General features: G+C 42.3%; 3 protein-coding genes across 3 annotated transcripts; 2 read left to right on the top strand and 1 right to left on the bottom strand.

The window, feature by feature from the left end:
- Window positions 1–2,788: 2,788 nt before the first annotated feature.
- On the bottom strand, window positions 2,789–5,548 carry LOC308279978 (hexokinase-2-like; the record flags this gene model as incomplete). Its single annotated transcript, XM_080720216.1, has 1 exon — window positions 2,789–5,548. One exon carries the CDS (start codon window positions 5,546–5,548, stop codon window positions 2,789–2,791), a length of 2,760 nt encoding a protein of 919 aa, XP_080576342.1.
- A 19,050-nt stretch (window positions 5,549–24,598) lies between these two features.
- Window positions 24,599–29,044, top strand: LOC308280464 (gamma-crystallin M3-like; the record flags this gene model as incomplete). The annotated part of the gene is made up of 3 exons (XM_080720739.1): window positions 24,599–24,613; window positions 25,061–25,300; window positions 28,766–29,044. 3 exons carry the CDS (start codon window positions 24,599–24,601, stop codon window positions 29,042–29,044), a joined length of 534 nt encoding a protein of 177 aa, XP_080576865.1.
- A 22,499-nt stretch (window positions 29,045–51,543) lies between these two features.
- LOC308280463 (MOB-like protein phocein) lies at window positions 51,544–64,895 on the top strand. Its single transcript, XM_080720738.1, has 8 exons — window positions 51,544–51,625; window positions 53,419–53,481; window positions 56,864–56,964; window positions 57,846–57,888; window positions 58,161–58,247; window positions 58,704–58,783; window positions 59,755–59,866; window positions 62,341–64,895. Exons 1-8 carry the CDS (start codon window positions 51,566–51,568, stop codon window positions 62,473–62,475), a joined length of 681 nt encoding a protein of 226 aa, XP_080576864.1. The 5' UTR covers window positions 51,544–51,565; the 3' UTR covers window positions 62,476–64,895.
- Window positions 64,896–72,089: the final 7,194 nt, after the last annotated feature.

Raw genomic sequence — 72,089 nt, forward strand, 5'->3', positions numbered from 1 at the left:
TGTGTGTGTGTGTGTGTGTGTGTGTGTGTGTGTGTGTGTGTGTGTGTGTGTGTGTGTGTGTGTGTGTGTGTGTGTGTGTGTGTGTGTGTGTGTGTGTGCGCGCGCGCACGAATGGGTGTGTGTGCGCGCGCGCGCACGAATGGGTGTGTAGCTGCCTGGAGGAAATAGCCCCTTGTCTCGTCCCTGTCCTCTCTGAACTGTCAAAATGTCTCCCACACTCATGTTGTGGTGCTATCAGGACAAAGAGAGGAAGCAGAGAAGTTGTGTACTGACTGTGTGTGTGTGCGTGTGCGCGCGCGCGTGTGTGTGTATGTGTGTGTGTGTGTGTGTGTATGCGTGTGTGTACACACACATGCAACATGAGGTAAAGTATTTTATGGACAAAATGTTTTTTTTTAGGGTTACAACGGTGAAGAGACACAGTTGTGTATAACTGTGATCTCGCGTAAGGAATGGACAGACAGACAGACAGGCGGAGAGATGAATGGATGGATGGAGAAAGGGACAGACACGAACAGATTGACAGATGAACAAAAGATACATTGTTGCATGTCGTATATGGTCTTATAACTTCGTCCACCAGATTCCTTCAATGAGAAACTATGAGATTTCTATTTACATTGTCTGTACACACATGCAAACCATTCACAAGGCGATTATCTTTTGCATTGACTTTGAAAGTTGTTTTTAGGGTGACACAAAACAGATGCCTATTGCCATTGGGACTCAACAGTGGGGAATGTAACATAATGACCTGTTATGTTGCCTATGCGTGTCTTGCACTGTGCACCATTGTGTTACTTAAAGGAGTAGTTCACCTCCAAAATAACTTTTTTTCTATCATGCCATGGAGACTTGAGTTCAATAATATATATATATATTTTTTGTATTTATCGCATTCATAAGACAAAAATGTGATTATAGTAAATTTACCCCCAATGATTCCAGATGCATGGGGACCCAAATGCATGGCCCTGGATGGGGAAACCATCAGGGTATGTTTACTATAATCAATGTCTTAGAATTGCAAAAAAAACTAAAATATATTATTGAACTCAAGTCTCCACGCATGAGTAATCAATAGAGGAAAAAGTCAATTTGGGGGTGAACTATTCCTTTAAAGGGGAATACCTTTTTTTAACTTTTTGAACTAACCTATATTAATGAACTAATTCATTAATGTAGGTTGATTGATTGTGGGGTCATGTGACATCATGAATGTGTACTATGCAAGCCAAAGAGTACACCTTCATATTGTCACAGTGATCACATGACCCCCTAATCAATCCTCCAGTTCTAGGTAACACAGAAGGGGGGACCTTTTTCTTATTTCCACACAACAACTCTAAGGTATATTAATGACAATGTTGAAAATGAGTGGTATTCCCCTTGCAATGCTTGATCAGTAGTGTCACCATGGAACAGGTGAACTCATTAACATACAATAACCACTAATAACAACGATAACTTCCGGCCCAGAGAACTATTAGCAGTGTGCTGTAAGACATAGTAACTTCTGTTATTGATCTACTATAGCAGTTCTTGATATCCTGCCTTCAGGTGTCAACCATGATGCTGTCACACTGTTATCTTTCGTACACTTCCTGCTTTTGGTTCAGGGCCAAATAAATGAGGACTTTTATTATCTAACACACATCCTGTACTGAGATTTTGGACAGGACAGTCACGTAATTGTAGCTTTCATGGCCTGTTTTGTTGTGACCTATATACTGCTAGAAAAGACATTGACATAATAAAAGTTGCACAAAAGTGTGTTGAAAATATATTTTATAAGACCAATGACAAGGCCACTTTTAGCCACTATGGGCCAGAGGGCGTGACCTGCTTTTATTTCCACTTTCTATAGGCCTACTAGTAAGACGCCTCAGGGTGACCTGCGACCTCGCCCTAAACTTTAAAGGGACAATACTCTCTGCCATCTGGCCAGTGATGTATATTGGTTACCCATATATGGAGATCCATGTACTGTATGCTGATATGCTGTAAGAGCCCAAAAATGCTTACTCAGTAGTTCGTTAACTTATGTGAAAGTCCTATGATGTCTAGGACATCTGACATCATACCCTTTTATGTCGCATGTCGCTCTGAGGCGTCTTACTAGTATAACAAGACCAGGTCAACCTGGTTGTGCCAGACCCCGGTTCTGCCAACCCCCTGTCTATCATCATCATTTATGACATCATGCCTTTTGTAGGTATGTCATCATCATGTCATCATCATATATACCCTTTATATAGAAAACCCGGACAGACAGACCGACATTTGCTTATGTAGGCCTACCCATTTCATGGGTCTGGCAAAAACTGGAAATAAAAGCAGGTCACACCCTCTGGCCCATAGTGGCCTCGCCATTGGTCTTTAGAATAAAATATATTTTCAACACACCTTATTATGTCAATGTATTCTCCGTTAGTGTGGTATGTGGCCGATGTGGCCTCCATTTTGGTCGGCAATGTGCGACCCCAATGGCACCCTCCCGCGACCCACATTGGGTCGGGACTCATAGTTTGAGAACCGCTGGCTTAAACACTCTCTTAAACTGTTCCCTTGGCCGAGCAAGCCTCGTGGACTCCAGACTGCTGTCTGACCACATGCCCATGCCTTGCGAATCCTTTTAATTATGTTTTAAACATTTTTTTTCCCCAGACATTTTCAATCAATATTGCATATACATGTTCCGCACTATGCCCGAGGGACATATTCTTCCTGTCAGAACGGAGCTATCTATTCAAGAAGGCATTGAGCATTTCCAGAGCCCAGGGAGTCATTAGTGCTGCCTTGCATCTCTGATCCTGCAGGCCACTGCTGTGATGAGCGCTGCTCCCTTCCCACTGCCATCCTCTGAATGTAGCAGGGTGACCTCGCACTGTGGTGACAAACTTCCAACCGTCTCCTGCATGACGCTGGAGAAATGCGGGTGTAGTTTGTGCAGGCTTCCGTCCACCCCCACAGTGACGTGGAGCCTCTCCAAGTGGCGGTTCTGTCGGATCTTGTCCACGACAGCAGCAAGGCCTGCGCCACACAGCTGGGCTGCGCGCCGCGACACCACGCTGCACACCTCCTTCACCAGAATGCTGTCGTCACAGGTGGAGTTGGCGAGGCCCAGGTGTTGCAGGATGGAGCGCACCTGTAGCAGTGCCAGTCGGTCACTTTCAATCTGTGACAGGAACTTGGTCTCAAAGATGCCTGGAGTATTGAGGCGCTCAGACAGCCTGCCTCTAAACAGCAGACCCTTGGCAGTGAACTCCAGCAGCACGTTCCTGACGATCTCCCCCAGGTACAGCCCGCTGATCATCTTCTCGTACCTGTGTATCCCCGGGTGGGTCGAGGTGTCGTCCACGGTGTGGTCGAACTTGGTACGGAACTCATCAAGCTCCCCGCGGTCTCCAAATGCACCCCACTCCATGTTGACACACATTCTCCCTTCCTTACCTTCCACCAACTCGACATTCTCCATCTCTTCCATGTAGCAGGCATTGGTGCCTGTTCCCACAATGAGTCCCACTTCACACATAGGATTGTCAAAGGCGCAAGTCATCATTGTCCCCACCGTGTCATTCACCAATGCCACCACATCCAATTCAAGCTCATCTGTGCGGTGGATCGCATCCTTCAACAGTGTCACTACATCCTTCCCCTCACAGCCGCTAGCTTTGAAACCCTTGGTCCAATTCAGCAAAATGCCCTGATCCAGGTCATTTTGTTGACAGGGGAAGGAGAATACAAAGCCAAGAGGCAAGGTCGTGCCTTTCATTCCCATATATGACAGAAAGTCAGCAATGCAATGTACAATGTGGTCGAAGAGCTTCTCCCCTGTGCCCTGCATGATGTCTTGGGGGATGGCGTAGATCTTTTTGTGCATCTCTACATTACGCTTCTTGCCACTTTGCACACGCACCAAAAGCACGCGGAAGTTGGTGCCACCAAGGTCCAGAGCCAAGAAGTCACCGCTTTCTGTTCCGTCTGGTGTGGCCCGGACATAGGTGGGAAGCATCTTGACACTGGCTACTTGGTGGGTTTCCTTGGCCAGACCCTGCACCATCTCCTCACCCATCCTCCTCTTCACATCCAACAGCTGCTCATGGCTAAGTCGCAACTCGTCCAGGATGCACTGACGCTCTGCATGCTGCTTGGCCAGGCGATAGGCCACAGCTGTCACCATGGCTGCTCCCTTCCCACTGCCAGCCCCTGAACGTATGAAGCGCGCATTGCAGTCTGGCATCAGCTGCTGCACCATCTTGTGGAGCCTTTCTGCAAACTCTGGATGGTTTTTGTAGACAGACCCGTCCACCCCGATGGTGCTGTGGAGCGTCTTTTCTGCCTTGTTGTCCTTGATCTGCTGTAGCACAGCTACCAGTGTGGCAGCACAGAGGTGGGCGGCCCTCGTCGACACAATCTGACACACCCTCTGGGTGGCTACGCAATCCTCAGCTGATGGCTCCAGACCCAGGTCGCGGAGCACCGTCTCAGAACTCACCAGACCGTCCTTGTCATTGTCGTTGTCAATGGCCGAGACATAGCTGGTGTGGAATTGTGCAGTGGTGAGGAGGTCTGGTGTTATCTGTCCCTTGAAAAGCAGCTTTTCCTTAGCCATCTTCACCAGGATCAGTCGGACAAGCTCCCCCATGTATAGACCACTGATCATCTTCTCAAACAGCTGCTTTCCCGGGTTTAGGGAGCCGGCATCTATCTCTCGGTCAAAGTTGGTGCGCAGGTCCTCTAGGGTCCCATCATCTCCAAAAGCTCCCCATTCCATGTTGACGCACATCCTCCCTTCATCACCCTCCACCATCTCCAGGTTGCGCATTTCCTCCATATAGCAGGCATTGGTGCCTGTTCCTACAATCAGGCCAATCTCACACTGATTGTACTCATAGCCACAAGTCATCATTGTGCCCACTGTGTCATTAATCACAGCCACTATTTCAACGTCAAAGTCCCCTCGTTTCTTGATGGCTTTCCTCAGGAGACTGACCACATCCTTCCCTTCCACACCACTCGCCTTGAAGCCTTTGGTCCATGATACCAGAATACTCTCATCCAACTTGTTCTGCTGGCAAGGGAAAGAGAAGGTCAAACCCAGCGGAAGTGTTTTCTCTTTTATGCCCATCTTATCCAGGAACTCAGACAGGCAATCAGCTATGTGGTCGAACAACTCTGAGCCGCAGCCTCTCTTAAGGTGTTCTGGAATATCGTAGATTTGATTTTTCATTTCCACCTCCCGCTTGCCGTTTGATGACACATTGACCAGCAGCACACGGAAGTTACTCCCACCAAGGTCCAGGGCCAAGAAATCACCGCTCTCCGTTCCATCAGGAATTGAGCGCACATACGTGGGCAGCATCTTGACAGCTGCAATAGAGTTCGTGTCACGGCGCAGGCCCTTACCCATCTCTCGCCGGAACCTCGACGAGATGTCCATCAGGGTCTCATCAGACAGCCGCAAGTGGGACAGATATTTGTCCACTTTTTGTACCTGGTCTTGATTAAGTTGGGTGAAGTAGTTTGACAGATGTGAGTCTATCATTTCCTCGTGTGATGAGTTACGTTCCTCTCCTTGAGTGACTGACATCGTTTATCCGTTGTTTGGAGATGTTTCACTTCTGTATGTCTTCTATACGAACAGTGATCCAATATGAACACTGTGACTGCCCCCATCCTTTTTATACTGCACCTAAAGAGGTGTCATCGTGACATCAGCAGGATATGGCACATCCTGATGATGTCAGATATAACCGTATAGAGTTCTCACTACAGCTACATCCAAATATGGTGTATGTCATCTAATCTAACTGTCAGTATGATGTCAGACTCAAATTACACAGCTAGCTCCATATATGGAGCTCCAAGTCAACCATGATTGGTGTCTCTTCTGTGTCCATATATGGAGATTTCTGTCTGTCTAACTAGGTCCCTTTTGTGACCATATATGGAGATATCTGTATATGTCAGTCTTTGTCCCTTTTATGCCCATATATGGAGATCCATGATGTCATCAGTATATGCCCATATATGGCCATACTGATATGCCCATATAAGGAGATCTCTGTATCTGTTGACCCTTGTCCATTTTATGCCCATACATGGAGATCTCTGTATCTGTCAGTCCTTCTCCCTTTTATGCCTATATATGGAGATTTCTGATGTCATCAGTATATGCCAATATATAGTTTAGAAACCTGCCTATCAGTGAAATCATCATCATTAGGCTTTTTTTGTTTTTGTTTCTTATTAGCTTGGATTCCCCATCGAGACACAGGTTCGGAATCTCTGTATGCGGAGCTGATGTCTGAAATCAGTGTTTTCCGGAACCGGCACTGTGTCTGCAGAGATCTCCATATATGGGCATAAAATGGACACAGACAGACAGATACAGATATTTCCATATATGGGCATAAATGGACACAGGCAAACAGATGGTCAAAACGGTATAATGGGGTTTGCATTAAAGGGTGGGGCATTCATTCCCTATTTACATCGTTCCTGAGTAGGCCGGTCCCCGACTAGACGCTTGGCCGCCCGACAGACAGATACAGAGATCTCCATATATGTGCATAAAATGGATGCAGACAGACAGATACAGATATCTCCATATATGGGCATAAATGGACACAGGCAAACAGATGGTCAAAACAGGTCCTATGACAACAGGTATAATGGGGTTTGCATTACACAGACTTCGGCACATGCATTCCCCGCCGCAGCAGGGAGTGCAGTGCCCGGTGCCCGTTCCTGCGTAGGCCGGTCCCCGACTAGACGCTTGGCCGCCCGCCCGACAGATACAGATATCTCCATATATGGGCATAAATTGACACAGGCAAACAGATGGTCAAAACAGGTCCTATGACAACAGGCATAATGGGGTTTGCATTAAAGGGTGGGGCATTCATTCCCTATTTACATCTTTCCTGAGTATGCCGGTCCCCGACTAGACGCTTGGCCGCCCGACAGACAGATACAGATATCGCCATATATGGGCATAAATTGACACAGGCAAACAGATGGTCAAAACAGGTCCTATGACAACAGGCATAATGGGGTTTGCATTAAAGGGCGGGGATTCATTCCCTATTTACATCGTTTCCGAGTTGGCCGGCCCCTGACTAGACGCTCGGCCATTCCAAATTGTCACTTTGTCACAATTGTCAATTTAGAAATGTAATATACCCTTAAACTTTGTTGGTTTGTTTACTGTTGAGTGAGAAAACAATGGTGCACATTAAGCTAATCATCTGGGGACCCCCCAAAATAATTTGGGAACCCCCATGGGGGTCCCGACCCACAGGTTGAGAATCACTGCTTTAGACTAGAGGGAAACTTGAGTGAGAACAATCAGTAACTAATCCAGGACCAGCTCTGGCTGCAGCTGTAACAAAGTCCAAGATAAAATATTTCCTGGCCTCCACAGCATGAATGAGTCATGTCCTTGCCTTAGTCTCTCAGGTCTATGGCCTCGCGAGTTCCTGGATAACCAATGATTAACTGATAAATAGCATCCATCTCGTCCTCCTGTTATGGATATGAAAACAAAGCAGTCAGCTGTTATCAATGATATTGCTGTGCTTACCTGTACACACACACACACGCTCGCACGCACGCACGCACGCACGCACGCAGAATGACTTTATGGATAAGCTGACAGAAGGCTATCTGTGGGTGTTGATACGGGCCGACGTTTTTTGTAGGCCTACTGCATGCTCATTGGGGTGGAGTTGGGGGAAACTGATCTCCTCACTAAGGAGTTTTCCCAGTTCCCATTGTAGACAAACAACTGAACACATGTACAGATATTAGGGAATGTAAATGTATGTAGTACAGGCCTTCTCTATTGCTATATACAGATGTATATGAAATGTAAATTCCTACTGCTTATACTGTAGACATACATATATGGCCTTTCTGCACATCAATGGATCAGAGATGTTTGTTATCGCAAATCCTATTGATTTTACACCTCCCACTCCCACACTCATTGCCCATTGCCAAGGTGATCTGCTGCTTGAGTTCCTTTGTGAGTGGGTGGCACTGTACTGTACTGTACTGTACTGTACTGTACTGTACTGTACTGTACTGTACTGTACTGACTTTAGCTTGTCTAGTTTTTGAGCGGTGGTCACAACGCTCCTATACGTGGCCGTGTGTGTGGGTCTGTCTGTCTGTCTCCGTCCGTGTATGTAGCCTAAACTTCGGCGCGTAACTAGTGCCGCACCATTTACGCCACCCCCGCAATATATATATCAAAATGTGCGGCTCGGCCGGGAATGGTGTGCTATTACCTTTCGTTCCGATCCGCCTTACCATGCCGACGTAATCGGCAAAAAACGACGCTTAATTGTCCCCATTGACTTATAATGGGACAATGCAAGAAATCACTTTCAAGTATTTTTCTCTCGTAAACCATAGGAGCTACAGTTTCAAACCTCGGAGAGGAGATTCATAATGATTTTAAGAATGAATCGAAAAATAATTACATCACTCGGCCTCATGGTGGCGCTATAACGGCCCACTTTACGTTTTGCCCCGTAACTCTTGAACCGTAGATCGGAAAATTAAAATTCTTTTTTCCCTGGATTCCTTGGGTCCATATAGGCCACGCCCATTTGCGCCAGGATAGATTTTCCGCCATCTTGAATTTTCTCCAAAACACTTTTTGCTCCTTTTCCTACATATTTTCTTCAAATGTCACAAAAATCGGTACACATGATCTATGAGGTGGGTAAACCACCGCTCAGTTCACACGGGTGTGATTTTTGTTGTTATTTTTGGGGTATTTGATACCATAAATGATATTTTATATTCTTGCATTTGCTGCTGTTGTTGTTGCACAGTCTTGAGAACATCCCTCACCAACAGATCTCTAGTTGTACCTATATGAGTGAGAGACAAATAAAACACTCTTGCTCAGTTCCACCAGTATTATATCTTTGTATCAGTACTTTCCTCGCTTTCTAGGATCATTAACAGCCTATAGAAGTGAGTCTATCTACTGGTCCATGTGATTGACAGATTCTGATTATTCATGCTTCATGATTGCTGTGTGGCGATGTGCCTCCATATTTTTGGGTATAAGTGCAGATGTATGTCTGCATGGAATGACCTCTAGGGTCCCTATTCTGGGCTTGTCATAATAGAGCATTTGGCAAAAATAGCAGATCTATAAGATTATGTCATCTGTTATTTTTGATGAAGAGATGTGCTGTAGTCGAGATGAAAAAGGAGTAGACCAAGCACCTGGGGGACCCCGGTCAATGTATAATAGTAGATGTGAATGTGCAACTAAATCTTTAATAAGACACTTTCTTCCTGTGAATGACTGACCCACAGTGTGTGTAAAGGGGTAAGAACCGCTTAATTGGCAGAAAGATTCTAAGAAAATCCAAATATTCAACCCAGTTAGCATATCAACACACATTTCAGCTACTACTCACTATTTTAGGAACAAAAGGGAGATTATTTTGTATTATCATTTTTTATGTAAGAACATTCTTTTTATCGTTTTACTTTACTACTACTTATAGACAATAATGGTGGTTGAAAGACATTAAAAACAAGTGACATTCTGTCATTTCCATCATAGGACGGAACAAGAAGCCTACAATTATTAAATTACCTCTCTCTCTCTCTCTCTCTCTCTCTCTCTCTCTCTCTCTCTGTGCAATGCAGTCACACTCCTTACACGTGGACTTAATTTCTTTCTTTCTCTCCCTCTGGTTTGATACAACAATGATGACAAAGTGAACAAGGATGAGCGTGGGCTGTCAGATATCCCCAGGACAGAGAGCTTGTCCTGATATCTCTGTTGATCTTTAATAGAACTAGCCTAACTACATTTTTTTTAACTTAATGACACTGACTGCACCAATGTGATGGTGCCAAATAAGCCATCTTAACTCCTAATAATCTAAGCTTATGTAAGTAGGCTAGTGTTTGAGTGACTCAGATGTACTTTACAACAGTGCATAAATTAAGCATTATGGAGAAGTGTTTCAGTTTTGCCTACCCCCACAAACAGCCTCAAACCAGGCTGCTATATTCAGCTCAGAATCTCATAACTATCCACTGAAGGATAGATGGTTTGTTGCTACTAAAAAAAACAAATTATTGAGTAGTGTTCGCCTACCTTCTCACACTGGAAGATTGGTTTGGAACTGGTGAGGGGAATATCATCTACTCTCATTGGCAGAGTAGAGCAACCCAAGTTTTATTCTTCACACTATCATTTAATTTCATATCACATTTTACATGGCCCTCTACACCAAAACCCACATAGATTCTTTGCTACCGAGCCAAATGGTTTGACTCGTATAATTATTTCTAGAAGAAATAACATCTAATGTTTAATGTAATTGCGACCGAAGGTCGCAGTATACCATGAGAAATGTCGTAGCTTGTCTCCGTCTGTATGTCTGTTCAGTCAGTCAGTCCGTACACATTTTTACAATCTATTGGTTCCCTTGTCACTGTGACATCACTCTGACATCATGCTTTGATGTCACTGTGACCTCACGCTCTGGCTTGATGTCCCTTCTATGCCCATATATTTTATGCCCATATATAGTCGACAATGTGATGTCAGAACATGCCCATATATGGTCATTCCCAGATCACACTTGCAAACTATTTACATCCTTGTTCGTTTTATGCCCATATATGGAGAACCCTGTCCCAGTGTCATCAATAATAAGGGCATATCTGGGAATGCCCATATATGGGCATGTTCTGACATGCCCATGCCCATATATGGGCATTCCCAGATCACACTTGCAAATGAATTACGTCCTTGTCCGTTCTATGCCTATATATGGAGATCCCTGTCCCGTTGTCATCAATATTAAGGGCATATCTGGGAATGCCCATATTTGATAATGCCTATATATGGGCATGTTCTGCCAATCTCAACAGGCACTGTTGAGATTGGGTAACTGGTCCGATATACATCACTGACCAGATAGCCAAGAATTGGTGCGACGAGGTCCCATGTTGCCCAGAGGCATCTTACTAGTATACTATACAAACCTCATATTATTACAGAATACCAGTAAGACTCCCTAATCGGGAGATAAGCGACCGTTGGTCGCTTATCTCCACAAATAGGCCAAAAGTTTGTTTTACCAATTATTACACTCTATGTGAACATTTACATCAACAAATCCCAAGTACTATGCAGAACGACCCATTTCAAGTTTTTAATGTACAACAATATTTAGAAAATAGGTCTACAAGCTGACAGTCCTTGTCCCTTATATTCCCATAGGTTATATGGAGATCTCAGTGTTTGTCAGTCCTTGTTCATTTATGCCCATATATGGACATCTCTATATCTACTGTAACAGTCCTTGTCCCTTTATGCCCATATATGGAGATCTCTTAACTGTAAGTCCTTGTCCCTTTTATGCCCATATATGGATATTCCTGATGTCATCAGTATATGAACATATATGGGCTTTCTGATATGCCCATATATGGAGATCTCTTAACTGTAAGCCCTTGTCCCTTTTATGCCCATATATGGATATCCCTGATGTCATCCGTATATGCCCATATATGGGCTTTCTAATATGCCCATATATGGAGATCTCTGTATCTCCATATATGGGTATAAAAGGATACTTCAGGTCTGACATCAGGTTTGTTTATATTGGGTTGCTAGGTTTGACATCACAAACTCTATGGGCCATCTGGCCTAGAAATCTATATTTGGGCATAGATGACTCATCGTGACCTCATCACACGTCGACCGCACGTGTGACCGACGGACGGCCGGTGGAGGTTTTCATACCAGTAAGACTCCCTAATCGGGAGATAAGCGACCGTTGGTCGCTTATCTCCACAAATAGGCCAAAAGTTTGTTTTACCAATTATTACACTCTATGTGAACATTTACATCAACAAATCCCAAGTACTATGCAGAACGACCCATTTCAAGTTTTTAATGTACAACAATATTTAGAAAATAGGTCTACAAGCTGACAGTCCTCGTCCCTTATATTCCCATAGGTTATATGGAGATCTCAGTGTTTGTCAGTCCTTGTTCATTTATGCCCATATATGGACATCTCTATATCTACTGTAACAGTCCTTGTCCCTTTATGCCCATATATGGAGATCTCTTAACTGTAAGTCCTTGTCCCTTTTATGCCCATATATGGATATTCCTGATGTCATCAGTATATGAACATATATGGGCTTTCTGATATGCCCATATATGGAGATCTCTTAACTGTAAGCCCTTGTCCCTTTTATGCCCATATATGGATATCCCTGATGTCATCCGTATATGCCCATATATGGGCTTTCTAATATGCCCATATATGGAGATCTCTGTATCTCCATATATGGGTATAAAAGGATACTTCAGGTCTGACATCAGGTTTGTTTATATTGGGTTGCTAGGTTTGACATCACAAACTCTATGGGCCATCTGACCTAGAAATCTATATTTGGGCATAGATGACTCATCGTGACCTCATCACACGTCGACCGCACGTGTGACCGACGGACGGCCGGTGGAGGTTTTCATACTAAACTGCGACCTTACGGTCGCAACTAAACTGCGACCTTACGGTCGCAATGACATGGTTTCTTGTTACAGTGAGTAATGTGCGTGCATGTCTTGAAGACTTGAAACCAACCATTTAGGTGCCAACATCTACACAGTTGCTCTTTTGGAAGAAAATAAATACTGTGCTACAACACTGCCCTCAGCTGGACATGTCATGGTACATGCACCTCCAACACATCCATTCCAACATGAATTCAGATTTGTCTAGTCATAAATATATGTACTTGATAAGATGACTAGAATGAAATCCATCGGTGGACTACTCTTTGGTTTTATGACTGGAGTTGAGCCCAATAGGTTATGCCAAACACACCACAACATCTGACACAATGCATGGGTCCGGTCAGCCAAATGTTTCCTCAGTTTAGAGTTGGAGTTGGGTTTGGAGTTAAAGGATTCACAAGGATTCACTTCAGTTATGTTGTGCTTTAACTATTGAAAAACAGCAGATATACAAGCTCACAGCACGGCACTGAGTGCCGCACTGCAAGCTTGTAGATCTGCTATTTTTGAAAAATTGTGAAGATTTGTGCAAGTCTTTGAATATTTCAAATCCTTCTGTTTCTGTCAGTGCTGCTCAAACAGTTTCATGTGAAGGACCCCCTTGGCCACGGACCCCCATCTCAAAATATTTAGTTCCAGGGACCTCCCAGAAGCAAAATTTGAGTTATAAATGTTTGCTTAAAAATACTTATATTCAAAGATTTGCACACATCTTCATGACATTTTCAGAAATAGCACATCTACAAGCTCGCAGCGCGGCACTCAGTGCCGCGCTTTGAGCTTGTAGATCTGCTATTTTTCAATAGCTAAAGTAGCCTATAATTAAGGCCCCTCCACCTTCGGCCTTAGTAACTCAGTCCCACTTTTCCCCCCCTTGTGACGGCCCTGGTGTCAGTCAGGGTTGTGGTTAGGGTTGTGGCTAGGTTTATGGTTAGGCTTAAGGACAGCGATGTGTAGCACTGTATCTGTATTGTGGTTTGGGCTGCATCCCAAAAAAGCACTGTTTTGTCAGTGATCAGGGACGTCACAAGGGGGGGAAAAGTGGGACTGAGTTACTAGGGCCCAAGGTGGAGGGGCCTTAATTATTGTATACTTTAGCTATTTTTGAAAAGTCGTGAAAATGTGTGCAAATCTTTGAATATATGTATTTTTAAGTGAACATTTGTAACTCAAATTTTACTTCTGGGGGGTCCCTGGAACTACATTTTTTGAGATGAGGTTCCGTGGGCCAAATACATATAATTTTGGGGGTCCTTCACATGAAAATGTTTGAGCATCACTGACATAGAGTAGAAACAGAGTTTAAAAAAAAAAAAGAAAAACGTCAAAGACTTGCACAAATAGCAGATCTACAAGTGAGCTTGTAGATCTGCTATTTTTCAAAAGCACAAAATCCTTGTACCCAGGGCCTCGAATTTGGTGCGACACCCCTGTCAGTGATCCCTGGTACTACAGGCTGCCTCAGCACAATGGCTGCTGGCAAGCTGTGGATTCTTGTTGGCAAATCCCCCTGGTATTGTGGGCCTATTGTTTCGGGGCTTTAGCTGTGTGTGCCCGTCGAACGCCACCTGCCCGCTGCACTCTCTCACCCCAATCAAACCACACCAGTGTAATAATATTGTGCCTCTTCCTGAAAATTCTCTGTGTGGTCTAGAATAAACACTGTCACTGCAGCTGATGTCTGCAACCACTGTGGTGTGTGCATGTGCACGACAGACACGCGTGTACGTGAGGCCGCTCTTGATGATGGCTACACTGTATGGCTAAACCATAACCCACAACTGTGTAAAATCACTTTTCAAAACTGTGATTATTTTCATTCTTTTTTCATATTCGCATATAGCACAAAATAACCACAACAGCAATTACATCAAGTTATATAAAGACTCTGGATTGCAGTGTCTAATTGCAGTGTGCAATTCAAAATACCTTCAGACAGTTCAAGAAATGACTGAATCCGCCTACAATAGCCTACACCTTAAAATGCAATTTGGCAATTTGAGGAATAAGCGCCGTCTCCATCTCTCCTAGGGTAGAGGGTAGATACTCTCACAAAAACATGCAGTAATCCTGGTCTCTACAATGCCTCCCCCTGGCCAGCCGGGGCACCTGATGGAGGGGAAAGGAACTGGTTGAAATAACGTGTTCCTTCCACGTGCTATGTCCAACCTGACCCCTGTCAGGTGATAAGGAGCGGCCTGCTCACTCCTCATGCACTGAAGGAAGCATGAGCCAGGTTGGCAGAAGGAGAGCAGTGCCCAGGATTACAGCTTAGGCAATTGGCATTGGGTGAAAAATGGGTGAAAAATGGGTTAAAAAATCGTGGGATAAAAATGAGAAAAATGCAATTTGCAACTGAAGTGGGACTCCCCCGTCTTTTTGCACTGGGCTACAGAGATAATGCATATCACCACCAATGAGGGGCAGTCAGCTGAGTGCTAGCATTGCTGAGTTGTGATTGGCGTAGCAGCTGACCTGTATGGTTCACTGTATGCTCGTGGCAGTACGTGTGACCTGTGCTGTGATTGGTCAACATTTTGGGGGGCAGAGAATGAGATACTTACACACAGGGGCGTCACAAGGGTGGGAAAAGTGGGACTGAGTTACTAGGGCCCAAGGTGGAGGTTTTATACTTTAGATTTAAAAAAATAGCAGATATACAAGCTCACAGCGCGGCCGAGTGCCATGCTGCGAGCTTGATGGTCTGCTATTTTTTTTAAATCTAAAGTTTCTTTATATTCTTTGAATATTTAGAAGATTTTTTTTTAAAGCGAACATTTGTACCTCAAATTTTGCTTCTGGGGGGTCCCTGGAACTAAATATTTTGAGATGGCTAAATACATATCATTTTGGGGGTCCTTCACATGAAAACGTTTGAGCACCACGGACATAGAAACATAGGTTTAGAAGGATTTGAAATATTCAAAGATTTTTCAAAAATAGCAGATCTACAAGCTTGTATATCTGCTATTTTTAAATAGTTAAAACACAAAATAATGCGTAATCATGCGTTCCCAGTCTAAATGGGTTAAACCCCCACACCCTATGAACATTCATGGGGGGCCCAGAGTGAATACTTGTACCCAGGGCCCAGCATTTGGAGTGACACCCCTGCTTACACAGATTCAGACAAACCACACCCCCAGGCCCATCAGGGTCACACCTTAAAAAAAGGTCTTTGTGTCAGGAATCTCAGGATAGATTTGACAAATACATCAGACGACACCATTTTCATAGTCAGAGAGGCAAAACACAGACCCACTCAGCATGCAGTATGAGGTGCATTTTTATTTAAGACCTAAGCTAGGGAGAAGGGAGCTGAGGGCTGAGGTTAGAACAGGTAGTGGTGTTTGGGGGAGGGGTTGTATCTAAGATGGGATAGGTGAGAATAGGGAATGGATGATAAGCGATATTATCGTGATAAAAAACACTCACGATATCACATCGCAGAGATTTAATTTATCGTGATATTGTCATGCACTGGGATCAATTCACCTTTTATTTGCCCAGCTGCGTATCCGGTACCATTTAAACCTTCAATTGGTAAAACGTACTTATCATTTTTCTCACTCTCTTTTACCAAATCTCTTTGCCAAAAAATAGCCGATCTACTGTACAAGCTCACAACGCGTCGCAACGCATCGCGTTGTAAGCTTGTAGATCTGCTATTTTTTGTTCCACCCCAGGCTAATGGATGTTGGGGATATTTTTATATCACGATAATATCGTAAATCACGATTTCTTTGGTCACAATAATCGTGATATGAAACGTTCATATCGTCCCATCCCTAGGCGGGAAGCAAGGAGTCATTTAAAAATCCTGGATGCGTCGGAAAGACCCGATGGCTGGATGGAGGGCCCCCCACTCGCCGTGGCGCCGGTACTCCCCCTTCTCCAGCAGGTACTGGCGCCCCCTGTAGTTTGGATGTTCATAGAAGACCCAGGCGCCGTCCTTCACGTGGGCGGAGCAGATCTCGCGGTGGCGCCAGTGCTCCGTCAGGCTGGGCATGTCCTCTGCGAACTCGATCATTTGACCGCTGAAATCTTGGCGCTCGTAGACGCGGATCCTGTGCGTGCTGGAGTTCGCCTTTGGGAGACACACAGAGTGGCAAGTCGCCATGAGTCAGAGTTTCATTGGAATATTTTCAAAATAAGTTCTTATTGTAACCTCAATATGAAAATGTGGACCTCTTCAAGAATCAAGAATATACACAAACAAGGTATGCAGCAGAATGATGGTGTGAGATGTTCCGCAAGTACTGTAACACAACTTCCAACTGCGGAATGTGCTGTGTACCTTCATGCATGCAACCCTGAGGATGACCCGTAATGACCCCATGCAGTACACAACTCTAGTTCCGCTCATAGGCTAAAATTTTCAAGATCACAAATGAGCAAGTTGCCATGCATGTTACTGAACACAGTCATGAAAGTTACTGAACACGTTCATGTAACCCCGACCCGGAGGATGAAACCTAAACGTTAGCCCACGACCTTGCCTCTATAGCATCCCCCTCAGCCAAAGATAGCTCATATGCAGACTGCACAATGAGCCCTGCTCCTATATACAGTACTGTATATTCTATAAAAATAAATATATCGTCGTTGGTCATGAAGTGTGGGTCATGACCAAAAGTATAAAGTCGCGGGTGCAAGCGGCCGAAATGGGTTTCCTATTAAGCCTATTAACACTTACGTGTCTGACAAGACGACAGGAACGGACAATGTCATTGAATCCGTTCCAACGCTGGAAGTCAGGGTACTCCCCTCTGGTCAGGATGTACTGGTATCCCATGTAGTTGGGTCTCTCGTAGATCACCCAGGCCCCGCTCTCCACACGGATGGAGTTGCAGTGGGCAACGTGGGAGCTGAGCTCGGTGCAGTCGCTGGTGCACTCATAGAACCGGCCTTGAAAGTTTCTGTCCTCGTAAAAGAAGACCTGCATTGAAGATAGTGCAGCATTAGTTGAACAGCAGATCTATCCCAGATAGATTTTATTATCGGTACATTATAGCAGGGGTCTTCAACAGGGGGTCCTCAGAGATACTACAGGGGGGCCGCCAAATCTTTGTGTGATAGGATCATGTTTTTTACATTAACCACTTTGAACCCTAGCATCCCTGAGTGGAACATTAGACAAAAATACCAATAGAAATCTATGAACATTTCTAATCTGCGACACAATTGTATTCAATATGTAGTGGGGGTCCCTGCTTCATCTCTCTCTCAGCTAAGTGGTCCTTGGCCTGAAAACATTGAAGACCCCTGCATTATAGTGTTTGTAAATAACGTAGTACAATAGTGTGCTTGCAATGTGCAATTTATTTAAGGTTTTTATAAATTGCGTATAGGAAATTGAATATCATGCAAGATTGTAGATGATAATAATAATTACTAACTACTTCTACAACAAACACTAACAATTAAAAAGAGAATGTGTGTAACATTCTTTTTTTTATTACATTGCCAAGTGAATAATAAAGAATAATTTGAAGACATCGATAATAAAAATAAACCTACAATAAAAAGTTGTACAAAAGCTTATCAAAGAAAGAAGTAAAGAATAAGTATAACGATTTGAAAACTGGTTTGGGGTCTACTCCTTGACTCTACTCTAACATAAACATCCACACATGCATGCACATGCACACACGCACGCACGCACACACGCACGCACGCACGCACGCACGCACGCACACACACCCTGCAAACCTAGAAGCATATAGCAAATACAAAAATAAAAAAAAGTATTTTTACATAAATAATACATAAATAAGCTTTTTTTGTTTATTTTTACTTTGCTTAGAAGGAAATTGTTTGACAGTCTGTGCAAGAAGTAATTACTTACCTTCCCAATGCGCTCCATTGTTCCGCGTTATATTTGGTCGTCCTCACTCTGTACAATTAAGCCCCCTGACACAAACACACCACACTGACAGCACCATGGTTGAGATTTATATATGAAGTACAATGAAATGCATTGACAGTAGAATGATTGTCATTCAAATGAGGGTGTCATTAACAGCTGATGCTGTTTGTTTTGCTCTCATGTTTAATACGAGCAGTATTATGCTGAGCTTAAGAGTTTATGGTGCCAGATTACGGATCTGAAATGATTGGCTATAGTGGCAGTCACTGAAATTTGTGGTGATAATTGAATTGCATTTAGTTTTTGGTATCAATGAAATCAAGACGTTTTAGAATGGCATTTGTTGAGTCTTTTACAACTTTCCTCATTACCTCATGCGATGCAAAACCCGCCTGTACAATATTTAAATCAGGGGTCTTCAACAGGGGGCCCGGGACCCCTAGGGGGTCCTCAGAGTTACTACAGGGTGTCCTTCAAATCTTTGTGACTTTTTTATATGAAGCACTTGCTAGCGTCCATATTCGAACTTTAGCCAAAAATAGCAGATTTACAAGCTCTGCGAGGCGCTGTGGTAGATCGGCTATTTTCGGCTAAGAGCTTTGGTGTAGAGGAGAAAAAGAGCAGACTAAGTACAGAGTGAAAGGTCAAGTTTATTAAGTATTGACGGTTCAAGTGGATAAATATCTGAAAACACAAAATTATTGTGCTGTCAAACTATATGGAATCTATGAGAAGGTTGTGGGGGGGTCCCTGCTTCGTCTCTCTCTCAGCTAAGAGGTCCATGGCCTGAAAACGTTGAAGACCCCTGGTCTAAATTGTGACTTTGACCTTTGACCACCAAAACAAAATGATCTCTCCTGGGTGATCATTCCCACTACATTTCATGAAATTCCACTGATCCATTCTCAAATTTGACCTTGATCTGGAATGTGACCTTTGACATTTTCAACCGAAACGTTATCATGTATTTGGGGCAACCTATACTGATCCTTCCCACCAGGAATTTATGAAAATCTTCACATCTACTCTATTTTGCTAAAAGTCAGTTCTCGTCCTTCATTATGACATTGACCTTTGACGCTTTCAATCCAAAATGTTGTGTTAGGGGCAGGCGGGCAGCTTAGGACAGACAGGATTGATTACAATACCCTGCCAAACATTATTTACTGCATGCAGGGTGGGCAAGCATTTTGAAATGCTTAATAATAATGCTAGATCATAATGAAATAACCTTTACATCAGGAGCCATGGAAGATTTATTGTCTCGTGTTGTAGCTTTTATTGCCTGGACAATTCAACAATTACATTGCATATTTTTCCCCATGGATATAACATGATTAATACGCCTTGACCCGTCTCATGGAACCTACGCTTGCCTGCACAGTCCCCCACTCAGCATAACTTTTGTACTCGCCCATCTCCAGCAGGTACTGTTTCCCACTGTAGTTGGGGTGCTCGTAGAAAACCCAAGCCCCTTCGAACACCTTGCAGGAGTGGACTTCTCGGTTGTGCCAGCGCTCGTGCAAGGCTGGCATGTCGTCAGTCAGCTCCATGGACTGGCCTTCAAAGTTAACCCTCTCGAACACCTTCAGTCTCCAGGAGTTCCCCACCTGTTCCCGGGACAAAGCTAGTTAAATTGTACGCAACAAACATCAGGAAAAAATCTGCAATGTGTTGTTGGAAAATAATGGCGGAAAGTCATGACCAACCCTATACTTCATTGACCGGGTTCTCCCAAGGTACTTGGGGCCCCCTCCTTTTTCCCTCTACTACATCAAATCTACAAACTCCAAATGTACAATCTTGCTATTTTCACAGAATGTTCCAACAATAAGCAGTGGTTTTCAACCTTTTCAGGCCGTGACCCCCAAAATAATCATACTTTAAGTGGGGACCCCCACCCTACGAGCACTAAGATATTATGAGGAATTAAATTTTGTATAAAACGGTTCTATTTCGAAAATATCAGAACTACATGCTCACACCGCCTCGCGTTGAGAGGTGTTGTGAGCATGTAGATCGTCTATTTTCACAATTTCTGCCTAATATTTGACAATTTGGCCAATGTTTAATTTATCATTTTAGAGGTATTCAAAATTGTGTAGATACTAGATACCCTCATTGCACTTAAACTTTATGTCGATTTGTTTTCTGTTGAGTGAGAAAACAATGTTTCACATTAAGTTAATCATCTGGGGACCCCCAAAATAATGTGGGGGGGGTCCCGACCCACAGGTTGAGAACCACTGTGTTAAGGCATATCCATAATAAGGCGGTAGGATTCATGCGGATAAAACTGGAACAAACATTTGAGCACTTCAATGAACCTCAAAATAACTTTTTTATATAAAAAGGCATATTGATCTAAGAATTCTCTGAGCTTCTGGGACTGTTTTACTCACATTTATGATTATACGGCAGGACCTGATTGTGTCATTAAAGCCCAACCAGTGCTGGAAGTTGGGATAATCTCCTGGCATTAGGACATACTGGTATCCCCCGAAGTTGGGCCTTTCGTAGACCACCCAACAGCCACCCTCCACTTGGATAGAGTTGCAGCGACTCAAATAGGTTTGCAGGTTACCGCAGTCACCATCACACTCATGGCGCTGTCCTTGGTAGTTCCTGTCATTGAAGAAGATGATCTGGAAAGAATCAAGTTCCTTCAAATATATGATTGTGGTGTGGTGTCTGAAATGGAAACATAGTCTATTCTACAACTTGTTTACTTGTGATTTAATGCAGTGTTTCTCAAACTTTCACATTTCCCTTAACTTTAACAAATGGAACCAAAGGAACCCTAACGGGTCCATTTGGTTCCATTTGTACACTGTCAGAGTTACAGACTTGTATGGGTCAATTTAGACGCCCCTAAACGAACCCACAGAGTCCTTGAAATCCACTTTGAGAAACACTGATTTAGTGGATTGAACTAATTCTTTCCACAATTGAGAATCTAATGGCTTGTCTTGTCTACTTGTAGCAGAACTGAGAATTCACGACAAACATTTATTTTACAATAACATCAGAAATGTACAGTATATGAAGTGAAGTGAATCTTACCTTTGCCATGGTTTACAAGAGTAGGTCACACACGATACATGATTACAACATTAAAGTATAGGCTCCAGCAATATTCTCTTTATACAGGACAAGAACAATAACACCAAGCACATGGTTCACGGCAGTTGAATTGGAAAATTCAATCCGTGATTCAAATATTTATCCAGGCTTATCACATTGTTCTGAATCAGTGGAGCCCCCACCTCTGAACAATGCAAAAGGGGAAAAGTGCAAACCATCCCAGAGCCACTGGATGCTGCAGAGCATGCTGGCAAACACATGCAAGGGCACAGGAGGACATTTGGTTTGATATCAAATGTTTTTTTTTTGGCTGAGTCAAATCCTTAAAGAGTCAAGCAATGGCATGAGAAATGCAAGCTTGAATCCTCAACTTCAATCCTAGCATCCCTGTTCTATGGCCAACATTATACAAAAAAATCTGATCTACAAGCTCACAATGTTTTGTGCTGTGACGCATTGTGAGCTTGTAAATCAGCTATTTGAGGCAAAGAGGTTTAGTGTAGAGGGGGAAAAGGGTGGACCATGCAGCTACAACTTAACTATTTTGTAAACCAGCATTTTTCTGGAACCAGAACTCTGATATACAATGTAACACAATAATTATGCCAAAATGTATGCATTAAAAACATTATACTGTCACATATTTAAACAGTGACTCTTTATATTAGCTGGACCCATGAAGGCAAGGCATTCCTAAAGCAATCTGTTCTTTGAGCTCCAGTGCTCTCTGCATTGCACTAGAGTGCATTTAAATGCATTGCAAGGGGATTCGAAGCAGCCTTCATTGTTGAAGTGATTTAAAACCCTGTTTATTTTTTTAATTTGAAGGATAGGTGGTATTCATTCATTTCTTTCCAAAAATAAAATAGCACTAACCAAAATGAAGCAACAGCATTTGGGGGTGCGAATCCTTCGCCGCACCACCCACCTTCTTCTATGTCTCTCAGTTGTGATCTTGTCCTTTTTGACCCACAAGCACACATCGCCTCGCACCGCAAGGCGTTGTGTTTCTTGTAGATCTGCTATTTTCACTAGTTTTGTGCGACAGTCTTGTACGATGAAGCAGGGCTTTACTTAACAAAGAAAATGTACACATTTGAAACTTGGAGATGTGAGGTTTATGCATTTGCGGTATACATTCCGCAAATTGCGGTATACATTCACCAGTAAGACGCCCTAAGGGCGAAAAGCGACCTCGCCCTTGCGCAGGATGGAATTCGCTTGCAAGTGTGATTTCGAGTTGCGGTTGGTTGTTTAAGTTGGACAAAATGTCGACAAAATATTTTCCAAAATATGGATATGACTGACGTCTGACATCATAGATGTCTTATGTTATAGACCACATGTCCATGTCCATATATGTCCATATATGGTCATTCCAAGCTATGGGCTTAATATTTATGACATCAGGGATCTCCGACTGTTATATATGTCAACCCGCGTAGCGGTCACCCCAACCACATTAGGGGAAAGACTTGAGCTATCTTTCTGGTCGGGGCGTGAAGTTATCCATGCAGTCTGGCTAACGAGTTTGTCTTGGTACAAGAACGGAGTGAAAAACACAGAAAAATGGGCATCATTCGTATGTTATTCCGTTTCCTCAACAATCCTCGTATCATCGACAGCCTGGCAGAGTCTCGTCCGATCCGCAGGGCGGCCCAGATCACAGCATATGCCATTACCAAGGCTCAGTCATCAAGGAAGATGATCACCCAGGACGATGATACAATCATCAAGGACAATGATACACGAAAGAAGAAGAAGAAGAAATAAGGAGATGTGGATGTATGGCTTATAGGGCAATAACGAAAAGGTCAACAAGTCGACTGAGTCGACTTCATTACACAAGTCGACTCTCACCAGATATAGTCAAAGTAGAAGTTGAAGAAAAAAAATCATTTGTATTTTTTTCTATCGTTATTTTTGCTTCATGTGTGCGTCTGTGCATCATTCAAACAGTAGGATTGCTTATTGTCAAGGACGGAATGAACCAATATTACAGTGCTACATTTGGTATAACATGGTTCTATTGTGAAAATAGCAGATCTACATGCTCGCGAGGCGTTGTGAACATGTAGATCGGCTATTTTCACAATTTCTGCCTCTATATATTTGACAATTTGGACAATGTTTAATTTGTCATTTTAGAGGTATTAAAAATTCCTTAAATTTGCCCTTCAAGCTGCCTTGGTCATTGAGTCAACAATGTGATGTCACAACGGGTCAGCTATAGACATTGAGGCGTTACCCACTCACTCACTGACAGTGATAGTAAACTTGCTCCCTACGGTTGCAATAATATTGCTGGTCAAATCCAGTACTTTGCTTTACTGATTGTACAAGATGCCTTATGTGTTGAAACATCAGGAATGGGTATGTAGTGAAGTGATAGTATAATGTAATGTATATAATTTAAATTATACATATATCATTTTTTTACATATTTCATATTACACATGGGACTGTGTTTGGACAGGTTTGTTGACTTGGGAAGCTCACAAAGGAAGCACATTCACGTCACCAAATTCCACGACTTCATTCATGACTTTACCAAGAGGAAATAGGTGTTCCTCTCAGCGATGAAGAGGCTATTGTGAAAGAATAGAAACATGAAACAAGGGGTCTGCAACATGCAGCGCTCAAGCATGCAACTCCCACCATAAACTGAGAACATTATTCACGCTGTTATTCACAACTGTTCTGTGCCCACAGCAGATTAATCTGACATCTATTGTATTTGTAAATTGTAATGCAATGCATTTTTCCGCTATCAGAGAATTTTAATAGCGCGAGAATATTCTTCTTCTCTGCCATTGAACGGACACAATAGTGAATGTAGAATAACCGCAGCTGCACACAGTGGCCAATAACAAACCAGTCAGTGTGTCATTATTCAAGGGCCTGTCCATATTATACTGTCCAGTCAGGACTTTATACACAATGGGAAGAGAGATTCTGTGGCTGTATAAAAGTATCCTGTACAGTGTATTGGTTCTACAATTACTGTCCAAATATCATACTTCCATCCACAGACAAGCAGGATACTCATCATCATCATCATGACTATGGGAAAGGTGAGGTATAGCCAATGAAGAATTCAAATGAAATAGCGCTAGACCGATTAGTAGGTTCAGTTTGACATTTCTGATGACATCCACATCTGTAATTATGCAGCCAATGTATATATATTTTTTACACATTTTCTAAAATTGCAGATCTACAAGTTCACAGTGAGCTTGGAGAGTGGCTATTTTTTTTATGGGTTCAGAATCATGACAAACCCCTAGTTAGACCCCTCACATTCTACTTAAAGCAGATTTTTTTCTGGGTATTTTCCTCCTGTATAGAAAGATGGGAGCCCAAGTTGATTTGGCCGCTGTGGCGACCCCGAAGGTCCCTGACTCGGGCGCCCTAGCTAAATCATTAGAGCACGCCCTGGGAGCTTTTAGACTGATTAGCACGAACAAACCCTAAGGCCCCCGACTATCTTTCTTTTAATCTTGTGTGTTTTTTCCCAACAGATAATCTTCTATGAGGACAGGAACTTCCAGGGTCGTTCCTACGAGACCACCAGCGACTGTGCTGAGCTGACCTCCTTCCTGACCCGATGCAAGTCCTGCCGGGTGGAGAGCGGATGCTTCATGGTGTACGACCGCTCCAACTTCATGGGGAACCAGTTCTTCGCCAGGAGGGGCGAGTACTCCGACTACCAGAGCATGGGCATGACCGACTGCATCAGGTCCTGCCGCATGATCCCCATGGTAACCCTCAGAGGCGTCACAAGGGGAGGGGGGGACTGAGTTACCGAGTGCCGCGCTGCGAGCTTGAAGGCTTGAAGATCTGCTATTTTTGAAAAGTCGTGAAAATGTGTGCAAATCTTTGAATATTTGTATTTTTTAAGCGAACATTTGTAACTCAAATGTTGCTACCCCCATCTCGAATATTTTGAGATGGGGTTTCCGTGGCCAAATACATATCATTTAAAAAAAAGAAAAAAACGTAATATTCAAAGACTTGCACAAATTTTCAAGATTTTTCAAAAACAGCAGATCTACAAGCTCGCAGCGCGCTGTGAGCTTGTATATCTGCTATTATTCAATAGTTAAAGCACAAAGTAATGTGTAATAATGCGTTCCCAGTCTAAATGGGTTAAACCCCCTTGTACCCAGGGCCCAGAATTTGGTGCGACACCCTTGGTAAATCCTGCAACCTTCCTGTCCAATGATGTCTGGCAACATTGCTTTAGTCAGGATTCAGCACATTTTTACATAGGATTTTCAAACTATTTTGACTCTGATCAAAATAGTTGTTAATTAACGTTTTCATCCATGGCACCCCTGAATTACACTGTTATTTCTTTCTAATGTCTTATATCATATTAAGCTACGTACATATGCAAATCTTTCTGCCTAAGATGCAGTATGTCACTTTGAAATATCCAATTCCATCAGAACTGACTGAAAATAACTTTATACTTGATGTTTAACCACTTGAACCCCAGCATCCCTATTCTGGAGGGAAGGTTCACCAAGAATAGCCACGTTGTGACGCGTTGGGAGCTTGTAGATCTGCTACTTTTGGTGAAGAGAGTTGAGGTAGATGGAAAAAGAACTACAGTGCGAATCAGGTCTGTTTTACTAGGGTTTAAGTGGTTAAACTTACTGAAGTGATATTGTTGAATTACAAATATTATCAAATTATTCTGAGGCACCCCTGGACTGGCATCATGGCACCTAAGCAGTGGCGAAATTAGACCTTATTCCCCATGGGTTTTTGGATCAAGGGGGCCCTGATCAAAGGGGCTGTTGTTGTTGTCTTTGCGCGATTTAAGCGCGAACTACAATGATTACCCCTAATATATTGGAAATTACTAAATACATATAATATCCTAGTATGAATTTATGTAGATATGGGCGCATTGGGCGTATATTTTTATTTAGGCCTATTAAAAACAACATTTATTTTAGCCACTAGGGGGGGCCCTTTGGTTTTTAAAACCCAAAAACCCTATCAAATTACGCTTGTGCACCTGAGGGTGCCCCGGCACCCACTTTGGGGAACCCTGACATAGAGACCCAAAAGAGACCTACAAAGAAACATAGGTTTTTCAAAAAAGGAAGGATTTGAAATATTCAAAGACAAATTTTCAAGATTTTTCAAACATAGCAGATCTACAAGCTTGCAGCGTGGTGAGCTTCTATATCTGATATTTTTCAATAGTTAAAGCACAAAATAATGCGTAATAATGCGTTCCCAGTCTAAATGGGTTAACCCCCCTCAATCAATCAATCAATCAATCAATCAATCAATCAATCAACCTTTATTTGTCACATACAATTTAAAACAAGTTCTAAAAAGCAGTGAAATGTATTCAGGTTAGCTCAGAGATAGTAATCAATAAAAAGACAATAGGACTAGACTAAGAAGATAAGATAATAAAAACAATCAACCACTAAAAAGTTACTTCATATCCAGTCCACATAAGAAAACCATTTAGGTGTCCATATAGATAAGAACATTCATGGGGGGCCCGCATTGAATCCTTGTACCCAGGGCCCACAATTTGGTGCGACACCCCTGCATAAAAGAGAATAGACACTGGTCATGCTGAAAAAGCTTCCCAAAAGTTAATTCATCAGGACATCAGAAGTAACTGCTGACTCATAGAATTTATTTTTATGACAATTAACCAGTTGAGCCCTACCGTCCCTCTGGGGCGAACATAGGTGAAGATAGCAGATCTGCAAGCTCACAATACGTTGTGAACTTGTATATCAGCAATTTTCGGCCAAGCAAAAACCAGAAATATAGAGCGCCTGGGGGGACTCCGGTTAAATATGTATGGGGTTTAGGCAGTAGTGTAAAGTACTGTACTGTAGGCCTACTTAAAGGGGGCGTGACACGGCCAAAACAGCTAATTATGGCTATCAAATTAGCAATTTTTTTTAATGATGTCATGTACCCCCATGTTAAATTATCCAATCAAATGATGCAGTACAATCAACAGCCTATCACTGGGGGCTCTGTGTTGCTGCCGACAGGCCCATACAGCTACTGTTGATGGGCCTGTCGGCAGCAACAGCCGGCTCCACCCCCTTTCCAAACCGTTTCAACAAAGACCACGTGACCTACTGTACCATAATGTTACATTTCGGCCGGTGTCACCACTCCTTTAAAGTATTTCTACTTTACTTGAGTATTTCCAAATTTCCAATACTTTTTACTTCTACTCCACTACATCTCGGATCCAAATATTGTACTTATTTTCTTTTTTTTTATATATATATATATTTTTGGGGCTTTTTGCCTTCATTGATAGTACAGTAGGTAGACAGGAAACAGGGAGAGAGATGGGGAGTGACACGCAGAAAAGGCAGTCAGGATTGGGACTCGAACCCGTGATGAGCTTTTACACTACTATTATTTTAAAGCTTTCACTTGCACACGTACATTTTGAATTCTGGACTTTTAATTGTGACTGAGTGTTTCAACATTGCAGTATCGCTACTTACTTAAGAAAGTATTTGAGTAGACTACTTTTTCCACCACTGGGTTTAGGTCAGTTGTTCCCAAACCTTTTAGCTTGTGACCCAAAAGAGAAATCAGACGTTTGCCCGGGACTCAAACTAGTGAAAATAGCAGATCTACAAGCTCACATTAGCTTGTAGATCGGCTATTTTCACTACTTCTTATGCAGTTGTTTTCTAATTTATGGAATTTCTTTGATTTTTCCATTATTTACACATGAAATTTGACATTTTTTTATCATGAAAAAAACGTTTTTTTGGTAATGTTTTTTTAAAGGTGATACACCATGAATTTTCACTTTTCCTAATTTAAAACCTTTTTTTGGGGTCCCACTAGCACCTTCTATCCTCACAAAGTCCCATTTCTGACCATTGTGTCTATCTCTGGTTTTGGGAAGGCGGAGGTTAAAAGCATCCCACGGGTTTTCAAAAATGTGTGTGTGTGTGTGTGTGTGTGTGTGGGGGGGGGGGGGGGGGGGGTTCAGGCCAAAGGTGGTACTGCAGCTGAAAGTTCAAAAATGAGAGAGGCTCTATTCAGGAGTGTTAATTTAGCCTCAAACCTTTTGAAAAACGTTTTTTTGGGACATATACAATATGACATAAATACTTTTTAAATGCATGGTGTATCACCTTTAAAACGTTTTGAAATAATGTGGGGAAACCAAAAAACTAAGGGACCCATAAAAATGTGATCCGCAGCACAGGGGACAGTTCAAGATCAGGCTGTACGAGAGGGAGAACTTTGGCGGCCAGATGCACGAGGTGAACGAGGACTGTGACAACATGATGGAGCGCTACCGCATGTCCGACTGCCAGTCCTGCAACGTGATGGACGGCCACTGGCTGATGTACGAGCAGCCCAGCTACCGGGGCAGGGTGATGTACCTGAGGCCCGGAGAGTACAGGAGCATGAGGGAGATGGGACAGTCCGCCCAGATGAGATTCAGCTCCATCAGACGTATCATGGATTCCTGTTAGTTTCACCGCGTCGAACTGTGAACAATGGGTTTTTATTAATAAAGGCTTATAAACCTGTATATGTGGACATTCCGTTTGTTGTCATTTGCCGGCAAATGCTAGGAAAACAATTGCTCCAAATTAACAGATACATTGCCAACTTTAAAAATGGTACCTTTTTCTCTGCCACCAAAGGGTACAAAGGGTTAAAAAAGAAGAAATAGCGTTCACGCTGGTGCACGAATCATGGACAGATCATGCACCACACCTGTGCATGCTTTTCACAGCTTTCGCACAAAAAAGTCAGCTTGGAAATCCGTTCAGGCATTCAGGAAATAGAGGCCATAATGATAGAGACAGAGATAGACAGAGACAGAGATAGAGACAGAGATAGAGATAGAGACCCCCAAAATTATATGTATTTGGCCACAGACCCCATCTCAAAATATTTAGTTCCAGGGACCCCCCAGAAGCAAAATTTGAGTTACAAATGTTCGCTTACAAAATACATATATTCAAAGATTTGCACAAATTTTCACGACTTTTCAAAAATAGCAGATCTATAGCTGCTATTTTTCAATAGCTAAAGTATAAAATAATTAAGGCCCCTCCACCTTGGGCCCTAGTAACTATCAGTCCCACTTTTCTCCCTCTTGTGACACCCCTGGGCAGAAGTCCAATATGTGATTAACTAAATGTACTCTCATGAACTGTATGTTGCCTTTATATACTTTTCCAAAACCTATGATAGGAATCCCAAGAGGAAAACTGTTCACGGTCTTACAGTATAGAGTCTGGGGTGTGGAGGTACTGTGATTTTCAATAACAGCGTCCAGCTGTGTCCTAAAACTCTACATGACTGCAGGCAAATTTCTTCCCCAAAAATACAGCAGCGTCATGGCATACATGATTGACCCCTTGTGGTACAGTATGTTATTCAATTACTAAAGAAAGAGAACCAAGTCATGTATCATCATTTATCTGAGATAATGGAGAAAGATCATGTTGAGAGTGACCGAAGTGACATGATATAAGACCTACCTATAAGCCATCAATCCAGATTTATCTGTTCATCCACTCTCTATACCAGCACCAGCAGTACATCTTACTGCAGGCATTGACACTAAGGCTTGCCCACCTGCCCCTGGCAGGTAAATGAAACTTTCGGGCAGGTGAAGTTTGCTTTCAGGTTGCCCGATCAGGCAAGTGCTCATTTTAGAGGGGACACAAACAACCACCTATAAACACAACAAAAGATATCTGTCTAAACACCTTCTTCTGGTCTGTGGAATGTAAAATAAGAGCACTGTTTACCTATTATATGCTGTTATTACTGTTGCTACACTTACAAATATAAAATAAAATAATAATAAATAAGTGTGAAACATAGACATTCAATCATAGCTATGTAGGTATTTGGTATTTGGATTTGGAGGTATCGAGGTATGGCATTTTGTATCGCTCAGCCCCAGAAAGTAAAGAAACCAGTGTTAAATTGAGCGGTAATTAAAATCTTACCTATCATTTTATAATGGACGATTTACTTTTCGGGCAAGTAGGCATGACCTTTGGGCAAGTAAAACATGACCTGTACTTGCCCGACAGGCAAGTGCCTCTGAGAACTTAGTGTCAACCCCTGTTACTGTACATTGAGGACTGTTTGAGGATAACCTTTTACACGGTTTTGGTTGTCCTCTCACAGGCTGGAAATGGGGAGGTGGAGTCGCAAACCAGTGAAGCATATTTGAGACAATGTGAGACTCGTATACAAAATGACCAGCATACACTGTTGTGTCCCCTCACACAAGACATCAGAGGGATATATGGAGTTTACTGATCTGAGCTCACTCTTTTTGGGCACTACAGAGGAACTTTGGGTATGCTACATGCCTGCCTGTCACTTTTAGAGCAACAGAACAGGGGTTCCCAAACTTTTTTGGCTCAGGGCACCCCTACAAATACTTTTTTCATCCGAGGCACCCCTACATTATCTTGAATGTAGGGGTGCCTTTTCACTCTGCAAATTTTAACGAGGAAAACATTGAGATAATGGCTATTTTGGTTAGAACTGACTGAAGATTTAAAATTCAAGTTTAAAAATATCCTAAATAGTTGTTTTTAATTGTCCAAATAAATTCCAAATATTATCAAATTATCTTGCGGCATCCCTGGACTGCCGTCACAGTATCCCAGGGTGCCCCGTCACCCACTTTGAAAACCCCTGCAACAGAAAGCTCCTGTTGTATGAGTCAAGGGATTTTGTGTGTATTATTGCGACGGTAGGGAGCATTTACTAAAGAAATTAAAAATAATAAAAGCTATTTGTGGATTTGTGGATCGGCTTAGTATATTTACAATTTTTGAGTAGCAGCCGCCTGTAGGTGACTTTTCATACCGATTTTGAAGGAAGTTAGGGTTTTACCCTACTTTAAGGCTTGCGGTAGGGTGTTCCACTTGTTAGTGGAGCAGGAGAACTAATTTGAATCAAGTCAAATCTGAGTTGAACGTGATTTGTGGAGCTGCCTCTGGTGTTGTAATTGTGGATATCCTTGACGGTTAGGAAGTAATTTGTCAGGTACATGGGTATCTTGGTGGTGTAGTATCTTGTACACCAGGCCCATTGCAACATGTACTATGTCAGTTAGTGAGCCACCCCACGCTTATATAGTGATAAGCGGTAAGGTGAGCCCGAGAAGGAAGGCCAAGCAGGACCCTAACCAGTTTGTTTTGGGCTGTTTGGAGCGCTTTGAGCTCTTTGAGGGCATTTGGGGCATCATGATACCATACAAGGACTCCGTAGTCAAGGAGGGGCAGAATGAGTGCACTCTGTGTATTGCTATTGACCAGCGGGGTGACCCTCTGCAAGAAGCGGTTGTTCGTTGGTTGACTTTTTTGATTACCTTAGTAGTCATTTTTTCACTGGAAAGGTTTTATCACAGTATTACCTACTTTGATTGTGAAGTTATCGACTTGTATGGCTCATGGCTATTGTTTGGAGTAAGTTAGTAAGTAACTAACTAACTAGAGAAAAACAAGAGGGGACTTAGTAAGTGGTTAAAGCTACAAGCATACTTTTTTGATGCTATTGGTATTTCTTTGACCATTTCAAGGTTATTTGTTCAGGTAAACTGACACAAATTTCCATTTTAATTATTCCACTCATCTATCTATCTGTGTATTGTGCACTTTGAATGTTTTTTCTCTTTCTTTGGACTGCTCCCCGAACCAGTGTAACTGGTACAAATACCTAACTTACGAACCTATGTACAGAATGTGCTGCAGCATATAGTAAATGCCCCTAACAGAGCACATTGAGGTATATGTTAGAACCATACATTATTTTTGCAATTTATTTCTATTAATGCCCTACTTGATCATCCTACACTACATTGTCACACAAACCCCCCAAAATAGCAGATCTACACAGTCTGTCGTCGATCTGCTATTTTTCCTTTTTTTATTTTATCCTGAAAAGTAACCATTTTGTTTTTGACATATGACGCAATTATATTTGTGAGTTGAATGAATATTGAACCAACCCCAAACTCCCTAGTTACCACCACAGTTAAAATGAAAATAGCTGGTTTGCTTTGTTCGCAACAAATAAAAGTACATTGTTCAGTGAAAAAAGCTGACGAGACACCCATTGATTTGAATGACAAAGCCGCAGGTCGACTGTGGGTTATAAAGGCAGGGCAGGCTGGTGGCTGGTGCTAGATTTGCCAACACAATGGGAAAGGTAAGGCTGGTTGTTTTTCTATGCATCTTTTGTGCCTCTGCGTACCTCCACAGACTGTTGAAACGAAACCAATAAACAGGGACGATCATTTATCCCTTTGTCATGTGATAAAGTCCGCCTGGTCTCTCTTATTTGACCTCACATCTAAGAAAAGAAATCTTGCAATACGACAAACAACCCCCTGCTCGATTGACCTGTTTTCAGATCGTATTCTACGAGGACAGGAACTTCCAGGGGCGCTCGTACGAGTGCCCCGGCGAATGCTCCGACCTGCACTCCCACTTCAGCCGCTGCAACTCCATCAAGGTGGACAGTGGCGACTGGATGGTCTACGAGAGGCCCAACTACATGGGCTACCAGTACTACCTGAGGAAGGGGGAGTTCCCTGACTACCAGCGCTGGATGGGATTCAACGACTGCGTCCGTTCCTGCCGCATGATCCCCTCGGTAAGCATGGTCTGAGGGCTGAGGCATCACATACCAGGCACACAGTACATCAAAGGGGGCCCCTGCCCCTTTATCCGTCTGTAAAAAGTGCCCTCTCTCCAGACCATGAATGCAGTTTTTATTATGGTGAAAGAAATGCAAATGCCCCTTTTATTTTCCATGACATACCCGAAGGCGGCATTCAAGAGAATTGTCTTGACCAAACTCTCCTGAACTTGAATGCAGCATCCTATATTGAAAGAATTTCCCTCTCTGTGTAGAAATCAAGCATCGAAAATAGCGGACCTCCAAGCTCACAATGCGTCGCAGGCTGCGACCCGCAGGCTGCGACCCGCAGGCTGCGACTCGCAGCGCAACGCGTTGTGAGCTTGAAGTTCTGCTATTTTCGATATTTTCACCAAAAGGCCCTTTTAGAAATGTCGGCCCCTGCCTCTCTAACATTCTCTGCACGTCCCTCTATCCCACAGCACACTGGCTCTCACAAAATGAGGATCTACGAGCGCGCCGAGTTCGGGGGTCAGATGATGGAGCTGAACGACGACTGTGCCTCCGTGTCCGAGCGCTTCCACTTCAACGACATCCACTCCTGCAACGTGATGGAAGGCCACTGGATCTTCTACGAGCATCCCCAATTCAGGGGGCGCCAGTTCCTGATGGGCCCAGGCGAGTACAGGAGGTTCAATGAGTGGGGTAGCATGAGCGCCAGGGTGGGTTCCATCAAGCGCATCACCTCCATGTAAAGAGAGTGATCTCAATGGTCTCATGTAATGTGATGTGTTAATAAAAAAAAGGTTCAGACACTCACTGTGCTGCCTCATGCATTTCCTTTCCATCTGTGTATTGTAATTTGAGGCTCCTGCTTGACAAGGTCAAAGTTCATGAGCAGATGTCAAAATGATGTCTCACAATCAATGCAATCTCATCTGACCCTGTTGATGTTGAGCTTTCCCAAACGTGGCTGGGTAGGTTTAAATGTGCCATGAATGTTAACAGAAAACAGCTTCAACATAAGCCAAACCAAATGAAATCCACAGACAATCCACAGATAATCGACTGTATTCGATGCACACATGCCTCCCCCAACCATAGATCACTTGACGCAGAAACAAACACACACACAGAGTTTCAACAAGCAAGTTTATTCAGAATGGACAGAGGAAGGAAAGGTGTGAAGGCTTCTAGTTGAAGTCAGTAATGCGCCGTAGAGAGCCGACCCTTGGGCTCACGGCTCCCCAGTCGCTGTACCGGCGGTACTCGCCGGGTCTCAGGTAGTAGTGTCGGCCCCTGTAGTTGGGCTGCTCGTACAGCAGCCAGTGGCCGTCCAGCACGCTGCAGGAGTTGATGTCGGCCATGCGGAAGCGCTCTTGCACGTTGGGGCAGTCATCGCTCACCTCTTGCATCTGGCCGCTCATGTCTGGACGTTCATACAGCCTCATCTTGTAGGAGCCATGGTGCTGCAGGAGGAGAAGATACCAGAGTCAAGCTCACTGACATACTGTGAATATATATAACGCACACGCTCACGCACGCACGCCTGTGCTGTGTTTTGGATACAACTGTATCATACAAGACACCTGTGTTGAAGTTATACATAGATAAGTAAAGTGTATCGTATTCATTTAAAGTGCCATTTAATACCAGGCCATATTTGTGAGTTTGCTTCTCGCTAAAGGTCAGAAACGATAGAAAAGCCCAAATAAAAATAGCCATGGTACACTGTGATGTACCATTACAGCTGCAGCTATAATAAAACCAATAAAAGGTGTTACATTTTGCCAAGCATTGATGGTAGGCCGCATAATATTGTCAATATTGCTACAATTGAATGCACTTCAACTCAATGTTGAGAGGCCACTCTCCAGAGACTCACCGCTGGTATCATACGGCAGGAGCGGATACCGTCGCTGATGCCGATCATGTGCTGGTTGTCGGGGTACTCCCCTCTCCTGAGGAAGTGCTGGGGGCCCTGGTAGTTGGGCCTCTCATACACTATGAAGCAGCCGCTCTCCACCCGGATGGAGTTGCAGCGGTTGAAGTAGGTGAGCAGGTCGGCACAGTCGCTCATGCACTCATGCTGCCGGCCGAGGAAGTTCCTGTCCTCGTAGAAGATTATCTGTGAAAGGATACATTTGTGCACTGTCAACATCAGGCACGAGCACACATCAAATACATCAAAGGGGGCTTGAGCCCCTGCCCTTTTATCCGTCAGTAAAAAGTGCCCTCTCCAGACCATGAATACAGTTTTTTACTATGGTGAAAGAAATGCAAATGCTCTCTTTACATGCCATAGGCCTACCTGAAGGCAGCATTCAAGAGAATTGCCTTGTCCAAACTCTCCTGAACATGCATGCAGCAAGTTGAAATTACCGGTATTGCCCTCTCTGTGTAGAAATCCATGCCGTTGTGCCACATATACAGTATTGACTTGATTATGCTTACTGTTGTTCAGTGTCTTATCAAGCACCGAAAATAGCCAACCTCCAAGCTCACAACGCATCGCGCTGCGACGTGTTGTGAGCTTGGAGGTCTGCTATTTTCGATATTTCCACTAAAAGGCCCTTTTAGAAATTTCAGTCCGTGCCTTTCTAACATTCTCTGCACGTCCCTGGTCAACATGGTTGTACATTACTGTGGTTTGATTATCATTTAGGTTTCATTCTAGAGATTCTTCTCATATTGATTATTGAATTACAGTAAAGGGACCCATAAAAAAATGTGTCCGCCACAAACCACAAATGGGTCCCGACAGTGTTTGGGAAACTGCAATATATAGATAGCATTAACAGTTACGATGGCAATCAAACATACCTTCCCCATTGTTACAGTTGTCGATTCCTGGATGATACTGGATGGACGCTCTCCACGTCCCTCTCCTTTTATATAAAACGCTGCTGTGTGATTGCGCAGCATAAGTATTGTCATTCAAATTGCTTCGATCAACAGATAGGGACACCAATCAGATTACGTAAAGCCATGCTTCATGGTGTGATGTGTCATTGTTCTCAGTCTGAAGAAGAGCAGTGTGCTCGAAACGTCACTTGTATTTGGTGCAATAAAAGCACTTGTTCGCAAATGAGCCCTCAGTGTGCTAGCGTTTTATTTCTCTTTTAGTGTCATTGTTCTTGTTCATCACTATTGATCAAAACACCACGGTACACACTGACCCATGGGTCAACGCTTACAGCATCAGCAAAACAACATAGCATGCGTGTCATTTGCAATGAAAAACAAAAAGCTTTCCCTTGAACCCATATTCCCATGCACTTTTATAATATTCCTCACATTGAGAATTTACTACCTAAACTGGTCGGTTAAGTTAAATATTCCTTGTTTTGAATTGTTGGATGACACACATTCTGTGTTGCAGAGAGGGAACCAACGCCCTGAAAATCCATAGCTTAAGAAAAGGTTAATTTCTGCCACCTCTGCATTATGATTGATTTGTATTAAAGGACAACTTTGTTTTTTTACAACAAGGGTTCATATTTTAGATTAGAGAAAAGAAAAGATGCGTGTTAAAATGTTTTAATTTACTGCTTTCTATTGTTTTAGCGATTTTAGTGTTAGTATTTCAGTGGGTGCGTACAAGTTTCTGAATATGACACACACACACACACACACACACACACACACACACACACACACACACACACTCACACTCACACTCACACTCACACTCACACTCACACACACACACACACACACAGTATTGTATATATTGCATATCGTGGTTCTCAAAGTGGGGTGACCCCAAGGTCGATTGATCGAATACTGTATTAACATGCTCATTAACAGTCCAGGTAATGAAGTCAAAGGTTATGCTAAAGGATAACACATACCGGTAGTTCCCCGGGGCTTGTTTCCATGATTCCATTATGGTTCCAGAAGGGCCCCGGCAAAATGTTAAACAGTTTAATTTCACTATTATTTTGTAGAGAACATGTAAGGATGACTATTCCGATCATATAGGTTTACCTCCTTACACTGTCATCAGCACAGCTACATTTGTGAAATTTATTAAATCTTCTAACAATATAAATCTTCTCTTATGAGGGTTCCTGATTGATTGATTGATTGATTGATTGATTGATTGATTGATTGAAGAATGTATTAGAAGTTTGCAATAGAAAAAAAGTACAGTTTCATGACAGTACAAATCACTGGTACAAGGTAAACTAAAAGGAGATCCTAGAAAGCACTACGGCTTATTTCCACAGGAACCACACTTTAAGTATCTCATAAAACATTGAAAGACAGACGGATAGAACATAGTACTTTATCTAGGATAACATCAATTTCAAAAGCATAACATCGAAAACAAAGGCAGAAAAAAGGGGGGGTGGGAGCATGGGGGCTTAGTCTATTTACAAGTCACGGGTAGCAGCCGCCTTAAGGTGACTTTTCATACCAGTTTTGAAGGAGGCTAGGGATTTGCTCTCCTTTAATGCTTGCGGAAGGGCGTTCCACATGTTGGTGGTATAGCAGGAGAACGAATTAGAGCCTTGTTTAGTGTTAAATCTACATTGATGATGATTAGTGGAGCTGCCTCTGGTGTTGCGATCGTGAACATCCTTGACCTTTAGGAAGTGGTTTGTCAGGTACATGGGTATCTTGGAGGTGTAGTGTATCTTGTACAGGCCCATTGCAAGATGCTGTACTCTGTCAGCTACTTTGAGCCACCCCACGCTTTCGGGGTGATGATCGGTAAGGTGGGCCCGAGGAGGAAGACCAAGCACGACCCTAATTAGTTTGTTCTGGGCTGTTTGGAGCTTTACCTTTAAGGCAGCTGGGGCATCGCGATACCAGACAAGGACTCTGTAATCAATGAGGGGCCCAATAAGAGCACCTCCTAGGGTCTTTCGAGATTTAATATTGATTAGCGGGGCAACTCTTTGCAAGAAACAAATTTGTTGGTTGACTTTATTGATTACAATAATAACTTATTATTAGTGGCCAAGGCCACGAAGTGGCAAAAGGCCACTCATTGATATTGGACTTCATCATTACTATTATTCTTCCGCCACTTTTTCTCTAGCGGCTAGACCGTGCAGTCGCTTTTTACGAAACTCGGCAGTATGGCAGAGGACTATGCCAAACGGCTAAAACGCGAAGCTCGCAACAATCGGCCAAAGGGTGGCGCTGTAGGAAGCCTTTGAAGAATGCCAACTTTGAACTGGTGTAGCTCATTCCCTGTTTCAGGTACAGCAATGAAACCTGTATACACTTATGCGTCTCCTCATGCCGAACAACTTTTACGCTCTGACTTTTGACCTCTGACCTTTACTTCTCCCACAATTTTGAATTATATGAAAAACAGTCAAAATCTATCTCCTCCTGGGATGTTCGCGTAACGTGCGCAAAACTTTTTTTTACATGAACTTTGGAGCAATACGGTCAGATCTGTCTCGGCAGATTTCTTTTAAAGCGAAACATTATTTTTTAATAATTCACTCAATATTGCAGTTTTATGCAAATTATTCTTCTGCCTCTAAATCATACATGCAAAGTGACACGTTCATGGCATTTGGCAAATATGTAGAGGGTTAGTCCAAATATCACTGAAAGCAATCTTACTCCAATTGGCCAAAGGGGGGCGCTATACGAAGCGTTTGAAAACTCAAACTTTAAAGGGTCATAAGTCATGCCTCGTTTCGTTTGAAGACATGCAACTTGCTTACACGCGTGCCTTGACTCAAGCGGAAGACATCTGTGTCTTTGTTAAGTAAGCTCCGCCCTTAGATTTTCCGCCATTTTGAGCAGTTTGTAAAACACTTAAACCCGCTTTTATTCCGGAACTTTCGCGTCACGTGCACGGAACTTTTTTTACATGAACTTTGGACCAATATCTAAAGATCTTTCAGATCGGATTTTTTTTTAAATTGAAACATGCTTTTTTAATAATTCAATCAACATTGCAAGTTTTATGCAAATTATTCTTCTGCTTCTAAAACAAACATTTAAAGTAATATTTTCTCACTGTGCAGAGCTGTGCATAGCTCACCTGGTAAGGCCTTTGTCTATCATTCCAGAAGTCCCCTGTTCAAGCCTTACCTCATGCATTTAAAATACATTTTACAACATTTTGCCGTGAAAACCCTGGTACTGCAACTGAACATGGCAACCCGACCAAACATGGCAACCTTCTTAAGCAAGGGTATAAATAGTGGTTGAGTTGAGGCCACTTCCCCCCTCTCAAATTGTTTGGAAGCCGCATGGTGCTGGTGGTTGCTGCTACTCACTGCTACATTATGCAGCAGCTGCAGGTCTGTACACTGTTCATTATTCTAACAACTATTTCAATTTCTAACAGTTTCATTCATTATACTTACCCATACTATAATTTGGCTTTTAGATTTACCTCACCTGACCATACCTACCCGATCCACTCGATACACTAGCTGTGTGTGATGGAGGAACAATGTGACTTGGTAAGCTGACCATGTGCTCTGAAATGTTATGTTGGTTTTGGGATCTAAATGTTAAACGATTTCTTTTGGAATGTAATGCTTGTATGTTAGCTGCAACGTTGATTATTGAATTGATGTATTTTGAGTTTAATGCCAATGCCTAGTTGGGCAGATTAATGGAATTATTTTTGTTTCAAGCCTGTAGTGCAGCAGATTATTTGAATTTGTTGTTTTTCTATTCATTTGGCCTTTTTCTTTGATCCGGGCCAGGTTTATTGCCTAGAACTGAATCTGAAAGATGGCGAGCCTGCAGAAAGACTGACACAATCCTGTCTGACCTATGGTTATGGGTAGGAAAAAGCAGCCGCAGTGACACTCATTCCTAGTTTGATTTGATTTTGAAGTAATGACTTTGAGTTTCTTTATAAAGTAATGATGTTTGAGTGCATTCATTTATTCATTTATTGTTTCAAACCATGCAGGGGAAGCTCAGCCTCACACCTGAAGCCCATCTGACAATCAGCTGACAATCAGTACCAGCTCCCAGATTGCTTCATTGAAGCCAAAGAAAGGCAGTGTAAGTGGGTTCATTATTCTGAACTGTGTGGAACGGGGCAGATTGAACACCTCTTCTCTACCTTGTGGCTCACTGTAATTATTCTGAAGCTCACTTCATTTCTCTCTCCCTCCCCCACCTAGGCTGGCTGGGTTCCAACACCCCCCAATTGGAATCCATAGTCTGCTCTGCCCACAGGACAGCAGCCCCATGTGAGCCCCTAAAGTTCCAAGTTTTGACCCCCAGCCGCCTTCCCCTCAACGTTTTTCAATAAAAACAATTTAAGTTTAGTTAAGTCTGACTCTGCTAGCCACTTACAGAAAATAATGCTGCTATAATATTTTGCAATTGCAAATCCTTTGTGTAAATAAACTGAAATTCATACTATTGCATGACTATTTCTTTATCATGTTTCACAAGCATCTGGGTCTACAATGCCAGTGGTGTAAAAGTAACTGAGTACATTTACTCAAATACTATCCTTAGTATAATTTTGAGGTATTTTATACTTCACTTGTATAGTCTTACTTCTAGGCTACTCCAGTAAATGCTCGTGCGTTGCATTGCATTGTGAGCTTGTAGATCTGCTATTTTCAAAAAATGTCAAGTTGATGCCAATACCTTTGTACTTTTATTCAGTATTTATCTCTATATATTCATGTTATTCCTGGCACCGCCCCTGTTATCCTGTTCATATCCTGAAAGAGGCGGAGGCTGAAAAAGCTGTCCTGAAAAACATCATTTGATTTCCTGTTGTCCTTGCATTAAAGTGTCAGTAGTTGGCGTTCTGGGCTCTGAATGTACCTGGGTTGCCATGTCTGCTTATAATAAGCAATTTGTGTCTCGTTAAGATTTTTATTTATCCAGCCCCCACCATGCAGTTTTGTACAGTGAAACCCAAAATTCAAAAATGGCAAAAATAAACTTAGCCAACAATCTAAAAATAGAGAACTCGGGAACGGGAACAAAAGGCAAAACTCAAGAAAAAGGCAAAAATAACAAACACTGCACTAGGCTATGGGGCCCTTGCAACTCTCACTGAGATTTGTTCATCTCGCTCTGCTGAGCATAACAGAGTTGCCCTGGTTTGCAGCCTCCCTTTAAAGGAGTGGATCCTACCACTAACCTGGAAACCAATTACCTTGAAATGGCTGATATAGCAGCTTACAGTCTCTCTCTCTGAATACATTACCCTTTCAATAAATGTGAAAGTGTTTTACACTACATATTCAGGCTTGGAATTCATGTACAGAGCTGTTAGAAAAACTTTGCTCAATGTCTTTGTCTAACACCCCCCCTCCTCCACAGTATTGGCAACCTCCACCCCTATTTAAGTGGAGTGGTACAGCCCTGTTCTGTTTGACTTGCACTGTCACGACCTGGCCCGTAGGCAATGACTAATTGAGGAGGACACATGGTAGGGGTATAAATAATAATAATTTATTAACTAAAAGGGTTAACTCATATTTACAAGAGTATGAGGTGTGTAAGTCAGTAATCAGTAGTGTCAGCAATGCATGTATGTGTGGTAAGTATGATGTGGGGTGTTGTAAAGAGTGTAAACTCAAAGGAACTGAACAAACAAAGGGTGCTGTCGTCTGGGGAGGGAGAGAGAGACTGGCTTTCCACTCAGTCTTTTATGGGGAGCCAGGGAGCACTGGCCAGGTGCTCCCAATGCACCTAATCATCAGGCTCCATTGGCCGACACCCATAGGCTCTGTGGAAGAAGCACACATACAGGGATCCACCATACATAGGGCTACACGTGTGTGTGTGCGTGCGTGCGTGTGTGCAATGTCTTTAAGCAGATTGCATATGTCTATAGGGCACGGGCTGCCCCGTGACAAAGTGGTTCCCAAATCCTACAGTCTTTTGCATACATGTTGTGTAGAGGCCAATTTGTGCTTGTTGTGATGGTCTATATACAACGTGTACTATAGCCAACTATATAATAATAGACACAGGTACAAGATATAACTTTCAGCTTAACGCGGGAGCTTGTTTTATTCACTCTCTCTGTAGGAGTACCGGCGATCAACTGACATCCGGTCTAGTGCTTGTCACAATAAGGTGTCTCATAACGTGTATCTCCAACTTCACAATAAGAGCTTATGTTGTGATCAGTATCAAACATTACAGTGCTTTTACCTATAACCACCGATTAGTGTAAAACTTTGTATGCACACTTCCCAGAGGCCAAGGAAAAACCTGTGCCCTGCATTTTTCACATCTGCCATTTATAGCGCAACCAGAAGGCAGACTTACAGTATGTAAAACACATTCTTCGATATTACTCCTTCAAATTTTATCCGAAAATCACACAAATCAGTACACAGTATCTCTACAGTGATGTGATCATGACGGATTTGTCCGATATCATATTCTATCTAATTGGCTAAAATTGAATTCCAAGGTTTGCAGGATTGCTCCTTTTTGAACAAATTGTCTCAAACGCAGCCTGCTATGTGTGTGAGATTTTGCACACACATTCCCACTAGGCCAAGGAACAGATGCCACCCTTCTCACATGTCACCAGTAGGCCAAAAAAAACACCTGACCTGTTCGGAAGAACACTGCTTCTAGTTTCTCTTTGATGTCTTCTTTGCTTTCCCTTGATGCTTTTGCCTTGGCCACTTTATCGCTGCTTGCAGCTATATTTATTATTATTATTACCCTTATTGTCTGGTCTGTGTCAAACTGTAATATAAATTATGAATTTGGGGGTCCTCGACATGAAAATGTTTGAGAAACACCACATTGGTGTTCGTATCCCGGATAAATACAATATTAACGAAGGGTCTCTCTCTCTCTCTCTCTCTCTCTCTCTCTCTCTCTGTGTTGTGTGTGGAGGTGGAGGTGGCAGTCGTGTAAGGGAGCAAGAATAGACAAGGTATGAACGAAGTACACGAAATAAGAAGCAAGATGCACAAAGAGATACGAGGGGCTGATACCATTTTATTCAACGTGTGAAAAAGGGCATACAGGAGACACTTGATGAGGATCTCCTCCTCTTCAGAGGTCCATGATGCGTCGGATGGAACCGATCCGGGGGCTCATGCCCCCCCAGTCGTTGTACCTCCTGTACTCGCCGGGCCTCAGGTAGTGCATCCTGCCCCTGTAGTTGGGCTGCTCGTACATCATCCAGTGGCCGTCCATCACGTTGCAGGAGTTGAAGTCGGACATGTGGAAGCGGTCCATGAGGTTGGGGCAGTCGTCGCTCAGCTCCATCATCTGGCCGCTCATGTCGTTGCGGTCGTACAGCCTCATCCTGAAGTTGCCACGGTGCTGCGGAGGCAATCAAACAAAAGAGAGATTGAGTTATAGACAGGGGTGTCGCACCAAATTCTGGATTCACTGGGTTATTTTGTGCTTTAACTATTGAAAAATAGCAGATATACAAGCCGAGTGCCACGCTGCGAGCTTGTAGATCTGCTATTTTTGACAAATCGTGAAAATGTATGCAAGTCTTTGAAGGTTTTTCGAAAAACTTTTGTTTCTATGTCAGTGGTGCTCAAACATTTTCATGTGAAGGACCCCCAAAATTATATGTATTTGCTAGAGATGTTACCGATCAATCGGCAATGGATCGGATCGGGCCGATCAAAGCATGATCGGCGATAATCGGTGGTTTAGATCAAAAGGTAAATTCACCGATCCAATCGGATCGGTGCATCTGATCAACCAGCCGTTCAGTATGCCCACTTGAGGCCATTTCGGGGTATTGATTTCCACAGTGCTGAAGGAATAATTAGTTACTGCTATGATAATAAATACATAGTAATGCTGGTAAATAACTATAAGGCAAATATATAAATGAATTCATGAGTGAATGAATGAAATAAAGTTAAAACATTAACATTTAGAAAATATAAATAATAACTTGATCGGATCGGTGATTGATCGGGATCGGGTGATCAAACTTTTGTGATCGGTGCTCGGTGATCGGTTCCAAAAAACCTGATCGGACCATCCCTAGTATTTGCCCACCCCCATCTCAAAATATTCAGTTCCAGGGACCCCCCAGAAGCAACATTTGAGTTACAAATGTTCGCTTAAAAAAGACATACATTCAAAGATTTGCACACATTTTCACAACTTTTCAAAAGTAGCAAATCTACAAGCTCGCAGCACAGCACTCAGTGCCGTGCTGTGAGCTTGTAGATCTGCTATTTTTCAATAGCTAAAGTATAAAATAATTAAGGCCCCTCCACCTTGGGCCCTAGTAACTCAGTCTCACCAACCCCCCACCCCCCTTGTGACGCCCCTGGTTATAGACTAGAACTTACATTACATGCACGGGCCGCTGTGTCTCTATTGTGTGGTTTGGAAACAATAGAGTGGTTTTCAAACGTGCTGTGCAGTCACACCAGGGATGTCACACCAGTGATTACAACTATTTTTGGGGGTACCAAATTTGCCTCTCTGACTCTGTATTGGGACTGATATCAGTAAACAGTAAATGTAAAAAAGGTATTCATAACTTTTGTTGTATAGTTGTATATATTGCAATTAATAATGTGTGATTGTCACAAAATCCCAAGGCACATCTGGACTTTTCACCCTGCACACAGTTTGGGAACCACTGTTCTAGAAACCTGCAGCTCAACAACTGACAATTGTTCTCCGTTACTAGTCAGTGTATGTTGTTCTAGATCTCCCTGGGCTGTGCAGCCTCGTTTCTCTGCAGCATTTCTTGTCAGATGAGAACGTCTCTCAAATCAATGTCTCAAGAACCCAAACAAAAACAACCACCCAGTTGTTCATATTGTATCACATGTCTTTCAACAGCTTGTATGGACTAATAGTGTTGAAACCTCACTCAGGACACAAATGTCGGGTGTAACCAACCACCCAGATTCAAATCCGGGTTCCTCACATGGGAAACCGAGCATCTACAACTCACCCAAAGGGAAATAACCCAAAGGGGAATCCCCCTTGGCTAAGGGTGATATCAGACTTTCTGGCTTTGCTACGCAAGCAATGCCTCCCAAACAAGTAAAGGTGGCAAAAAAAATAAATCTTTTTGAACTTTGTGTACAAAGCCAATTCCCTTGCCCATTTACGAATTATTCATAAAACCCAAGCTACACACTGTGTGAGCCTAACCGCTCCTTACCATGGGGATCATGCGGCAGGACCTAACGCAGTCGTTCATGCCGAACATACGCATATAGTCAGAGTATTCCCCCCTCCTCAGGAAGGACTGGTGGCCCATGTAGTTGGCACGGTCGTAGATCATGAAGCAGCCGCTATCAACCCTGATGGACTGGCAGCGGTTGAAGTAGGAGTGCAGGTCAGCACAGTCACTCATGCACTCATGGTGACGGCCACTGAAGTTCTTGTCCTCGTAGAAGATGATCTAAGGACAAAGGATGAAGGCAACATTCATTAAACACATAAAATCTAGTGTCATTAGGCTGTTCTTTTCTTTTTAGTTGGCGAAAATAGCACTTTTATAACACGTTATTTATGCTATTTGACATGCAGCAAAGTATAGAGGTTTTAAGTGGTTAAGCATCACCCACAGAGGCCTCCCTGCTGTGTGAGGACTGGAGTAGGGCCTACAATAGGTGAAGCAGTATTTGCACACACATTAGTCAAATGTGAGTTAAATTGATACTAATTTGGCTTTAAAACATAATACTGTGTAGACTTTTTGTTGTCCATCTGTGCCATGAAATGTTTTTGCAAATATACCATTTCAGTGTACAAAACGAACATGTACCTTGCCCATGGTTGCTGTTGCTGTAAGTGAGCTTCTCTCCCTGGTGTCACTACCTGGATGAGGTATACTTATATATATACGCTGGAGCTTTGCAAAGGTGTGATGCCAGCTGTTGTCATTCAAATAAGCAGGCAGGTGAGTCAGCAGAGTGGTCACCGGTATCTTCTCTTTGGACAAAAGTTGCTAACACAAATATCATGAAACCTCCGTCAGAGTAGGTAATGGGTGGTAGAATGTAACTAGTGTAACTCCTATTCATGGTATCGTTATTGAATAATGGTGGTTGCCAAATCCAAATAGTCTGGCATAATCAGTATTTATTTATTGGTTAATTTGCTGAACTAACAGCTCCAAAAATGATGCCAGTTTCAATGTTCTCGTAATTCTCACACAGAGGTTTTCCTGTGCAGACAAAGGGGCATTTCTCCTGTCCAGTAGAGCTTTGTTTATACCCTTTCTGGTTGAGGGCTCTGCCAACGGTGCATATTTTAGGCTCTATTGACTATTGAAAGTGAACCACTGTGTCGTATAGGCTTACTATAGTGATATGTCTATGAGATTCTAGTGTGATCAAAGCAGCAGTGTAGCACCAACTGATGTGGGCAATGCTGCCCCTCATAGCTGCCAAAGACGATGCTCTGGACTATAGGCATCACTGCCTTTACAAGACATCCATCCCTCTTGGAATTATTAGCCATATTCCATTTTAGGCCAACCAACCACACATCTCAAACATCTCAAACACACACACACACGCACGCACGCATGGACGCACGCACACACACACACACGCATGCGCACACACATACATATACAATCAAATAATACAAGTCAGAAAACAGGGACCATTTGGGAGAATGTTTTTAGTTTTTATTAAGTTGCGAGGTTGAATGGTTGTTCTCTAAAAGTCTGTGACGCGTCGGAAGGAGCCTGTGGTGGCACAGGTGGCTCCCCATTCGCTGAACTTGCGGTACTCGCCAGGCCTCATGAAGTACTGGCGTCCCCTGTAGTTGGGGTGCTCGTACATGGTCCAGTAGCCGTCCATGACGTTGCAGGAGTAGATGTCGCGGCTGCGGAAGCGCTCCTGGACGGAGTCGCAGTCGTCACTGAACTCCATCATCTGTCCCTGGAAGTCTGGGCGCTCGTAGATCCTCATACGGTAGGGCCCTCCGCTAGTCTGCTGGGACAAGAGGTAGGAAGGCACATAACAACTTGTAAGCTTTACTATGTAGCCTTCTTTCCTACTGTGTGACTTTACTGTTGCCAATGGCAATGATTCGCCTTTTTCATTTCAAGTGGCCCTATTGCTATTTATTAAGCCACATGCCCTTTTGATATATATAATAATAGATTAGTTACCTATTTCCTCCCGCGAGGCCAATTCAGTATTTTCAGCCCAACCCAGCTACCCACAAGGAGCGCGTGAGCAATTAGGGGTTAAGAGTCTTGCTCAGGGACACACATCGACATTGCTACCCTGGCCTGGAATCGAACCTGGGACAACCAGGGGCTCTGGTTCCCCAGGTGGGCTCCCTAACCATTCGGCTATGCCACCCCTATATAGAGGGTACGCTCGTGACATCATCGTACCCGTAGGTTATGCGGGAACGCCTGCTGAGTGGCAAAAATACTGAGTCAGTAGGAGTCACAAGGAGTCATGAGGAGTCAGTAGGAGTGAGGAAGAGCGCTTCCAACTACAATGTTTCTAGCTGCTTTATGTTTTACCACTCAGTCTGTCCATGTTGCTGATCCTGAGTGGCATTTGATGCATTCCCTCTATACCTTTTCATCTCTGGGACCCCAATCTACACTGTAAAGTTATCAGTTATCATCTTTCACATTTGTGAGGAATAAAAACTGAGGTATAAAGTCAGACTTGCAAGACAGATTCCCCACAGATGCTCTATGTCAAATCCTCTGTGTCATTTAACACGCAACATGAGTGCCATTTTACTGTTGCAGACTTGCAGTTAAATGAACACAGGTGTTTTGACTGTGTGTCAACGCTTTCCCAGAGGTGGAAAAAGTATTCACATTCTTTACTTAAGTAAAAATATCAATAATGTAATGTGGAAATAATCTTTTTCAATTAAAAGTCCGGAATTCAAAATGCACTTGACTTAAAGTACCAAAAGTAAAAGTAGTCATTGTGTACAATGACCTGTTTCAGAATTTCAAAATGTATAAAACGTTTGAAAATAGCAGATCTACAAGCTCACAATGCATCGCATTGCGACACATTGTGAGCTTGTAGATCAGCTATTTTCAAATGGCCAAAATGTATATAGGGCTGAAGTGGTTAATGTATGTTTTGTAATAATAATCAAAATCTACAAAGTAACTAGTAACTAAAGTTTTCAAATAAATGTAGTGTGTAAAAGTACAATATTTGCCTGAGATGAAGTGGAGTAGAAAACTGGAAATACTCCAGTAAAGTAAAAGTACCTCAAAACTCTACTTATAAGTACAGCACTTACTGTAAGTAAATGCACTAAGTTACTTTACACCACAGCGCTTTCCTCGCCGCCCTACTACTCACATAGGAGAATGTACGGCAGGATCGGATGGTGTCGTTGTAGCCCATCCAGCGCTGGTACTCGGGGTACTCTCCCCTGGTCAGGACATACTGGTAGCCGGTGTAGTTGGGTCTCTCATACAGCACCCAGCAGCCACTCTCCACCCTGATGGAGTTGCAGCGGCTGAAGTGGGGGTGCATGTCCGCGCAGTCCGAGTCACACTCATAGGAGCGACCCTGGAAGTTCTTCTCCTCGTAGAAAGTGATCTGAATTGGAACAGATCAAGGGGATCAAATGTCGCTGTCACTGCTGCTGCTGATGCTGCTGCTGCACAGCAAAATCCTCAGTATTCATTGCACTCTGAGAGTGTACAAATGTAACCAAAAAAGAGTTGTAAATGGATATATGAACACTGGGGATGTTACAGTGTACTTGCAGGGTTGAGACTCGAACCATCCTGAATGCAATTTTCAGGAAATTGTAAAAGAATTATCCTTTTATTGAATGCATTCTTGTTTCGACTCTTTTTAGATCCAATTTAAAGCTTTGCAGTGGGAAAAAGGTTCAAAATGCATGCTACATCGATTTAGTTATACAAGATGAATACAGTGTGCATATAGTAGGCCTACAATCAACAATAGTTACTCTAGCTGATGCACCCTCCACTGTTACATTTTTATAACCTTGATATGATGGTAGCTTTGAAGCTAAGTAGGTTTTTAATACATTATTTTACTCTCCAACCACAATTCAGTGATGTACAGTTCCCAAACAAGTTGTTTTTCTTCTTACCTTACTCATCCTGAACAGATAACTGAAGCGGTTTTCGTAAATGCAGCAGAGCGACAGCCGCCTCTTTTATAAACCTCAATCAAAGGTCGTTGGATTAGACCTTTTGTTATTGTAATGAGCAGGGATTTGAGGCTTTGGACACCCTGCCAAGGACTTGATCCTGTCCATACAGATAAAAACCCTGATTCATCAATGCAAATGGCCTAGCCTGGCACATTACTGTCCCCCCTGTCTTTTGATACTGTACGTCGGCCACCAGGAGACATTTTATTCACTAATCCACAATATAAGGGATACTGTACATGTTTAGGTAGTGGAATGTTTCAGGTCATCACAACTTACACACTTTGTAGTCCCTTGAAATGAGAGTTTGATTGTAGACTACAAGAGGTAAAATAAAGATGTAAACTGGAACTTATGAGGGTTCGTCAGACCGTCAGAGTATGTCTACCTATGCAGAGTTCCATCATGGGCAAACAAGTTCAAATCTTAAAATTGAAACAATCTTAATGCAAGCTCAGTGTTTGCAGGCTTCTTTCTATACTAGCGCCACTTGAAGAAAATCACACACAGGTTTTGCAAATACCGTAGGCCTACAAATGAATCCAGCAGCTCTCATAGCATAGTGGAGCCCATAAGCCTATCGCTTTTACACATTTTTTCGCGGTCAAAAGTGTGTTTTATTTTTGTTATCAATCAGTTATTAGTTATTGTTACACAGGCATCCATGCCATCATTGTCCAACACAAGTCGCCACACTCTGCTAAACAGATTATGTTATGTTATGTGTTTTTCCAAGTCCCGAAAAAGACATGCTGTGATTGGCCACTTTGATTGGCAGTTGTGCCGAACGCTCACCCTAAAACATGATTTATGAGGCTCGTGTGGGAGAACCAAGCCATGGATGTGTTTGTGATGACAACTAGTAACACATTCATGAAAAAAAGGAGTCACTTTTGACCGCAACAAATAGTGTAAAAGCGATATAGGCTTATGGGATCAACTCTATGAAAGGCTGCTGGGTTCTGCTGGGGAAACTGAACAGGGGCATTTCTGCCTAATAAACCCCATGGACAGTCATTTGGGATCAATATAAGTAAGAAAATATAGCCTAGGTGTTATTTAGTGCAGAGTTGTCCTTTAAGAAAAACGCTACTCACTCTTCATACGTCCCCCAGGTACTGCATGCCTCCCTCTCCCATCTAGATCAGGGGTCTTCAACGTTTTCAGGCCAAGACCCCTTAGTTGAGAGAAAGATGAAGCAGGGACCCCCACAACCTGTTAATAGATTCCATATAGGTTCATCTTTTGACAGCACAATCGTCAGTGTATTTTGGATTCATGTCAATTTGAGTTTTCAGATATTTAACCACTTGAACTGTCAATACTTAGTAAACTTTACCTTTCACTCTCTACTTAGTCTGCTCTTTCCCCCCCTCTACACCAAAGCTCTTTGCCAAAAAACGCCTCGCAGCGTGAGGTGTTGTGAGCTTGTATATTGCTTGCTATTGCTATTTTTGTCAAAAGATCTCTGAATATGGACGCTAGGGTTCAAGTGGTTCAAGTAGGGTTCAAGTGGTTAAGGAGAAAAAAGTTTCTATCACACAAAGATTTGGAGGCCCCCCTGAAGTAACTCTGTTGAAGACCCTTGCCCTATATAATAATATATATTTATATGGAGGGTCCTCAGTGGTGGAAAAAGTAATTATTTTCAAGTAAAAGTATCAATATTGAAATAATAACTTTAGACTGAGAACCACGAAACTGCTCTACAGCAGGGGTCTTCAAACGTTTTCAGGCCAAGGACCCCTTAGTTGAGAGAGAGATGAAGCAGGGACCCCCAGAGTCCATATAGTTTCATCGTTTGACAGCACAATCATCAGTGTGATTCATGTCAATTTGTGTTATCAGATATATGTAACCACTTAAACCGTCAATACTTATTAAACTTGACCTTTAACTCTGTACTTAGTCTGCTCTTTTTACCCAAAACTCTTTGCCAAAAATAGCCGATCTACGCTGCGAGGCGTTGTGAGCTTGTCGATCTGCTATTGTCTATAAAGTTCTCATAATATGGTATGGACGTTAGGGTTAAAGTGGTTAATATAAAAAAAGGAGAAAAAAGGTTTCTATTACACAAAGATTTGAAGGACCCCCTGTAGTAACTCTGAGGACCCCCTAGGGGTCCTGGAGCCCCTGGACCCCCTGTTGAAGACCCCTGATCTATAATAAACTGTGACTGTGGTTGCACACATTGGCCACTGGAGGCGCCCGTGGGAGCCCGACGCCGGTGGCAAAAAAAAAAAAAAAGCAGCGTCCGGTGTGTTGCTGTTATTGTTTCCGTAGTCGATGCAGGCGCAATGGTCATGGCGGAGGGCACAGCCGTCTTGAGGAGGAATCGACCGGGGACGAAAGCCAAGGTACGCGGGCTTCTCTTAACGGACGTGTGGGGGTACATTTAATGTGCGGAGGTCCAGTTGCGTCTGGTTTGGATCTGTCGTTTAGTTATGCTTTCAGATCGCATTCACAGACTACAGCCGAAGCTGCCTGTCTTCACAACCAAGTCGACTACAGCAGCTAACAGTGGTGTAAAGCAGTGGGTCTTCAACGTTTTCAGGCCAAGGACCCCTTAGTTGAGAGAGAGATGAAGCAGGGACCCCCACAACCTGTTCAGAGATTCCATATAGTTTCATTGTTTGACACTCAGCAGCAGCACGATCATCAGTGTATTTTGGATTCATGTCAATTTGTGTTTTCAGGTCCCATTTAACCACTTGAACAACTATCAATACTTCTCCCCTCTACACCAAACCTCTTTGCCGAATGTTAAACACTATGCTCTAAAACCCAAGTTACCCTTGGCCTTAGTCGAAATGATGTGCCGTCGAAAAAGCGAGATTTCCCATTTCCCCCATCAGCCAGACGCCATACACTGCTAACGTTAGCACGCAGGCTAACGTCGCAGCTGTCAACACTGTGACAGCTGAACGCCTGACGCCTGATTTGAAATAACTTTCAGATTTGAAGGTCTCCTCTTAACTCTGACAGTGTACAAATGGACCTAACGGGTTAATTTGGTTCCATTTGTACGCTAACTATAAGGCTATAAAGGAAAACAAAGTCCCTGACAGTCCTGTGACAGTAGCCTTACATTAAGGTATTCCTACTGAGACGTCCGCATTGTGACGTTGACCGTCGTCCCAACGTCACAATGCGGAAGTCTCGGTAGGGATATCTTAATGTAAGGCTCATATAACTCTATGGTAAGGCTACTGTGACAGCTGATCCACTGACTTTAAAATGTGAAGGTCTCCCCTTAACTCTGACAGTGTACAAATGGAAATGGGTCCATTTGTACACTGTCAAGAGTTACAGAATTGTAAGAGTCAATTTAGACCCCCATAAAGGAACCCCTGGAATCTACTTTGAGAACCACTGCACTGACAGACAGTCACAATAATGGTATACAGGCAGTGGTGGAAAAAGTACTACCGGTACATTTGTTTTATAATATAATAATTCAAAGTTTTCAAAAAAGTGTGAGTTAAAGTACAATATTTGCATCCAAGATTATTGGATCGGAAATACTCAAGTAAAGTAAGAAATACCTAAAAATTGTACCTATGCAAGTATCGTACTTGAGTAAATGTATGTACTTCATTACTTTACACCGGGAGTCTTCAACAGGGGGTCCGGGACCCCTAGGGGGTCCTTAGGCCACCAAATCCTTGTGTGATAGGATACTTCTTTTAAATTAACAACTTGAACCCTCGCATCCCTATTCCGAGGAGAACTTAAGCCAAAAATAGGTTTGGTGTAGTAGAGGTAAAAAAGATAAGACCAAGTACATAGTGAAAGGTCAAGTTTACAAAATATCAACAATTTAAGTGGTTAAATGTCTGAACATACAATTAACATTAATCCAACATAGACTCATGACAGTGCTGTCAAACAAGTCTATGAATCTATCTATGAAATCAATGAAAATCTCCATCACACATTCATACAATATGTAGAGGGGGTCCCCTGGCTGCTTCATCTCTCTCCTTCTCAGGGGTCCTTGGCCTGAAACGTTGAAGACCCCTGCTTTACACCTCTGTATACAGGCTAGGTGTTGTCCCATTGAACCAGGTAGGGAACCAAAGGATCTGTGGTGGGTGTCATCATGTCATCTGACCTGTTTGTGTGTGTGATTTTGTTTTTGTTGTTGTAGGACTTCTACAACTGGCCTGATGAGTCATTCGAGGACATGGACAGCACACTGGCTGTGCAGCAGGTGAGCTCATTCATACGTTATCTAGCTAGGGCACTGGAATGCACTCCCTCAAGCTGTCAGGGATGCAGACTCCTTAGACATTCTTAAATCTAGATTAAAAACGTATCTCTTTTGCCTACAATACGGTCTGCCTTAATCTCTGAACTTCACTTATATGATCTAACCCTGCTCAGTATCTTTTACATTGCGTTGTTTTATTTTATCCTATTTTAGTTTTTCCTTTCATTTCTTTGCTGACTTATACATCTTCAGCTGTGTACTGCTACATGGAAATTGTTTGACCATGTGTGCACTTTTTAATGTTTGTTCCCTTTTCTTTGCTATTGTGTTTGCTGTATGCCTTGTTGTGTGAAGTGCACAGAGACCCCTTGGGGTGATGTTGCACTATAAATAAAAATAAACTGAAAATAAATGGACTGTTTCCCAAACAGTGGGTCGGGAACCAATTGTGGGTCGGGAACCAATTGTGGGTCACGGACCAATTTTTATGGGTCACGACTCAGAGTAAAAATCCTTTTCTTTTCCTACATTTAAAAAATATATAGATTATAATTGAAAAAAGAATAATGTTATACATTTTAAAATGTACAAATGTAAGAAATTCCATTAATAAGAAATAACAATAATTCACGACGCGTCGCGAGCTTGTAGATCTGCTCTGGGTCCCAGGGCAAACGTCTAATTTCTCTTTTGGGTCACAAGCTAAAAAGTTTGGGAGCCACTGATCTATGGGTATGAGATTATTGGTCATCATCATAAGTGTAACGCAGTTGAGGTCAGTCCATACTGTCTCCGACCACCCAACCTTTTGCGGAGAGTTCCGACTTTCCGATGTGCAGCTTTCCGAACTCTAATTCGGGGTAATGCTTTTCAGAAGTTGCATGTGACGTCATTTTGTAGTTGAACTGGACCTTTCCGACAAAAAGATCGGTGGTCGGAGAGATCGGTGGTCGGAGAGAGTACGGACGGGCCTTTACACCACTCCACCATCCAGAGAGGATGATGGTGTTAAGAAAACATTTTGGCATGCTTGTACGTCTCCAACCCAATCATCAATATAGATCAATCAAGACCACGTTAAATTAGAGCAGGCGTCTTCATTTAGCTGATTCTCTTACTTTCGTTGTGTCCAAGTGATGCTGCAGCTTTGATGGCTTCAGAGATTTGTCTGACAGTTCTATCAATGTTTATTTTATTTTTTGCTAACACATGGTTTTGGCTAATAATATGTTAGATTTATTTTAGAGATGACGCCCAAATAGGCCAATATATGATATTATATCAATAGTGATATGAGACTAGATAACCTTTATTTTATTTTATAGAAATCGTTTCATCACAATGTGTTGATATCAAAGTGTTTGGTCAAAAAATTGTAGTGATATTTGCCCATATCGTCCAGCCCTACCAAAAACTGAAAATATGCTGGTTATGTTGTCAGTAAACCTGGAGAGTGGCCAGTTATTGCGACCGTAGGTCGCATTTACTATCAAAACCTCCACCGGCTGTCCGTGCGTCAGTCCGTCAGTCAGTCACACGTCACACTTTTGCCCTGCTCATATCTCCACAACCGTTGCCCCCATCCACGCCAAATCTTGCACACACACTCCTGACCTGCCAAACTACTACCTCCAAGGACCCCCGCAGCTCCAGGGACCCCCAGGTCCCTGGGGGACCCCCAGGTCTAATTTTGCCCTGCTCCTATCTGCACAACCGTTGCCCCCATCCATGCCACATTTTGCACACACACTCCTTACCTGCCAAACTACAACCTCCAAGGACCCCCGGAGCTCCAGGGACCCCCAGCTCCCTGGGGGACCCCCAGATGTAAAAAATGAACAAATGTGCAAAAATGACCAAATGACCACCCCAACGGGCCTGCTCACGGGGAATTCCTGGGGACCACCCACTCCTGGTGCTCCAGAACGGATGCAAAAGTGGTGGCGCCCCCAGTGGAGGACCCCCTCCACTGCAGCTCACATAAAATGCCGTAACTCCTACAGATTTTGCCCTAAAATCACGAAAATCACTACACAGCATGTCTACACTCATGTCATCAACATGGATCAGGAAGATTTAGGAAAAACTAATTTTTGCCCTATTTGCGATTAGGGAGTCTTACTGGTGTTACTTTACAGCAGGGGTCCTCAATAGGCGGACCGCGGTCCATGTCCGGACCCAGGCGCACCTCCGTCCGGACCGCGGCACATTTCTGAGAAATCTCCGCACAGTTGTATCTGACGATCGGACTGACTGTGTGTGATTTGTGTTTGTGTGTGCGTGGGTGTGTATGTGCTCATTCGCTCAAACACATACACAGGCTCACAAGACACACCCCGTCCCCTACGCCAATTTGCAAGCCCACAAAGCGTCGCGGGTGCAACGTGCTGTGGGCTTGTAGATCAAAGGTTTTCCTTCCCTCCGAAGCAGTCTGCTCTCCATGCTGCTCCCCCCTCCCCTCCCCTCTCCACACACTCATGCCGCTCGCTGCCTGAAAAAGTTGCTAAAACCTCTTGGAAACCATTGCTCCCACTGGATTAATAACTTAGAGATCTTCTACCTTTGGCTGTTCAATTGGAGAGGACAACAGCAACACATTAATATCCACGATGTAAGGCTCCAACTGCTTGCATTAGACGAGAAATGGTCGCGAAACTCGCGATGCGTGATCATGCGTCTTTAACAATGTGATGTGTCGTCGCATATTATTGCCAGCTATCCTAGGCTGTGTTAGGTTAATAACTATGACTCGTTGACCCTGATTTGACTGGCCATTTGACATAGGCAACAGCACAGTCTGGCTTGTGCAGTACGTGTGTCAACTGAATGTCAAGTAATCCTCTCCCCCTCACGCTAAGTTTCACTTTATTTTCCATTCTGAACGACAAGCCTAATATTGCATTTATGCTCTTTAGTTTCCAATAATTAAACTATAAGCCAGTGTTTTATTGCTACACAATAAATGTAAATAATGTAGCCTACTCTACATGCATAAATAATTATCCATTCATCCATCCATCCATCTTCAACCGCTTATCCAGCATCGGGTAGCAGGGGTAACAGTTCCAACTGAGATTTCCAAAGTTCCAAATAATAATAATAATAATTAAAATAAACAATTCTAATGATTATAATAAACATACATACATACAGTACATACTGTATTAATGTATCCGCCTTATTTCGCCTTCGCCTTTTTTTTTCGGACCCGGACCTGTTTCAAAAAAATATTTCTGGACCTTCAAGATTTGTATTTGAGGACCCCTGCTTTACAGTATATATTTATATACTTATGTAAAGCTGCTAAAGCACCTTGACTTGCCTTTGTGTATTGATTTTGCTGTACAAATAAACTGGCATTGTTTATGTTGTTTGTTTCTAGTATATCCAGCAGAACATTAGATTGGACTGCGCCAACATTGACAAGATTTTAGAGCCACCTGAAGGTCAAGATGAAGGAGTCTGGAAGTATGAACATCTCAGGTAATCACTGCATATCATGTCTTTAACACAGTGTTTCTCAAACGTTCGAGATTCAAGGTCTCCCCTTAACTCTGACGGTGTTGACACCGTCAGAGTTACAGACTTGTATGGGTCCATTTAGACCCCCCCTAAAGGAACCCACAGAGTCCCCCGTTATCCACTTTGAGAACCACTGCTTTAACAAGAGTCAAACCCACCCATGTCATGGTCATTGATAGTTAGCAATTTTGATAAGCAACTGCTTATTATTGATAGCATCAATGGTTGGTACTTCCACCGTGCATGGATTTCATGTTGTAAAATCAAAATGTGTTAATATAGCATAATAATTAGTTTGATCACTTTTACGCTATGTACATGGGCTATTTGAAAATAATTGATCTATAACACACTCACATCTGACTACTTTTTACAGATATCTGAATTTTCTTGTAATATATTGATTATCGTGTACCGTAATATAATTGTTATCGAGAGCCAAATATTGTCATAGTATCGAGTTACTCGTATCGTCCCCCCCTATGGTCTCACCTCTGTTATTTTCACTATTCAACATAGAGAATATTGGGAAATGCCATGAATGGAATTGGAAGTGTCACCCGGTGATCATAGGAAAAAAAGTGTTCAAAATGGTATTGTCATAATGAGCCAGAACTGGCTAAGGGCTGATGCATACTCCACTTTTAGAGCCCAGTTTAATTCGGTTCGGCCCTGGGGGGGGGAAACTCGGCTCTAAAAGTGGAGTATGCATCAGCCCTAAGGCTGTTATTTGATCCTTCTGAAATCTGAATGAATTCTGAATGAAAGCTTGTTGGTAAGCTAAATGTTTTCATTACATTACATTCCTCATTGGATGTTTTCTTTTTTTGTTCTCGTTTCAGGCAGTTTTGTTTAGAGCTGAATGGCTTGGCAGTCAAATTACAGGTAAGTTTCCTCATTATATTCTACCACAGCCATTATTCCAAATAAAGATAATGCATAAGCATTGCTAATCCCAGAGGAAAATGTGGATGCACTATGTACATGGGCTATTTGAAAGCCAAATATATGCTAAAACATGTAGTAACTTATTTTTAACCTCTTGAACACCAGCATCCCTAGTCTTGGGGGAACATTAGCTGAAAAATAGCAGATCTACAAGTGTTGTGAGCTTGTACATGAGTCAAATTGAGAACATGTGCTCTTTACTACAACAGGGAGAGTGCCACCCAGACACATGCACACAGATGACAGCTACGGAGCAGTGGATATTCCTCTGCGCAGCCCACAAGACTCCCAAAGAGGTACAACCACCACTACCATCCTCTGATATTTGGACCCAAATGTTAATATTTGTGTTAAGTTTCTTTGTATATTTAAGTCATTTGTCATATCTGCTCTGACAAACTTTTGTTTTTACGAAGCCACTTATGTTCCAATGTTCAACGTTAAAAACACAATTAAAAATTAATTGGCAATTATTTAAGTCAAATCAGTTCCTCAAGCGATACTGAATTTCTGGTTTTTATGAACACATTTTATACAACCACTCTATCGCAGTTGCCTGTGATATTTATTTCCTGTTGTTTTGTTCGACTTGGAAATGTTCAATTGGAGATGATGACAAGAATGTGAAAAACTCCCATGGAAAAAGTTGATTATGGATTATTTTTTATGGTTTATGTTAGTTTACTTAGAAATTATAAACAGGTTTGAATAATCCTCCATGGCTCTACCTTTTGTACATGTCTTTTTTGCAGTGCCCAGCCATCGACTACACCAGACACACACTAGATGGCGCTGCTTGCCTCCTCAATAGTAACAAGTACTTTCCCAGCAGGTAAAAGCATTTACAAACATTTAAGGATCATAGTTTCATCAGAAGTGCTTATCATTATGTGTTCTTTGGCCATATACAGTACATAAACATGGACTATTTTCTTGTTTGTGGATTTATTTTTAGAATAGTTTGTTTTACATTTTCTGCAAAGTCATAAAATGTACCAAACTTAATCAAATAATTGAGGCGATGTTGGAAACAACGTCATTGTGCCGTTAATAATGCATGTTTTCAGCTGGACTTTTCAAGTCCACTCATACTTGAAGATGGAACAATAATTCAACTTTGACCAAAAATAGTGCTTACTGTATATGCTTCTTTGTTGGATTAGTTATCCCAAGCTAGTTTCCAGTTTTTGCAAGTTGTACTGAAATTAAAAGGGTCCAAATTAGGGTTAATGTTTACATGGACCCTAATATTCCACTTATAAACGGAATGATCAAATTAAAAACACCTCAACTGGAAGAGACTGGGCCGATCTGATTGGACAGAATTTCCATTCTATTTGAGAGGGTTGGTTTAAACCTTTTTATAATCAGATCAATGGGTTAATACAGTAAAGCATATTCAGATAGTCTCTCTCTGGTTGGTGCTAGTCTGTGATGTCATCTCCAAATTTGGGCACGGTAGTGATATCAGTCAGTGAAGTCAGTTGTTTTCTGTCTGTCTGGCTCTCTTTTATGCCCATATATGGTGTTCTGTGTCCAGGCCAGTCTGTGATGCTATCTCCAAATTTGGGCATTGTAGTGATCTAAGATCTAAGTTGGGCATTGTTTCAGCATGTGGCTGTTAGCATGGTGGCGACACTGTTGAGTATCAGTGATGTCGGCATACAGACAGTCAGGCGGCGGACGGACAGACAGACAGACAAGACAAGACAAGACAAGACAAGACAAGACAAGACAGACATTTGGTAAATTAATAGTTGGATGTCATATATAGTATGTGACGATACTGTGGTGTCTTTACAGGGTGAGCATTAAAGAATCCTCAGTAGCCAAGCTGGGTTCAGTGTGTCGGAGGATCTACAGGATCTTCTCCCACGCATACTTTCACCACCGCCAGATCTTCGATAAATATGAGGTAGAAAAACATGTCATTTTCTGTATTTGTTATAGGCAGAGTGAATTAGAAATGTAATGGTAGGTCAAGTGATTTTCCTTTTGTTAAAATAAGGGTGCATTCACACATGCATGTTTTAATGCGATTAAAACTAATCCTCATGCTTATTCTGTTGCGGATCAAACAAATGAATTCAAATTCCCCAAAAAAACGAATCTGATAAATGGGTACTCTATCCTGATTGGCTGAAATTAGGCCACCCACCTGGAAAAAAAGTAACTATTGACAATATTGATATGGCGTCCATCTTGCCATTAAGTCAATGAAATGCCACCCCAGTTGGCACCCGGTGTAGGTACAGTTTTCAATGCGAATTTCAACATGGCCAGTGCCACCAAGTGAATATGGTCAATAGCAATTATTGCTACCAGAATATAGAGGGTTAACCGTTTTTACATAATATTGGGGATAAGAAGACAACTGGCTTAGGTTTTTAACCACATGAACCCTAGCATCCCTATGCTGGAGCTGTCATAACATTCTGCAAAAATAGCGAACAGGTCTACCGGCTCTGTGTTTAGGAAAAACGGAGGGCAAGTATAGACCTCTTGGGTCCCTGGTCAATGCAGTATATACTGTAGGATTTAAGTGGTTAAATGTCTCATCTTTCTATCCACAACTTTCCAACATCCCATCGTGCATTGCGCAGAATGTGCAGGCAGCTTCCGGCGCCGCAGCCGAGAGTGATCTACAAGCTCAAAACGGTTGCATCTGCGACGTGACGTGAGCTTGTATGTCTGCTGTTAATCAGAAGTGTCCTGCAAATAATGCTACAGTACATTCTCGCAGAAACAGGTGGATATTTCTATAGACCAATTATTTGTTTACAAGCATTGAGATTGAATGCACAGGTGACTATCATGTAATCAATTCCTAACAGATCCACAAACCTTTGTTTTGGGGAGCGCTGTTTTCAGTTCATTCAACATCCTCTTGTGTGCTAGTTAGGTGCGCCCATGGGTGCGCCCTTATCGAGACATACATATACAGTATACTTCATTGCGCAACGGTATTGTACGTCGAGAGTAGCTGATATACAAGCTTACATCGCGTCACCAATGCACTGTTCTGAGCTTGGAGGTCTGTGCGTGACACCGTCGCAGGACAGAGCATAAATTAGGCTTCATGGACTACAGCTGGGCGAGCAGTAGACGCTCTGGTGATCATGAGGAGCACTCCCTCCGTTCTGATGACAGCGAATGGAGGTGGGGTTTGAAGGGCAACTGTTTTGAAGCGCTATTATTGTTTCAAATCAACAGAAACCAAGGATTACATATTTCAAGAGTGAGAGATCACAGTAAAAATCCTAAACATTCTTCCTCCACACGGGGAGAAAAACAACATCTGAAAGTTTGATGGAATGCATTTTTATACGTGAGTGCAGTGACCACTTATCCATTGCATCCTATGGGCGGTGGGGTTCATTTGGTGCCGACCTGCGCGAGCATACTGGTTCTTATCAGTGTGACGTGGACCATTAAGGCATCTATATTCATGTATTTTTGTCTTTCCCACATCTTGCTTTTCTTTGAACACTTCATGAATGTGATGCTTAGGGATGGGACGATATGTCACGATTATTGTGATGCAAATAATTGCCATTTACCTACAATATTATCACGATCAAAATATGCTTAAACTGCACTTTTGTTAAACCACCTGAACCCCAGCATCTATATTATTCTGGTGTATGTATCCCAGTGTTTGGCCGAGGACAATTTCACAATAAATGAAATCTCTGCGATAGGATTTATTGTGACTGTTCTTTTTTTTTTTTATTATCACAATAGCAATTATCGTCCCATCCCTAGTGATGCTACATAAAGTACTGCAGATCACAGGGTTTGCACAGTCATGAAATTCCTAGAAATATTTAGAAATTAGAAAAACAGTTTTCCAGGCCTGGAAAAGGTTTGTAATTAATCAAATGTTTTGGAAAATAGCAGTAGTAATAGTAGTAGCAGATCTACAAGCTCCAAACGTGTTGCTTCGTGCCACATTTCAAGCGTGTGGATCTGCTACTTTTGATGCTTTTGTGTGACGCTGTATGATCAAGTATGATCAAGTAGGGCGTTAATTTCTGAAAAAACGCAAAGTTAAAATATGGAGATAAGAGGTTTATGTCTGACAGCAACAAAATACATTGTTTTTGTCATTATGTGAACATTATGTGAAAGATATGTAAAATGCAGTGATACGTTGCTAGCTTATAGAGCTGTTCTTTTTGTCACATGACAGCTTCTCTCGAGTCTGTCTTGGTGCATTGATAACACATTGGTTTAAGAGTATCATTATTGCACTTGTGTGTGTGTGTGATTGCTATAGGTCTGGAAAGGGGGATAATACTTTGGAAAGGTTTTTAAATGTCATTGTTAAAAAGATGTGTGGGAACCCTGACACTAGATTGTAATTGTACATCATGTGCTTGGCTCTAGAACGAGACGTTCCTATGTCATCGGTTCACACGCTTCGTCATGAAATACAACCTGATGTCCAAGGACAACCTCATAGTGCCCATCATGGAGGACGAGACTCAGAACGACGTCGAGGCAGAGGAGAGTGAAGACTGACCACTCACGGACGTCTATCGCACGCACACACACACACACACACACACACACACACACACACACACACACACACACGAAATGCTGTTTGCAAAATATTTTTGGCAGGCTTTGTTTTAGACCTTTTGGTGGTAGCAAGTAGTGGTGGGCTTTGCTACATTAGAAAATACTATCATGGTTTGAAGGGTGGCCTTTTTCACCCTTGGCTGTGTTGAGTATCCCTGCTATCTTCTCCCGGGCTTTCTCCTCAAACATTTTGGTGGTCTCTGTTGATATTCTTCTAATGATAAAGGCACCTTCCTGTGGCTAACAATTCCATGTGAGTATCAGTCTGAATCTGAATCTGTTGAATCCCCCGCCCGTGTGTAGGTCAAAACAATTACCCGGAAGTTATTTTGCAAATACTGTTTGCCCACATTTGATGGACACACAATATTGTCCCAAAATGAACATGCCAAAAATATTGTAATTCTTAAGTATATATCATGTTAGATATCTAAGACACATAGCACAATAGAACACACTAGTGATTATGTTAGCACTTTCATAGATGAGATGTTCATGAGAAACCTATTTTGGCAGTGCTGTGGAGGAATTCATCAGAAATATACTGTACACAATTAGCCTCGTGAACCAGCCTCATCCAGATATCTGGAGGAGGCTAGTACACAATGGCACTTGATTGGATAATGTTTTAGCTTCGCTCAGTATTTGTGTTTTGGGGGTTTGCATCTGGAAAGCCTCAACCCATATGTGACCATCTATGGGTATAGCACAGCTAACTTAATAGAGAGGAAACCCCTACAATCTGCTCCAAATGAGTAAATTTAATGACGTTTCGAGCACAAGCTCTTCATCTGGTCAAACTCATCTGGGTGGAGCCCCAGGGCTCCACTGCAGCCACCGGGCGTCGCGTCCTCGCCATTGCAGGGAATGTTCCCTTTTTAATCAATGATGGGTGCTCCGTTGCCGACGTTGCGCTGCATTCGGTGACGGCCTTCAAAAGCGTATGGCCCTCCTCTTTGAAATATTCTCACGCTCCCATTTTAACATACTGTAGCTTATTTAGTATCAGATTGTTGTGGGAACTCATGTGTATATGCTCATTTGCTTTTAAAACCAATCTAACCTGGCTTGGGAAAGTAAATCTTATTTTTATATTGTTATACACAGACATGGCTCTGTTCTTCATCCATTTTCTTACTTTACTTTCACTAATCTCAAGTGGCTTAAACTGGGTCACTGGTTTGTGGTTTCACAGCAAGATAACGTTTATCAACCGGGAAATTGGGAAGGAATTTGAGGGCATTGTTTTGTTTGTTTTAATCAAAACTTAATAATTTAGAAGTGTCTCATGATGAAATGTCCAGTGATTTTGTCAAATACAGTGAACCGGTGTGCAATTCGTTTTATTGACAACACACATACAACTGTTACATTGATTGGTGAAACCAACATAAAGCGTGATTTATACTTGTGTGCCGATGACCCACACCGGAAAAGGTTGATCTATAAGCTCACAACTAAAACGTTTCTTCACTGTGTGACCTCTCGTGAGTTTGTTTTGATGTTTCCAGGTACATTCTTTTGCTCAAAGACAATATTTATCCCTTCACATTTGTGATTTTCAGTACCGGTCAGCGGGGTCTGGAATCTGGATAGCGTTTAAGTCTGGACATTTGAAACAATGGACAGAAGCGGAGCCCCATTACATTTCCCACGATACGGTCGGGGAATGAATTGTTATTCGGGGTTTATTGTTGTGATGTCCACAGTCCTCTACATCTGCTTGTGTTTTCATGTGTTTAGCTGAGGTGCTGACTAGAGACCTTGTCTTTGTTTCCATCATCATATCACTTTTCACTGCTTGTAATGTCAGTTTTTACCACATTGCGTTGTGAGCTTGTAGATCAGCAGATCTGTGCAAGAGACGATGCGCAACTATGTATAAATCAGGCTTAACACTTATTACTGTTATTTGGGACAGGAGAGGGCGTAAACTCAACCAAGCCTCCCTCCAGACAGCATGCTGTACATGGTGAGGGTTATTTATTTATTCTAAATTTTCTTGACGTGAATAATCAATCACAATTGCCTTAGAGCAGTGGTTCTCAAATTGGGGTCCAGGGACTCGCGTCAGGGTTCCACTTCCTAGAGGGGGTTTCAAATAAGACCCTTGCATGGCTGGAACTCCAGTGTTCAAATGGTTCCATTTGTAAACTCGAGGTATGGGGGTCCTTGAAATTAAACAAGTTTGATAACCACTGCCTTAGTTTCAAAAGCACGAGTGTCTCATTTTATTCTATATTCATATTTGATAATGAATTTACTCATGCATTTAAAACAATGTAAATGTGTTTTTGGGGGTCCCTGGTGGACACACATTCATGTTTTCTAATTAAAACCCAGATACTGTATATTTACATCCCTGGCCTGTGTCTTATGTGGAGGTACTTGCAAGAAATGCCGTGGGAATAATGGCGCAATTACTTTATTTGTATGATGGGAGTCGCATGCCGAAAATAATCTACAACAGGGGTCTTCAACGGGATCCTCAGAGAGAGGGGGGAGAGGCAATCTTTGAGTGATATCATTAACCGCTTGAACCTATTCATGGGTTGCTTTTGTAGTCCTACACCAGCCATTTTGAGGACCAACACAGGTGTCTTGATTAACGTTGAACATTGGTTCTATGCCAATCTGATAAATTGAACACCTGTGTTGGTCCTCAATATGGCCGGTTTAGGACTACAAATGCAACCCATGAATAGCATCCCTATTCTGAGTGGAACATTAGCCAAAAATAGCAGAGTAGATCGGCTATTTCTGGAAAAGAGGTGTAGAGGGAAAAGAAGAGCTGACTAAGTATTGAAGGTTCAAGTGGTTGAATGTCTGAAAATATACCCATTAATCCAACATACAGTGATAGAGCTGTCAAACAAGTCTACGTTGTCTAAGAAATCTGTCAACATTTTTAATCTGCAACAATTGTATACAATATATAGTGGGGGTCCCTGCTTCATCTCTCTCAGCAAAGGGGTCCTTGGCCTGAAAACGTTGAAGACCCCTGGTCTACAAGCTGAAAACTACTTTTATTTAATGCATCGGTGCATACTATAATGTATCAGCTAAACAATATTGGTATTTTTTTTATGGGTAAAAGAAAAAACGAATCCAGTTCACCAAGGGAAAACCTTTATTTCCACCAGCACACAAATCACACAACAATTCCAGCATAGCTGAACGGCTCATCATGCAAGGTGCAAATCTGAACACACTCAAAATCCTGAGAAAGAGGTTCAGGGTAGGTCAGTGTCGCTCACTGACTGTGGTCTCTGCCTTTAACAGACCTGGCAACATCACAACAATAGTGCAATCATACATTTCTAGTATAATATATTAAAAGGTAAAATTGAAAATCAAATCAATAAAAAATACAAATAAGAACAGGGGAGGTCAGTGTCACTCACTGCCTTCTTTGCTTTTGAACAGATCGGGCAATACCCCTACAACAACAGTGCAATTTAATATATGATATATGGTCTCTGCCTTTTAACAGACCTGGCAATATCACAACAACAACAACAACAATAGTGCAATCGGTAAAAGATAAAATAAAATCAATAAAAAAATACAAATCAGAACAGGGCAGGTCAGTGTCACTCACTTCCTTTGCTTTAGAACGGATCCGGCAATAACCCTACAACAATTAGTGCAATTATGTCATATTTTATATATTAAAAGGTAAAGAAAATCAAAATGCCACTTTAAAAACAAATAAGGTTGTAAACTCTTAAGCCTTTAACAATTTGGCTCAACTGTGTAAAATATATACACACGGTAAAAAAGAAACAAATGTTCCACTTTATAAATAAAAATAAGGTTTGGCAGTAAAAGTCAACAGCAAACAGCACTGCTCCTCTAACTGCTGTTATTTGACCACGCGTGGCTGAGAACTTTACTATAATTTCAGCACCCAGTGTGCACTAGTGCACTAAGATAAGGCATTACACATATCACACCTGCAGCGGACTTGTAACAATGGCCAGGTCTATTCAGCTGCGTGTGTGACCGGTGGCTTGGGGGTTCGACCAGTGGATTCGCCCAGTGGCTTGGGGGCCTCCTCGGGCTCGGAGACCTCCGGTATGTACTCCAAGCGGGCGCTGTGGCTGCGGCTGAAGCGCCTGCCGTGCCTGTGCTTTATACGTGGCAAGGGATGGAAACCCTGGTAAACCACTTGTAATGTCTGCTCCTGGAGGGGGGAGATTAGGGCTGTCACAATTATTACATAATCGTCTAATCGCAATTATTTGACATTATCGCAATTATTTTGTCATAATCGTGAATGTTCGAAATAGTAGAGATCTATAAGCTCACAACGCGTCGCATCGCGGCGCGTTGTGAGCTTGTAGATCGGCTATTTCCACTATCAAAGTTATTTTTTAAGTAGTAAGTTGTCAAATATGTCAGTAATTTCTTTGTATATTTAGGTTATGTGTCATATCTACCATGTACAACTTCAAAGCCTAAAAGCCAAACAGAAATGTAATTATCAACGACAAAAACACAATTAAATCGTTAATCGCCAATTATTTGAGTGACAATTAATCGTCATGTAAAATGTCATATCGTGACAGCCCTAGGGTTAAGAGATGCCCGGGTTAAGCCTTTATCAGTGGTGGAAAAAGTACTCAAATTTTTTTACTTAAGTAAAAGTACCGTATCAATACTGCAATGTAGAAACACTGTTACAAGTAAAAGTCTGGAATCCAAAATGTACTTGAGTAAAAGTACGAAAGTATTGTAACGAAATGTAATTAAAAGTACGAAATGTTTGAAAATAGCAGATCTACAAGCATAGCATAGCCTGGGTATGAAATAGGGCTAAAGTGGTTAACGTAGGTTTTTTATATTATAATTTATATCTGCAAAGTAACTAGTAACTAAAGTTTCCAAATAAATGTAGTGGAGTAAAAGTACAATATTTGGATCCGAGCTGTAGTGGAGTGGAAGTAAAGCCCTTGAGTAAATGTACACTAACATAATCAGTACACATTTGATTTCAAATTTTGTAGAATTGTGTACTTGTAGATTAAGTAATGCAGATGTTTAATAATTTAACTCTTGAGAGCATAAAATGTAACCAAATGGACCTGTTTCATTTTACACTTAGGAGTTAAAGATCTAGAAGGGTCAATTTGGTTACGACCACCTGGAACCCCCTCAAGGACCACTGGTGGTCCCCAGACCGCTGGTTGAAAAGCACTGATGTAGTACATTGCACATATTAGAAATATGTATGTGATTCATTACTAGACCAACTGTTACAAGCTCACACAATGTGTTGCCATGTGATGCATCGGGAGCTTGTAGATCTGCTACTTTTCCTATTTGTCATACGACAAACCACACAGGAGGGCTTGTGTGTTTCTTTTGTTTGTGGCAGGGTTCCCACGGTCATGAAATTCCTGGAAATATTTTGACATTAGAAAAATATTTTTCCAGTAGTGGAAAAGTTTTGGAATTTATCAAGGGTCCTGGAAGGTCCTGTAAAAATGGTTATTGATTTTGTTAATACCTCTGAAATGACAAATTGCTCACAACGCCTCGCAACGCGAGGCATTGTGAGGGTGAAGAGCCTATCTGTCTGATAGTAAAAACAGAGAGATGTGTCGGGACTCGCGGTGGATAGCCTTCCACCGCGGAGCCGACTCTGATCGAGGCTTAAGGGACCTATTATTGGGCTGAATTATTGTTATATAGTCCTGGAAATTGGGTTAAATATTCTGGAAAAGTTTTAGAAATTAATTGGTAAAAATGTGTGGGAACCCTGTTTCTGAGTACCTCTGATATGGCAGGCAGAGTTGGCTGGACCCAGCCTCCTGAGGCCCTGTGCTGCTCCACATCCTGGTACAGGTACACGGAGCGCTGCAAGTACTCCTGCATGTACTGTACATACACATAGTCACACACAAACACACCCCCACACACACCAACACACACACACATGTGGGGACAAAAAAAGAATCTGTTGCCTAGAATTATTTGAATGCTTTAACTATTGAAAAATAGCAGATATACAAGCTCACAGCGCGGCACCGAGTGCCGCGCTGCGAGCTTGTAGATCTGCTATTTTTGAAAATGTGTGATCTTTGAATATACAGTATGTATTCAAAGAGAACGTTTGTAACTCAAATTTTGCTTCTGGGGTTGGTCCCTGGAACTAGATACTTTGAGATGGGGGTCCATGGCCAAATAAATATCATTTTGGGGGTCCTTCACATGAAAAAGTTTGAGAACCACTGACATAGTAGTCTCTCAAGAACAGACGAAATCTGAGCTCCATTTAAGTGAAAAGGACCTTTTCTTTGACGATGGCTGGCCAGATTGCTGAAATAGAAATATAGGCTTTTCAAAAAACCTTAGAAGGATTCAAAACACACTTATAGAATCGGGTCAAAATTCGAATTTTCACACATTTTCAAAAATATCAGATCTACAAGCTCGCAGCGCAAATCTCGGTGCCGCGCTGTGAGCTTGTATATCTGCTTTTTTTCAATAGTTAAAGCATAAAAATGATACACAATAATGTGTACCCGTTCTAAATGGGTTAAAGGAATTGGTTTCTTGCTGGGATCGTTAAGAAGGGAATTGCTCGTTCTTGTAATCAAGATTGTAGTCAAAACCGGCATCAATATTATGGGCAAAATATTGACGGTACAAGCAAAGATGTATCAAAATATTTTCTCGTAACATGCCCAGTCTGACACGCTGTGAGCTTGCCTATGGACTAATTTCACTATTTGTTGTTTGACAAAGTACATAGGGCTTTAGTGCAGGGGTTTCTCATGTTTTCAGGCCATGGACCCCTTAGTTGAGAGAGAGATGAAGCAGGGACCCCCACAACCTTTTCATAGATTCCATATAGTTTCATTGACAGCACAATCAGCGTATTTTGGATTCATGTCAATTTGTGTTTTTCAGATATTTAACCACTTGAACCGTCAATACTTAGAAAACTTTACCTTTCACTCCGTACTTGGTCTGCCCTTTTTCCCCTCTACACCAAACCTCTTGGACAAAAATAGCCGATCTACAAGCTCACAACGCCTCGCAGCGCGAGGCGTTGTGAGCTTGTAGATCTACTATTTTTGGCTAAAGTTCTCAGGATATGGACACTATATGGTTCAAGTGCATGCATATAAAAAAGAAGATCATTATAACTGTAAATATTTGGTGAGTTACTGCTGACCTGGTAGTGCTGATAGGCTGGCTGCAGTGGGGTAGGCTGGGGAGGGGGGCTGAGCATCACTGGAGGCTGAAAATAAGAGATACTCACTTATCTTTGTCCTTGGTTGACTTCTACGGCAAAACATATTATTTTGCTTTTGTATGTTAGATAATTATTACTATCATATTTGTGATTATTTAGTATTATTTGGCATAATCATTTGTATTAGTTTGATATATAATTTGATTATTAGTTTAATATTTGGGCACCAAGGGCACGCCTCTCCCAGGCCTAATTGATTGACAGGCAGCAAGTGCATAAGTAGGCCTGGGTAATGAGGGAAGGGTATGCACCTGGTAGACAAATGTTTGTTTCTTTTTTTTACCATCACATTGACCAGAGACAGAGAACAATGCCAGGAGGAGAAGTTGTTGTTTTTACCAATATGCACTTTGTGGAACAAGAATCTAAAACAAACCATTTATTTTGAAAAGAACCGTGTGCTATTTTAAATGTGTGTGTAAAAATGGTTCCATATACCTTTAAAGGCTTTTTACAGAAATACCTTAGTGCTAATTTACCATTTTACCACAAAACCCTGAGTGAACACTCAGGGTTTTGTGTGAAGTAGAATGCTTAATTAATGAATAAAATAAAAGAGAAAATATAATGAATAATAAAATGGACAAACAAATTGGTTTGAACTGGTGTGTTACGTACGTATGCATGATGGGTACCAGAGCTGGAGGGCCAGTGGTGTGCTGACTGGATGTCTTCAGGCCTCTGGAAGTAGGCCACGCCATTGTGGTAGGTGTAAGGGAGGCCGTCGGGAGTGGTCAGGTACACAGGTCCATAGGGTACTGGCGGGGGAAGCACTGGCATGGGCGTGCTGGCACTGCTGGGATGGTGGCTGCGATGGGTACGATCCTCTGAACCTCGTCTCTCTGAGAATCCACGATCCTCTGAACCTCGTCTCTCTGAGAATCCACGATCCTCTGAACCTCGTCTCTCTGAGAATCCCCTGGTCCTGCCTATATCAGTTTTTTTTTTTAACGGTTATGTCTGAGTCAGAGTGATGTGGCCGAGGTCCGCCCGTTGGCCCATTTTAATATAGGATTTGGTACAAAATTAAACTTTTGCATGATTGACAATTATGACAAATGAGACATGAAGCTATCGTTTCACTGGCAGTACATTCATTGGTGCTTGGCAACTTGAGCTGATATTTAGCTAATGTGGGTCATTTATGAGATATTGATGGCTCAAAATAGCTTCGTACAATTATCTAACTACCTTTGTACTTATGGCATTATCTTACATTTAGATTAAGTATGTATACTGCAAGTTTTGTAATTTTCACATTTATTTCATCAATGAAATACAGCCGAAATGCACCGCTCACCTCTTCCTTGCTGCTTGCGGACTGCCGGGCCAACGAAGAAAAACTTGTCTTTGAATTGGACCCTGTCAGCCTTCGAGGTGATGGCAGAGGGGTGGGATGAAAATATAGCAAACAACACAGTGGTGAGAGATGTTAGCAGATGATAGAGGGAGAGAATGAGTAGGGATGATGGGGCAAAGTAGCTATTAGCTTGTATAATACTTACATTCTGAAGGATTCTCTGTACCTCCTCTCTTGTCTCAAAGCTGATGAACCCATATCTGATGGATAGAAAGAATCAAAACACATTCAGTGTTACACACTAGTGTTGTACAACCCATCCCAGCTACAAACACAACCTAAATGGGAGGCAGTGTTGAGCAGTATTATGTGCACACTGCACAGCCACTTAGAATAGGAAAACATTTTGAAATTATCATAGAAAACACTAGCCCATGCTATATTGATCAACCATGATTAGCCAATACATGGGCGGAAGGAGGTTGGTATTAGTATAGTAAATGCTGATACAAAATAAATAGAAAATATGAATGTCAAACAAAGAATGAACTCACCCCTTAGGGAATCCTGAGCTATCAGTCAAAATCTTTACATCTGTAACTCTACCGTACTCTGAGAAATACTGCCACAGGTCATCCTCAGCAATCTGGAGAACAAATGCAGAATACACACACACACACACACACACACACACACACACACACACACACACACACACACACACACACACACACACACACACACACACACACACTCTCTATTAGTATTTGGTTGCACAAAGGAATTAGCACCAAAAGAAATGTGTTGTCAAGAGACAATGGTGTGTTGTCCAGAAAGAAAATGAAAGCTCACAAAAGAAACATAAACAAAACAAAAAGCCCACAAGACTAATAGGCTACTATAATTGTGCTTAAAAATCTCACACTGGAGTCAATCCCGCCGACAAAGATTCGGTTGGGGATGACGCTGCCCCTGTGAGGAACA

Source organism: Nannobrachium achirus (assembly GCF_963921795.1).
Source record: "Nannobrachium achirus genome assembly, chromosome: 24".
NCBI classification, from domain to species: domain Eukaryota; kingdom Metazoa; phylum Chordata; class Actinopteri; order Myctophiformes; family Myctophidae; genus Nannobrachium; species Nannobrachium achirus.

What these genes read in the sequence shown, in the direction of transcription:
- LOC308280463 (XM_080720738.1), top strand. Translation starts at nt 51,566, where the DNA reads ATGGTCATGGCGGAGGGCACAGCCGTCTTGAGGAGGAATCGACCGGGG. An exon ending in CCCACAAGACTCCCAAAGAG is followed by an intron (nt 58,248 to 58,703) that starts GTACAACCACCA and finishes TCTTTTTTGCAG; the next exon opens with TGCCCAGCCATCGACTACAC. An exon ending in AACAAGTACTTTCCCAGCAG is followed by an intron (nt 58,784 to 59,754) that starts GTAAAAGCATTT and finishes GTGTCTTTACAG; the next exon opens with GGTGAGCATTAAAGAATCCT.